The sequence below is a fragment of the Meleagris gallopavo genome, chromosome 1, assembly GCF_000146605.3.
Source record: "Meleagris gallopavo isolate NT-WF06-2002-E0010 breed Aviagen turkey brand Nicholas breeding stock chromosome 1, Turkey_5.1, whole genome shotgun sequence".
Classification (NCBI taxonomy): domain Eukaryota; kingdom Metazoa; phylum Chordata; class Aves; order Galliformes; family Phasianidae; genus Meleagris; species Meleagris gallopavo.
In genome coordinates, this window is record NC_015011.2 from 53,896,878 (window position 1) to 53,968,459 (window position 71,582).

At 42.0% G+C, this 71,582-nt stretch overlaps 3 protein-coding genes across 5 annotated transcripts in view; all 3 read right to left on the reverse strand.

The window, feature by feature from the left end:
• The window catches only part of PARP12 (poly(ADP-ribose) polymerase family member 12), an 8,907-nt gene extending 4,097 nt beyond the window's left edge, over positions 1–4,810 (reverse strand). The window contains exons 1-5 of one of the 2 annotated variants that reach the window (XM_010712944.3): positions 4,552–4,810; positions 3,345–3,415; positions 2,399–2,534; positions 1,820–1,940; positions 704–794 (exon numbers count right to left, since the gene is read on the reverse strand). In XM_010712944.3, coding sequence (XP_010711246.1) covers positions 704–794; positions 1,820–1,940; positions 2,399–2,458 — 272 coding nt within the window. In that variant the 5' untranslated portion in view covers positions 2,459–2,534; positions 3,345–3,415; positions 4,552–4,810. The remainder of the gene's footprint in view (positions 1–703; positions 795–1,819; positions 1,941–2,398; positions 2,535–3,344; positions 3,416–4,551) is intronic. The other variant, XM_003202405.4, reaches the window with a different exon arrangement.
• Positions 4,811–6,735: 1,925 nt separating this feature from the next.
• On the reverse strand, positions 6,736–24,697 carry LOC100548731 (cystine/glutamate transporter-like). Of its 2 annotated transcripts, XM_019615645.2 has the most exons (14): positions 24,625–24,697; positions 24,430–24,521; positions 21,564–23,775; positions 19,764–19,890; positions 18,908–19,023; positions 18,557–18,682; positions 15,807–15,906; positions 15,680–15,724; positions 15,359–15,482; positions 14,511–14,614; positions 12,615–12,711; positions 11,706–11,855; positions 8,976–9,150; positions 6,736–8,280 (listed from the first exon to the last, which is right to left on the reverse strand). In XM_019615645.2, the coding sequence occupies exons 3-14, from the start codon at positions 21,757–21,759 to the stop codon at positions 8,216–8,218; spliced, it is 1,425 nt and encodes a 474-aa protein (XP_019471190.1). In that variant the 5' UTR covers positions 21,760–23,775; positions 24,430–24,521; positions 24,625–24,697; the 3' UTR covers positions 6,736–8,215. The 2 variants fall into 2 exon arrangements, with proteins under 2 accessions (XP_019471190.1, XP_010711258.1); XM_010712956.3 differs by having other exon boundaries at positions 24,430–24,677.
• Positions 24,698–48,988: 24,291 nt separating this feature from the next.
• KDM7A (lysine demethylase 7A) overlaps positions 48,989–71,582 on the reverse strand; it is a 36,086-nt gene continuing 13,492 nt past the window's right edge. The window contains exons 7-20 of the mRNA XM_031552680.1: positions 71,118–71,280; positions 69,380–69,467; positions 68,551–68,657; positions 66,080–66,171; positions 63,213–63,302; positions 62,166–62,375; positions 60,651–60,775; positions 60,006–60,163; positions 55,899–55,996; positions 53,969–54,117; positions 53,609–53,817; positions 51,463–51,548; positions 50,238–50,514; positions 48,989–49,240 (exon numbers count right to left, since the gene is read on the reverse strand). Coding sequence (XP_031408540.1) covers positions 49,146–49,240; positions 50,238–50,514; positions 51,463–51,548; positions 53,609–53,817; positions 53,969–54,117; positions 55,899–55,996; positions 60,006–60,163; positions 60,651–60,775; positions 62,166–62,375; positions 63,213–63,302; positions 66,080–66,171; positions 68,551–68,657; positions 69,380–69,467; positions 71,118–71,280 — 1,947 coding nt within the window. The 3' untranslated portion in view covers positions 48,989–49,145. The remainder of the gene's footprint in view (positions 49,241–50,237; positions 50,515–51,462; positions 51,549–53,608; positions 53,818–53,968; positions 54,118–55,898; positions 55,997–60,005; positions 60,164–60,650; positions 60,776–62,165; positions 62,376–63,212; positions 63,303–66,079; positions 66,172–68,550; positions 68,658–69,379; positions 69,468–71,117; positions 71,281–71,582) is intronic.

The following is a 71,582-nucleotide window of genomic DNA, read 5'->3' on the forward strand; positions in this document are numbered from 1 at the left end:
CATTACCATCAACTCAGAAGTTCCAGTTTGCTTTATTTTTAAATCAGCCAGCCTTTGGTTGAACTAGCTCTTAAATTGAACCCTTGGCTTCTTATGCACTGCCTGCCAGTAAGTTTCTGAAAGTCGAGATGGCTCTTTTTGAAATAAAGCAATAGCACAACTAACTTTTAAAGCAAACGTGCCCAAATGCTGTCAGACCAAACTTCTATGAAAATACAAACTAAAAATGATTGCATCCAGGACACTTCATTTACAGGAATTTGCTTCTATTTTATTTAATATTTCAGCTCTCCAGGAAATGGCATCTATCTACAGTCTTGGGACTGGCACTCCCCTGTTCCCGCCCTGTGTATGGTTTAGCACTGTTGGTCTATAAATCAAGGAACAAAAATTCCTGGCACAGTCGTGTCAACCCTATATGATCTTGCTCTCACAGAGGAACAAATCTACCCTAGAGGTCTCCAGTCTCCAATGGCTGCCAAGATTGCCACCAAACATCCCTCAAGCACACTTCACAGAAGTATTGCATAATTTACAAATAATGTCACAGCAAAAATTAATGTTAAACCAGTCAGCAAATTTCATTTCTAAAACTGAATTTAAGAAATCTAAAATTGAACTCTAGAGAGAAAAGAGGAATTTCTTAGTAGAAAAATGCCATCATCTAATGTCTCTACATTATTAAATAATGCAAGTATAGTACCTTTTGTCCTGCTCACGTTGAGAGTACAAATTTTTTGGCAGCCGCATAACTTTTCTTTGAGTTGAATAGACCACATTTCTTTGGACCATGTCTTGAAAGAAAAACACAATGACTCACTACTATGCAATTTATTACCCAGGGAATGCACGTAGGAAAAGTTTTAAAAGCAGATAGCTGAGGATGCTGCAGGGTGACATTCTTGCTATCACATTCACCCCATTCCCTACTTAATAGCTTGAGACCGTCCCTACTTGGGCAGCTTCTGCTTGGAGATCACCAAGGTCAACAACCTGCTAGTGTGGGCTGTGAAGCTCAAAGGCAACCACCAACTACTGCACCCGCAGATGTACTCACACCTGGGCTGCCAGCCAGAGAAAACCACATCTGATGTCTGGCCTGCAGCAGGGAAGGGTTTTCAGTGTGATGGAGTCCCTAAGCCTAACTTTCCTGGCAGTACAGGATTGTTACTTGGTGCTTAGAGGAAAGCCTGTCTTTTCTTTTTCATCCTGTAACGGTATCACAGAGCACACGCGGTGTGACATTGCTAACCAGCCATTGTTTCTTCCTTCAAACATCACACTTTCTATTCATGCCAGGAAACAGATTTTAATTTTCGAAAGCTAACAGAAACCTTAAAATGGTTTAAAAAAATACAAATAATTTAGAAACAGATAAGCGTTTCTTATTTTTCCATTCTCTTTCTCTGTAACTAGCCCATAATTTTCCTTCGCTGCACTGCGTTTTCTCTTCTCATAACTAGCTTATAAGATGTCTACTAGAGCTTGCTTCACCATTTGACTTTTCTGATCTTTTTTTTTCCTTTCTTGTTTCCTCTTTAGTTATATAAACCAAAATGCCTAAGTCAAATACCATGAAGTATTTTATTTCAGTTATTCTCAATATACAGCATTGACTACAGATGCAAAAATCTAGAAGTTTGATCAGAACATCTCAGAACTACAGAGAAAAGTACATAATGTTCAAGCTCTGCTTGGAGGAAAAAAGGCATGTTCAAAGAAATCCAGATACCCACAGGTTGACAATTCTTCGTATGAAAAAGGCTACCTTAGAATCAGCAACACAATGTAAGGAACATTAAGCAAAGAAATACTTTACCTTTGAAGTTTAATTCATATATCTGAGAACCAGCCCAAAATGTCAGAGTGCCTCTCTGGTCAGCTAGAAATGCCTCCTCCAGATCTGCAGAATTTACTGTGGCACGGGGGTAAATCGGGTGCTACAGATAGAACAAGGAAATTATACATGTTAGAAATAAGCCTGCGGTGTAAGTGGCACTGTGGGGACATACCAGTGTTTCCTCAGGTCCCTGTGATGAGATGCTATGTGGAACTAGTCTCAAAGGCTTCCAGCATTTTGTTCTTTGGGGAAGGTACCTCACAGAGAACAACTGCTTGATACAACAGCAACCGAAGTGTTTACCCTGTGAGGTCAGCTTCAGCCTGCATCATCTCTGGAAAATACACCCATTTCTAAAGGCAGTCCTTTGGAAGCTTTCACAGAGACTCAGTACTGCTTTGATGGACACTTTGTAAGACAAATCCATCAGGGCATCAAAGCAGAACTACAATGGACCAGCAGGACATGTAAAACACATCAGCTGCCAAACAATATGTCCTAAGCAACTCTCCAAAGATGGCTGAGCAGGAGCTTTCAGCATCAAACCATGGATCTCACCTCTTTCCCATATTCAATCCACTGCCCCAAGTCATCAAGCCAATACCAGGCACACGTCATTCTGAGGATGAACAGAAGGGTCTGAAGGCACCACAAGCACAGGAGAACTGGTCAGTGCCTGGCTGCGTCCTCACCCCTAGCACAGAAAGAGAAATCCAGAGTCAGTCTTTCCCAAAACTTTCAATCTATACAGTATCCTTGGTGATCTCAGAAGTCTAATGAAGTCTAATGACATCTCAGAAAAGGAGACATCTTGGGCTGGGAAGTGCAGAACCGAGGAACTGATATTAATATATTTTACATGTTTTATATTATATTTGACATGTCACGTGTCAGAGGAATAACCCTGAGTTCTGTGGTTCTGTGGCTTGGGTCAGCATTTTTTTTCTAAAACATGTATTGGGAGAAAACACAACTGGCGCAATGAACTTGGCTTCTTAGATGAAGGTCAGTGGTGCCACCTGGATAACAGCAGCAAGACACGGCTGTTAAGTAGAAATCTCACTGCCTTCAGAAAGCACCAGCAGCACCACTCCTCCTTTACTGATGAGGAAAGAAAAAAGGGGCTGTGTGAGGATAGGGGCCCCAGTGAGGAGAGGCTGGGCTTCCTCATGCCAGACACAGCTTGCTGTGGGATGGGACATTCACAATTTCTCTGGGCAGTCTGTACTGGTGCTTCGCTACCTTCTGAGAGAATAATTTCTTCCTAGAATTTCCCCATGTCAATTCAAGGTGCCTGTCCCGTGCTCCACCTTAAGATATGCCACCTCTGAGGACACAGCAGGTGGCAACCAGCAATTCAAATACAAATTTCCCTTTGCTTTCTACTCTCCCTCCTCCTCCTTCGGTTGTCCCAGCTTTGGATTGCAGCCCAGCTAATATTTTTCTCTACCCCTGCATCATGACCTCATCACAGGGCGCACAAATGCAGCCAAGAGTTGCCCACCTGAATTTGCTGTGGAATTTGCAAGGGTCTGTGGTGGAGATGCTCACAGCAGCCCAAGGAATTTCAACAGGCTGTGCAAGGGGAAACGGGAAATGATCATTCATCTGGTTCTGACATCCTTCATGCTTTGGCAGGGATCGGTGCTATTCAAAGCAAGCTAATCAGGGGAAAACAAACAAGGAGTTCCCTTCTAGGGTTGGTTGCAGTACAAAGACCCATGAACAAAGGCCTGGCAGCCCCTTGGCCTGCCAGAACAAAGAGCAAGGAAGGACACAAGTCCCCTTCCCAGCCTTAGCTTGTTCCACTGCTGTCTTCAGACTGCTGTGCTCTTTATACAGAGTAACACTAGCCAGGCTTTTCCTAGAAAAACGCTCCTGATTCATTTTCTTTCAAACCCCATTGCAGGACATTCATGAGATCCAATGCTCCTGGGAGCTTTTTTTGGATGCTTTCGCCCCTTCTTTCCCCTCTGCACAGCGGTATGCAGCTGCCGTGGCAGAACTGTGAGTTCTTGGATAGAGTGTGGGATTTGGAGGGGGTGGAGAAGCAACAGAGGAAAATGGGCAAGGAGGCTGGGAAGAATCAGATGAAGTTTCCAGCAGCTCTTCCCCCTGCTCCCCCCATCCCTGTTCCCTCTCCCCCTACTCCACAGACCACTGCTACCCCTATATAGATCTGGGACCCCTGCTCTGCTCTAACGCCACCCTCTCTCCAAAAGGGTGCACTTCAGACCTGCTTTCACTTTCACTTCCCAACGCTTGTGCTCCCGGACAGTTTTTTTCCCACTCAGCAGCTAATCCCAAGGAAAAAGAAATGAAGGTAAAGCTCTTAATATAGCAGACAGACATATTTCATTTTCAGGATTCAGTGTCCTCCACCTTTTGCCGAAGATGTCACTATCTGCTCTTGTGTAACGCATACCCCATAAATTTGCCTTCACATCCATGAAGCAATAGCCTGCACAGATGAAAAGCAACCTCACACCGCCTTCCACATTGCCTCCGCTCTCAGAATGGAGGTATTAACGAAGACAACCATGGTTTATGGCCTGACTAACAGCAAGCAGGTGTCCTTCCAGCAGAGCTAAAAGCAAAACCTACGAACTGTGAAATCCCCAACTTCCTCCGCCTCCCTCCCCAGCTTGGCTGCACCCCAGGAGAGGTGTCAGAGCCCCACGCGTGCTGCCTCCCCAGGGTCCCCTACTCACAGTGCTGCCAGCGGGCTGCCCAGCCACCTCCCGTGACGGACGGGTGTCAGTCACGTGCCTCTGCGTCACCACAGCCCTTTGAACCCTATGTCCACATGGGAGAGGACCCTAGCACGCAATAAGACCTTCAGAAATAAAATACAAATGGCCAGCTGGAGCGCCGCTGCTGGACGTCAGGGATGCCTTCCCACTAGCCACAGGCCCATAAGGAGTGGAGCTGAGCAGCGTTTCCTTCTGGTTATTGCGCCATACGCACGCGCATCTGCCAGGCATGAGCAGAACAGCCAGGCGGAGCTAATGGTTCTGGCAGGCGTATCAGAAAAGTCAACATCCCTGTGAGCCGGCATAGCTTGTCCTTTTTGCTTAACTTCTCACACTGGGCACCAACACCTGACTCACACCTTTTCCCTCCTGCCCCTCACGTGGTCAGGAATGCTCCAGATCTTCTCCTGCCATTCAGCTTCTGCTGAAAATCATTCTTTGAAAACCCAAAGCTTCCATTGCCTTGCAAAGCGAAACCCCTATCTCAATGCATGAAGTGGGCACACCCCTCGGCGTGCACCTGGGCTAGTAAATGCAGTAGGCAGTGTTGCACAGACAGACCCACAATAGTGCAAAGCAAGCATGGGACTCTGCAGTGCAGAGCTGAATCAACCCACACTGAGCTACTTACTCTCTTTTTTACTCCTTTACCTTCAAATCTAAGCTGTTCTCTGCTCTTCCCTGTTGAAATCGGAGCAGGATGAGATTTCCTATCTGATTTGCAGCCCCGCAGAAGACTGACAGTGTCTCCCAGAAGAGCTGTGAAGCATAAAGCTTAACGATAGGTCAAGCAGTACTAACCCATAAAATACTTGCATTTGAGTAGGTTGTTTTAGTTGCACAAATTATGTTCAGTTGAATTGCCCAGAACAGTTTTATCCTCTGATAATCTGGTCAAACCAGATCGGTGGTGACAGAACCACAGAGAGCTCAGTTCTAGTTTCTGGAAAGGCTGCCTCCTGAGTGTTCCTTATAAATACAGGATAAAAAAAGAAACAGAGCTGTGAGTGTGAAGTTGAACCTTGCTTCTTCCCTATCCGGCCCTTTCTGACTGCCTTTTGACCTTTCGTATCATATCTGCTTCTCATCTCCATAGTTGTGCAACTTTTATGCTCTCTTTGACTGATGAGATTTATCAGCTCAGATCCCGCAGGTTCATTTCTGCATATGGGAATTCTCTGCTAAAATACTCTTCTGAACCGAAGCCAAGAGTTTCAGCAGACAGAGATACCAGCTTTAGGAAAAACATTCTGCTTGGTACAGAATGTTTACATAGCTTTCTGGGGACAGCATCCTCCATAAAACAAACAACGTGCCGCAAGCTGGAGACGTACGTTCACTGTAAACTGGTACATTGTGACATTGTATTTTTCCTTTTTATCACTTTTAGTTGCAATGATGGCTGGGGGGATGTTGAACCTCTGATTTCTGCTGTCACTGAAATAGTGACACCAGAACTGTCTGCATTTCCAGGGTCTGACAGGTCTCTGAACAGACATTCCATGTCTCTGCCTTTTCCTGCGTGCTCAGCAGAGGCACCCACACGTGGTTTCTCTGCATTTGTGAAATTTACTTATTACGCACATGAAAAAAGCACAGTCTTCATTTTCTCCCCACAAGTTTCAAGTCTCATGGTTGCTTTTGCTTCAGAGGAAACAGATAAAAAAAAAAAAGTGATGTTTCACCTTTTCTAAGTGTGTTTCTGCAGACACAAATTAGCTCTGTCACAGTTTCAGACCATTCCAAGGTTTGGCGTGCGTATACTGATGCTACAGTGCAAGCTTACAGCATGGGAACAGACTGACAGCACCTCATGATGCAGGAAAATACCCCAAATCTCGCTGCAAACCCCACTGCCACTTGAAGGCAGCACCTTCTTCCCTAGCTGTGATGGCTTCTCCAGTAATTCCTGTTGTACATTAACTTGTCAGAGGGGGAGGATGAGCCCCGTAGCCATGGTGTTCCTCTCTCAGCTCCGTTTCACACAATAACAGGAAATAGTCTCAACAAGAAAAAGCAATTCTAAGTTGCTTTGGAGGAAAATAAAAAAGGGGGGGGGGGGGAAGGAAAGAAAAATGATTTTTTTTTAAATGAAAAAGAAAAAAAGGAAAAGAAGAGGAAGAAGAAGAAAAAGAAGAAAAGGAAGAAAAAACCAAAGCCTTTATTTATTTCTAGTCCTTGACTGTGCATTTTACATGTTTTGGTGAATAAATGCTACTTTGGCATTACTCTAAGTGCATGAATGCTTGGTAGATTACAAATGCTTCACATTCTGCTCTTCCTCTCTCTAGGGCCATCAGATGAGGCTCAGGATGCTGCTTCCAATCTTTTAGGAAAAGATTAACACTTAAGTGATTGGAAATAGCTAATTGTTCTTTTATCTTTTTAACTTCACAATATTCATAATGTAAACTGAAGTAATCCAACAACAGAAACCTTTCTGATGCCAGTAGTTCAAATGAGCATTTCTGTATTGATTCAGCAAATCTTTTAGCTGTAGATTTGAAGTTAAAGCTCAGACCTGAAGTCTTTCATGTCTTCCTACAGCACCAAAAGGTACACTTAATAAGGAATCTGCCCACGACTCATTACTGCTTTTGTCTAACAAAAGGAGAATCATATTTCACTGCTGTTGGGACAAAAGCTGAATTTCCAGCTTCACTGGTGGTACCAGGTGAGGTGGGGGCCTGGGGAAAGAATCAAAGCCTATTCTGAACTCTGCTTTGGGGTATTTAGCTATTTTTTTAATATATATTTTTTACTGTGTCAGTACATTCTGAAATATCATTTCAAAGCAATAAAATTCAAAATTGAAGTATTATTTCGAAGCAAAATAGAGTTATTTCACTTATACAATAATAAATAAAACATTCTGAGTTTTCTTAGCTCATGATTTGAATTTCAAATGATTTTCAAATATCTTCCCACTAACCCAAATCTTTGCTTCCTGGTGAGTGAAGTTTTATCCCGCCCACCTCCTGCTTTCATCCGCATGTACTTCACCTCCGGTTTGCACTCCTTGCCCATTTCCCTCTATAATCTTTCCCCACAGCATCATTGCACATGGCTGCTACACATTTCATAGAGTCATAGAACCATAGAATTGCTTGTGTTGGAGGGGACCCTTAAAGGTCATCTAGTCCAATGCCCCTGCAGTGAACAAGGACACCTACAGTGAGATCAGATTGCTCAGAGCCCCGTTCAGCCTGACCTAGACTTCAATTTAAATCCTGTGCTTGACTTCCATGTAGCCAGTTTCTAGTTCTGCTGTAGGCTCTCTATTTGCCAAGTTAGGAAATTAAAAAATAATATATAATTTGCTGAGGATTGGGCTAGACTGCAGAATCTGGATCTTTGTTTCAAAGACACTCTGAAAGCAAAGAAAGCTTATTTCAGAGAATTAGATTGTTCTGCTAAAAAAGAAAGGACAGAAGCAGCTGTGACTTGCTCATCAGATCCCAAATGGCAAGCTTAGGGCTGCTTGCAGCAAGGTTTTGGCTCAGGCTCATCCTCATTTGCAGTGATTAAATGAATAAGAGCATGGCTTGTGTTTGGAAGGATCAAAGGCATCAGGCGTGTAGCAAGTAGATTATATCTTCTCCTGTAAGTTCTGATGGTTTCCTCAGTACGTCTTGATTTCTTGTTGGACTACTTCCAACAGTAGCTGCAGTTTGTGTGTAAGGTAATCTGAAGGGGAAAAAAAAAGAAAGTTTAATCTGGACAATATCCTACGCTATGGTAAAAATCAGAACTTGGCACAGGATGGATGAAGTATTTTATGTTAGCAGATGACTGAATCTGTTTTCTTTTTTTTGCTGTATGCTTTTTTCTGTTCACTAGTTACCAATATATCTCAGCCCAACACCAAATCAAAAAAATTCAAGATTCATAATTGAAATTAGAAGTTAAAATCGAAACCAGGCTCTTGTTTTAGAATAAATCACTGTTCTTGTGCCACCAGAGCTACACCTAAGCCTGTGCCATGCACTGCATGGGAGGAAAGGTACTTCATTTCCATACCCACATCTAACCTAAACCCATACCATTAAACACATGGCCCTCCCACCAGGCAGCCTGCACCATCTTTTCCTACTACTCCCCTCCCCAGCCTTTCAGGAAATGTTTTTACAAGAGGCTACAGTGTCAGCCCCTCACTCTCTCCACATCAGCTTTTGATTTTTTATTCAGTTTCATCCAAATTTGATAGAAATACTGATCCCACAGATATGATGAAGATATGACAGTGCCAATCTGCTTGGATCTAGACCTCAACCCTAGCTTTTCTACAAAGATTAGGCTGGATTATTAGTATGATCCCAAGCGATCACCCAACCCCTGAGCGTGCTTAGGTCAAGAATACTGAAACCCAAGAGCATACTTACAGAGCAGTCTGTGGCAGCGATTTGACATTTTCCTATGGATTACAAGGTAGTAGACTGGAAAGCCGCTTAAAACTATGGTGCATCCAATGCCAATGTTTACAGGGTCTGAGTAGATAGACATTGCCACTGTGAAGAGGCAGATGATGGTAAAAGAGACTGGAACAAACAGGGGGACCTAGGGAAAAGAGCACAGGCAAAACTGATCGTACCAGCCAGCACAAGCTATAGTCATGTATCCATTTTAAAGATGAGAAAAATCTGTCCTGCACGCTATTTCTGTACAGTCTTTTGTGAACAAGTAGGATGCAGAGACAAAAGTGTTCTCATGCCACCCTTGGAGCCCAGAGTGCCCTGCAAGGTGCATGCCTCCCTCCATGTACACAGACAGAAGCCTCACCTCATTTGCAACCACACATCATGCTGGGGGGAAGTCAACTGCAGCAGCTCATTCTATGTACAGCACGTGTGCATGTGCACACACACACACCCCTAAACTCGTCACCTGTGGCAACTGCTGGTGGAAAATCTGATGCCAAGAGCAAAATCCCTTTGAAACAAGCCGATCTTTGGTCATAACACTCGTGACTCACTTTGAGCTGCCTCCAGCCTGCCTGAGGCCTATGGCAACCAACACAGGATAAACCAGACACCCAGCTCTGCAGCACCTGTGCCAAGAATGCGGTTTTCAGTGACACTCTGCTGAAAGACCAGAACAGCACTCAGTGCTGCAGCCTCATTCTTTTGGGTGAGTCAATTCATCTGTGTTATTTGGAGGGTAAAACTGAAGTGAGAAGCTGTGAAACATTTCCTTCTTCTTTAGATCTGACCTCAGCCAAATTACTCCTCACCACATCTGATAGAGTAAAGGAGCTGCTTACCTCACCTAGGGTGACAATCTCTTTTCTTTGTAACACAGATCATATTTTGGATGCTGACCATACTGAGCTGGGGGAGATCAGTTGCTCTAGTGATGGCAGCTGTCCAGTTGCCAAACTTGCATGCTCTCACTGCCTTTCCAGCCTGAGCATCCTTTGCCAGCATCTCCTACGTGCACATATTCACACAGCACATCTGTCTGGAAGATGCATGAGGGGACTGCTCTCTCCCCTTGCTGGTGCTTTCTTACCATTTTCAACTAAAATTCTGCAGGAGAAAAGTACCAGCACAATTTCTTATATTTATCTTATTATTTGTTCTCTGTAAGCAAACTGCTGTTGGACGAAGAAATATTTCTGACCACTGGAGAGCAGCACACGCACACATCACATCCGCACTGTTCTTTGCTCTTGCAGATAACCATACTTTGGGTTTGAGGTGGGCCTAAAAAATGGGGAGAGAGAGGAAGAGACCACCAAGCTGACCAAAATGCCATCATCTTCCTCACTCCCATTCTTAGGAATTATTAAAAACTCAAAGCTCTATCTCAAACAGATTCTCAGAAAGTAAAAACATCACCAGCGCTACTCAGTGATACATCTCTCCCAAGAATACTATTTTAAAAGAAAAAAAATCAAACTTATTAAAAATCTGAATCTGGGTGACTGCGTGAGTCAGCCAGTGAGCAAGCTCAGAAGCCTCAAGGTCTGTGCTAAATATGCTGTCTCTAGCAAACACCAAGAAGAAAAACTACTCCAAATTCTGCATCAGGCCTCACTCAGCTTGGGGAGGAGCCCTGGGAGTGGTGGAAAGTGCTTCTTTTCCCTGAGTTTCTGGCTGATCAGCTGCCCAGTGCCTGTGGCCTCAGAGGTCTCCTCTCCTCTGCAGGAACAGGCTGGAGGCAGCATGCAGGCGTGACTGGAGAGGGGAACACATTGTGCATGGCCCCAGCCAAATGCTGCCTGCAGATTATCTGGCAGGGGGAGAGTTGCCTCGAGCAGGGGCTCTAAAAGCCATGCCAGCTTTAGGGACTGAGCACTCCCCACGAGCAGGACCCCAGCGGCCAGCAAAGAGGTCCAGGAATGGAGAAAGGGGACAGGGCGTCCTCCAGCTTCCCCTTGAGGAGTGGGAAACTGAACTCCCTCGGCTACTCGCTTCCCCTCTGTCCTCTTCTAATGCTTTTCATTGCTTATGGCCACAGGTTTCATGCATTCCAAATGTGCTGGAGCTGTGCACACGGAAGCACCACCATGCATGAGGCAGTTTCTCAAACCCCTTGGGCTGCCTGTACTTGTAGTTCAGCCAATATCCCATAGAGGCTGTGTGTGGCAGGGGATTCAGCGAGCTGTGCTCAAGCTGTTTAACACTGTACGATAGTTTTGTACTGGGAGATGATTTCCTATAAGTCAGGTTTGCTCCCATGTTCCATCTGGCAATGCTCTTTTCCCCATGACACATTCCGCTCCTCACTAGGGCTAAGACATACCTGATACTGACATCACACCCAGGCAAAGGTCCTTCCCTGCAGCCTCAGAGAGGAGAGCATGAGAATTGCCTTCTGCAGTTCCCAGCCTGCTACCTTGTCCCCTGGAGCAAGCTGTCACTCTTCAGCTGCAACTGCTGGCCCCACGTAGAACTGGTTTTAATAGAATTTACCACATCTAGTTGTTTGGGCACATCAATCAACCTTGGGATTTTCCTACATGCCTTACAGAGAAATAGGGATTTAGAGCCCTCAGAGCCTAAAGGCAATCACAGCCACATAATGCTCTAATTCTTTGAAAAAGGATACATAAATAGAGAGAAAAATGACAGGCATGTGTTCCAGGCTGTTAGATACAAGCCACAAATTACCTTGAATGGACTTTGCAGCTCCGGGTGACGGTAGCGATGGACAATGAGCCCAAGAGTGGCTAAGCCTATGAAGAGCCATCGGGAGAAGCTGAAGAAGTTCAGTAGATGGTAGATATCTCCAATACACACCATGGCAGTAACCAAAGGGAACTGAGCATTGTGAAGATGAAATACGGTCAATTAAACCTTGCTATTGTCCTCAGACAGGGAAGGGTGATACAGATCACCTCCTCCAGCCCCCTGCAATCACAGGTAGCTACTTCACAGATCCAACATTTCACAGGTCACCAAACATGTTGCAAAGCACTCTCACAGACTGAAGAGTGCTGGTCAAAGTTCTAAATACAAAATTATGGTGCTACAGAAAGGATGAAGACCAACAGCATTGTTGGTGCTCTATGTCCTAGGCGTGGCAATTCAAACATGCATGACCCAAAAGCCTGTGGTACAAAGGCTTCACACAGAAGTATTTGCTAAGCTTCTAGCAGGTCAACCAAGATGCAAGAGGCAGTGTTATGATGGACCATTGCTAGGAAAAAAAGATGAAGCAGAGGGAGGAACAACCCAAATCTGAGAGCCTCTCCACAAATGTGCATTCCCTGCATTTCCACTAACCTAGGAATTTCAGTTTTTCAAGTAACCAAAGGCTGGCCGAGAAGTTCCCATAGAAAATATCAGGCGGCAACTATGGCAGATGGTAGGGACAGTACTTTGAAAGAATTTGTTCAAGAAAACAAGGTGGAGACAGTGGGTTTGAGTCCTACTACTGACACGAGAGGACTTGTTTTTTTGCAAACTGACAGTGTCTCAACATCCTTTAAAACTTCTCAGATTCTCCAGGCTCTGCAGATTGCCATGTAAAACAAGAAAGCCAAGACTGCAAGAAGTGAGATAGGCAGTTCTCCTTACCATCAGCATGACAGCAGGAAGGGGTGTATGACTTCGAATGTGGATCATGGAGAAGAGAGGAGGCCATTGCCCTTCCCTGGAGGCCACAAACAGTGTCCTAGGAAAAGACAGGGAGCTCTATGCATCACTATCCCACATCTGCACTAGAAATGAAAAGATCAATAGCTGGACTGATCTCATCTTTCCAAGTCTGCTCTGTAAGGCCACAGTGCTGCATTTAGCATCACTTTTCAGTGGATTTGGGAAAAAAATCTCCAAAGATTTGCATAGTTCTTCAAGGACCATTTATATCGGCATGATGCAGAGCCCACCACTGGTAGTGTCCCTGTAGGTAACTAGTTAGTAGTGACCTTTAGTTGAGCACAGCATGAAAATGAATGTGTTGAGGCTGGAAGTAGAAACAAGCCAGTAGGAAGTGGAGGGGCCACAAACCTCAAGTCTTTAGAAGCAAGGTTGGCAAGTTCATGAAGAGGGGTTGTCAGTCCTGATGCTCATCCCAAAAGGAGACTAGGCTTAAGATCAAGGAAAGCCTGCTTGGCTGTGCCACAGGAGCAGCTATATACCAGGGATAATATATATGTCTCTGTCTATAAATACAAACTACATAGAGATATACATAAACTAGAGAGAGAGATAAATAAAGCACAAGTTCCTCAAAGAGCAGAGAAAGTCTCTTGCCAATTGTTAGAAAGTAGTTTTGTGTATTACAGAGATGACTGTACAAAAAGGGCAAGCTACGAAACAACAGCAGAGAGCTTCTTGCCTCCATTCCTCCTCTGAATTGTGAAAGGGTAATTAAGGAGAGAGCATTGCATTTTATAAACTTAATATCCACAAACACACCATGCCAGAGCATCAGCTGGGCTGGAACAGAGCCCAAAGCAGCTGGGGCACAAGTGTGTAACTGGTTTATTGCTGTCTCTGTGGTTTTGCTGGGGTGTGGCTGGCCATCAGCCAGGGAGGCCCCATCACTGTTTATATGTCCCTTCTGCAGTGATTATGTTAATGATGCCAGGAAGGGGGAGAGAAGGATGACAGAAACATGTAGAACCTCTGCGCTCTCCAGGGACTTCCCATCTCAAAGAAAATCACTAGCTAGGGACATTAAGCAGGGGGATTCTCCTCACCACGTTTAATACAAGGCTTGAGGGTAGCAGATCAAATAACTCAGTAGCTCTTGTGCTTTGAAACATCCCTTTCATATCAAATGATCTTTCCTTTTGCAATCAAAGCTGTGAAATGGAGCTGGCTCCAGAGAGTTTGCTCAGCTCCTCAGGACCAGGAGGACGCACTTTTCCATGAGCTCTGCCCTCCTCTCCAATTTCAAGGCTCCCCCAAGGACACAGTATAGTCGCCAGTGGAGTTGGCAAGATAACTTTTCCACGGAACAAAGTTCTTATTATTGTTCCAACAAGGCTTGTTGAGCCTCAGCTATTGCTTTGGGAATGACCTGGCCCTGATAATGTTTCACCAAACTCAAAGCAAAGTTCTCCAGGGAGCGCTTGTTTTAGCCAGAGGTCCTCATAACATTCAGACTTGTGCCCTGCAGCAAAGGCGCTGGATGAAGCCAGCAGACAATGACTTTGCTTCACTGAGCAGCTGCCATGTCAACAAAGCTTGTAGTTCACGTTGAAATTTTACTTCAAGCTGAAGTATAAAGTGTGGGGGCAGGTAAAAATCTTGGTTTTTTGGCCACCCAGAGAGAGTGTAGACCTGGCCAGGAAAGGGAGGAAGACACCTCTAGACAGCCAGCAGTGTCCTGCAGCTTATGTGTTGGGAGTCAAAGGCCTTGGTTTTCTCACAAAATGCCATTCAAATGATTGTCACGTACACAGGTTATTGGTGCTTCCCTCCAAAACATTAAGCCAAAATGCAATACATTTTGCGGGATCTGACCTTGAAAATGTGAGGATTCCTCCATTCATAGTGCCAAAGCAGGACAGTGCAACGAGGACAGGGACCACTGAGATAAGGTTTGTGCAGGCTTGCTGCACAAAACTCTGGAAGAAGAGCAATCATGACTGCAGGAACATGTAGTGATCTCTAGGTAAGATCAGATTCAAGCAGAAAAAACTTCCTCCAATGAAGGAGTAAAATACAACTCAAAATCTTGCCTTTTCTACTGTTATCTCTTCATAGAACAGCTTAGGTTGGAAGGGACCTTAAAGCCCACCCAGCCCCAACCCCTTGTCATGGACAGGGCTGCCACCCAGCAGCTCAGGCTGCCCAAGGCTCCATCCAACCTGGCTTTGAGTGCATCCAGGGATGGGCACCGCAGCTTCTCTGGGCAGCTGTGCCAGTGCCTCACTGCCCTCTAGTAAAGAATTTCTTCCTAACGTCTAACCTATATCTCTGCTCTTTTAGTTTAAAGCTACTCTCCCTTGTCCTATCCCTATTAGCCTATGTAAGAAGTCAGCTCCCCTTCTGCTTATAAGCTCCTTTCAAGTACTGGAAGGCCTCAGTGAGGTCTCCTGGAGCTTTCTCTTATCCAGGCTGAACAATCCCAGCTCCTTCAACCTTTCCTAAGAGAGGTGTTCCAGCCCTCCAGCCCTTTATCTGCGGGTTCTTTTTCATTATCTTTTAGGAAAGACTAGAAGATAATGTTTTCCAATAATTCAGAGAAACAACAAAGAAAAACAAAAGACTTCTATGAGGAAAACTATCTCCTAGACCCTTGTCAACACCACCCCCTTCAGTATAAACCGACCACACTAAAGACAGCTATCAGTAGGGTGACAACTCACCACAGCCACAGCTGGAGAAGCCAGAACATCTTGTGTTCCCAGCGCAGTGTAATAGGAGATGTTGGTGAGCATATACCCCATAATGACGGTGATCACAGACACAATGACAGCCAGGGGGATGTTTCTGTAAGAAAGGGGAAGAGAGACACGCAGTGAACAAGCTGTTATCTCTTCATTTCTCATCATGTTACTGTAGACTGCAGCTGCTGTTGGTTTGGTGAACCCACAGACTTATTTCCTCCTGTTTTGTTTGCTGGTGTTTAGGGACGCAGTGGTAGCCCAGGACTGAGGCACAGAAGCCATCTACTTCTCCAGCCTTACCGTTCGGGTCTGACCAACTCCTCACGCACAAAGCTGGTCTGGAACCTGTGCAGAAACAAGGAGAGGCTTTGAAGCAGCTCTCGGACAGTGACGCACCGTCAGTGAGTTGCCCCCCCATCACACCTACCAGCCTGAATATGCGAACATGCCTGCATAAAAAGCCAAGGGCAGCTTATCTGGAACCAGCGACTGCCTGTCAAAAGCATCCTGGAAGTTTTTGGTGTGGCCTACAGAGGAGAAAAAAACAACAGATGCATCAGATATGGACATCCTTCCCGCGGGCTGCGTACTATCTGCCCAAACCTGGGAGAGGTGTGTGTGACATCACGGGGGCCAGGTATTCAGATTTGTTGCATTGTTTTAATTTGCAGTGCTGTGTTGGCATAGACAGGGACAGAAGAAAACTATCCTCTCCTGTTCAGCTACAAGAGATAAGTCAGGAAAGGCACTGTCTGGAAGTGGGAGATCATGGAGAGAAGAAAATCTGAGTTCTCCCATCCTTTCTTACAGCCCAGCTCTGATTCCCTGGGCTGACCCGTCTCCCCATCTACTGACAGCCGGATGTTGGCTCTGTTTGATGTTGTGCAGCCAGCAAGGCAGCTAATGCAGCTCCCCTGGCCCCACGCTGTGCAGAGCATGGGAACCAAGTAGAGGGGTTACTGGCGTGGGAATGGCCCTGCAGGAGGGGAAGTGGGGACACAGGGGGCGAAACAAATGCAGTAATAAAAAGTAGAGGTGATTGGATCAAAGTGCATTTTACCAGCTCCTCCAGTTTTCCTAAAAGTGCTCTGCTTGAAATAAATCTGGGCCAGCACCGAGAAGTGGAAGAGGAATGGTCAGTTTTACAAAGCCATTCTTCAGAAAAGAAAAAAAAAAGTACAGATCAAAGTCAGGATTTTGGTTATGGGGCAGATTTTATCAGACCTCAGAAAAATAAGGAGATGCAGGCAAGAGCATGGAGCAGCCTCTTATCTGAAGGAAGAGCAGCAAGAGCATAGCCAAAAGGAGTTGTATTTCCAACATTTTCAAATCCAAGTGGCCCTAAGTTTGGGTTCCATGTCTGTGTTTGTTTTCCATTTCAAAATGTCTTTAAAAGAAAGAGGCACAAAATTTGTGTGGTTGTTCCTCCCAGTGAGGCACCTCAGTTGGGCATGGGGTGTGGAGCACTGGTCCAGCAAGGCTTTGAAACAAATCCCAGTCGAAGGGGAGGGTAATGGCAGGGGGAAGAACAAGAGTGTAAGCAAAGAGAGCAGGGAGAGGCTGGGGAGCAAGGAAGACTCATTTAAAAACAAGAACAAAAATGAAGTTAAAAAAAAAATAAATGGATTTGAAGAAAACAAATGTAGAAAATGGAATGAGCCTATTGGGGTAGTCTTTTTATACTCTAAACTGACTGCTTATAAGTGATGGCACATAAAAAGGATTTATTGTCTGCAATATATTAATGAGTGATTTAGAGTCCCCCATGAGTCACATTAAACACAACCTGTCATCCCGGAGTCTCTCGGTGGATTCTCTCTCCAGATGTCACCGGCACTTATCCTCCTCACTGGAAGACTGTGCCAGGGATCCAGATTGCCATTTGAAGGCATTCCTAACAATAATGGCTCTGGATTTCTAGCTGCAGGGCAGACCTTCAGTTCAAAAGTGCTGCCTGCCCAAGGGGGTTTTTGTGCATTCAAAGGAGCCAGCACCAGACATCAGAAAGAAACATGAATGTTGATCCTCCTGCCTTTGTTGTTTCCTCTGCAGAGGAAGGAAATAGTGTGGAGACAGAGCCGGCTTCATCCCCTGAGTGTGAATGCCATGGGCTTTTCTATAAACTGAGACTTGGATTAAAGCCAGTACTCTTGTATCAATCCCAGAAGATATCGTTGGGAGGTTTTATCTTATGTTTTCTTTTCCTCTGGATATGAGCACACAATCGTGCATAAGTCCATTGTAAGTTTACTACGTTACTGCCTATTTCCACTAGGGGGTAAAAAGCATCAGCTGAAGCCATTGGAAGGGTAGAAATGCAGTTACCAGGGCTCAGCTGGGGGCTGGTAACTCCTTACAGGGCTGTGAAAGGCTCAGTACACCAGGGGATGCTGTCACATGTCCCCCGTGTCCATGGCATCTGCACTGCTTTGAAAGGGTTTCAAGACATGCTGACAGTGGGTACCCCAAAGGAAGGGGTCAGCAGAGGAGTGTGCCTCTGTCAGCCCAAGTGGGCTCATACAGCCCCACTCATTCCCAAAAAACACTGGAGTACTGTGTCCAGGTCTGGAGCCCCCAGTACAAGAAAGACAGAGAGCTGTTGGAGAGGGTCCAGAGGAGGGCCACAAAGATGATCAGAGGGCTGGAGCTCTTCCCCTACGAAGACAGGCTGAGAGAGCTGGGTTTGTTCAGCCTGGAGAAAGGAAGGCTGCGGGGTGACCTCATTGCAGCCTTTCAGTACATAAAGGGAGCCTACAAACGGGAGGGGAGTCAACTCTTTGAAAGGGTAGATAACTGCAGGACAAGGGGAAATGGTTTTAGATTGAGGGAGGGGAGATTTAGGTTGGATGTCAGGGGGCAGTTGTTTACTATGAGAGTGGTGAGGTGCTGGAACAGGCTGCCCAAGAGGCTGTGGATGCTCCATCCCTGGAGGTGTTCAAGGCCAGGTTGGATGGGGCCCTGGGCAGCCTGGTCTAGTATTGAATGGGAAGGTTGGTGGCCCTGCATGTGGCAGGGAGGTTGGAGATTCACGATCATTCAGGTCCCTTCCAACCCAGGCCATTCTGTGATTCTGTGAAAAACCTGCTGAGAAAGCTGAGCCGGGAACACCAGGCCCACAGACGTGGGCCAAGTATCCCACACTCAGCCCTGAGCTGTGTACATCCAGACACCACCTACCCTGGGCCAGCAGCATCATCCCTGGCACGATGATGAGCATGAGGGCCAGCAGCTTGACGAAGGAGAGGGCCGTCTGCAGCCGTGCGCTCCAGGTGACGCTCCAGGAATTGAGGGTGAGGACTGCGTCTGGAGAGGAGACCATGCTGCAGCCCATGCTTGGCACATGCAGGAGGAAATGCTCTTGCGTTGAGGGTGGTGGGGACAAAAGTGCATCTTCCCAGAGAGGGTGTTTGGAGCAAGAGAAGCAGACAGAATGCCTTCAGGTCTTGGGCCCCAATCCCAGAAGATAACACCACATAGGAAGGCTGAGGCAGAGAGGCCCCGAGACGTGGCATGGAGGGTTGTACTTACAGTAGCCCAGGAGAGAGACGAGCTTCACAGCAGGGACAGGCGCTGCACAGGGGGCAAAAAATGGCTCCAGCAGGTAGCGACCAAATGCCAGAGAGACCACAGCACTGTTGGCGGGCCTGGGGAAGGGAACCAGGCAGGGTCACACTTGGCTCTGTGGATGGCCTCAACATGGTGGGACAGAGGGAGCAAAGCTTCCTTGTAGTGCTTAGACCCACCCTAGCACGCGGATCCTGTCATCTTTTTCACAGGTTTTCTCAGTAAATAGGTTAAGAGGCACAGATGCAAGAAGATTAATTCTTAACTCAAAAACAAAAGTTGAGATTAATCACACACGGCAGTGCTGCATGGTTCATGTGTCCTGCTTCATCTCAGCGCACATGGAGGACAGGCCGTTGGGAGAGGAGGATTAGCTTTTTCAGGTGGAAAAAAAAAAAGCAATTTACAAATTTCTAACTTGGTATTTAACTTGGGACTAAGCCAGAAAGCTTTTTTTTTTTCCACAGAAGAATGTGAGAAGCTTCACAGTGGAAGCAGAAAATCAGAAACTAACTTGTCATTTGCTCTCAGTGGCCAAAAAATACCACAGCTCTTGAAGGATACCAGCTGCCAAGGGAGAAGAAAGAGATTCCTCAAGCACAGATCACAATGAACACATGCAACTATTTGCTCGTTCTGTCTTCTTCCTTTTATCACTGACAGCCTTTAAAGTTATCCAGTTGGTTGGGTTTTTTTTCCCCATTTCCTTTACAAACTACTTAGACTGTTACCTGGCACCATAACTGAACAGCAAACCAAAAAAACCACAGCAGCAAACTATAGAGCACCCAGCAAAAATCAAACAAACAAAATCTCTTACCTGATAGCAAAAAACTCTGCCCACAGAAACAAGAAACTTGGCAGAGGCCCCAGGGTCTCCAAAATATAGATGTAATGTCCTCCAGATTTGGTGATCCTTGTTCCAAGCTCCGCATAACACAAGGCACCTGGCAAAGTTAGAGTATAAATGAACTTAGTAAATCATCCTTTGGATTTTCCTCTTTTCTCTGTGCCTTTCAGGGCCTGAAGGAGTCTGCTTAAAATAAGCAGTGAAGCAGAGGAAGAAAAACAGTTTTTAGCAGAACCATTCCTTTCCACATTTTTGTGTGTTACGATGTTTAGAAGTCAGTTCACTCTTCTGTCAGGAGGAAGGAAATTTTCTGCTAATTTGTTTAATGATACAACTTTCCAGGGAAGTCATGTGGAAAGGTAGGAGAAAGAACCATTGCACTAAACTACAAGAGACCCCTTTTGATCTCTGGAGGTTTGTGTTGCCCCCTCGCTCCTATGCTATACGGTGGACAGGGGATGTTTTATAAGAGATCATAAATGCTTCACGTCTTTGAGCACGATGCCCACGCGAAGGAGCTGAGTGCTATCGGGGTATGACCCACAGGGTGAGATACCCCACCTGCTTGTCCCAGCTCGGGCAGCCCTGCAGGAGCCCCAGAGTTGTACAGCTGTGCCCCCCCTCTCCTACAGAGATCATTCATGGTCACGCCAATGGCAAAGACCTCAGACTTTTCTGCCTCTCTGTGAATTTGTGCCAAATCCCTGCCCAAAGTCTTGAGTGTAGACAGACCCTCACATTTAACCCAGCGGGTCTCCTATGCTTCAAGCTTGTGTTTAAGTGTTTTGTTGAAGTTGGGCTAGAAGAACAAAACAACAAATTTAGCTACAAAATTTAGCAGCAACTTGACAAAGAGGCAGCCAGGTCACAAGAGGAGACCAAAGGATGCCTCCTCATGCAGGGGTTGGGCTACATGACCAGCACACACCTGATCACTTTTTGTTCAGCTCAGTTAAAAGAGCATCTGTGATTTTTCTTCAGGCAAAAATAGATCTTTCCCCAATCAACACAAGCTGTATCACACATGTGTAGTAAAGGCAGCCTATGCTCAGCAGCACATGGAACTTGAAATACTGGAAGGCATAGCAAAGAGAAAGAACCACAATCACTCCCAGGTAAATAATTGAACATCTCAGTTTCTAAATGCCACATTTAGAAATGTCTCATTCCGGGGTGTTTTGTCCACATGGAGTATTTTTCCTTTCTTCTTTTGTTTTTGTTTTTTTTGAGTGGTGAAAGAGGAAGAACTTTAAAGTTACCCTCTGAAATAAATACCAGCTTTCTCCCCAGAGCTGTGAGATCTTGCACTTCTCCCAGCAGCACTGTTGCAGGATTGCTGAGAAGGTGCTTGTATACAGTTAATGAAGAAAACTAAAAGCCACGGCTTTTTTTTGCATGGTAACTGTAAGAGTTACATTATTTCAGAGGAGCTGAAATTAACATGTCATCAAAAAGTCAACCCTTTGTGAGACAAGACTGGCATTAAAAGCCACCAGCAGAGCAAACAGAGAGCACTGATATCTGTTCCATCTCCTCACTCTGAGGTAGCACCAGACTCACCCAAAACATTTCAGACAAACAGACATTCGCCTGCCCCAGCAGAGGTGCTGGTAACCCCCGGCCTTATCAAGCCTTTACTTCTGTGGCACTCAGAACAGGGAAATTTTGCTCTATTCCACTCCCAACTTCTTACACTTCCAATCTTGCTGTCTCCCCTCACCTGATGGGTGCTCGAGCAAAGGCCAACCCAACTTCCCACTTCCCACTCACCGAACATGGAGAGGAGCCCACAGGCAAACCACACCACCAGGGAAAACCCCACAGTGCCTGAGTTTTTCAGCACTCCTTTGGGGGAGATGAAGATGCCACTGCCAACCATGCTGCCGATGAGAAGCGAGAAAGCCCTCAGCAAAGTTATCTTTTTCCTCAGAAAGACAGCCTCCTCTTTTTTCTTGTCTTTCCCCATGACTGCTCTTCTACCCCCAGGGGAAGGGCATGCATTTAGGAGATACGGAGCGCCTCAGCCGTCTTCAAGGTTCACCTGTAAGACAAGGAGAGAGTGAGGGATCTGGGGCTCTTCCGTTCAGGACAAGACTTTTTGCAGCAATTTGTCAAGATCTGTGGAGTCCTCCTCTACCTCAAGATCCACCCAGCAAACAAACTGCAGGTTGATTTAATGGGGCCTAATTTGGGTGAGCACCGATATTTGCACAGCGGCAGAAAGGATATTTCAAGTTGCAAACTTAGCAATCAAGACCTTGGAAATCACTTGTGTTTTTTTTTTATGTTATTCTTTTTTTCAGAGGAGAAAAACAGCCCTGTTAATTGAGGTACACAAATGATATGTTTCAATTTCCTATTCATCTTTGATGCACGAAGAAGCCCTGACTGCAGCTTTACCACAAAGCCTTTGTTTCATCAGTGTTTCTTAATATAATGTCAAGCCCTTTTATTATCAGATCACTGAAGAGCCAAGGATAACTACTGCTATCAATTGCAAGATAAAGGGCAGACAGTCACTGATACCAGAGATGCTTTTGGTACTATTAATATGAAAACCTTTCTGGGTAACAACAGCAGGAACAAGGAGCTTTTCCAAGAAAAGAGAGAACTGCATACACTCCAGGGATCAAGTAGGCTGACTTTGATCCAGCTCTTGTGCTGCAGCGAACTCCCACTCCATCCCTCCAGCCCTTGTTCTCCCCACAACTCAGTGGCCCTTGGCTGCCAGGACAGCAGTGTTATGAGCCTCGTTTCCAGGCTATCAGTGACAGAACATGGAGTCCACAGGCTGTGCTCAGGGTCAGTTTGTGGCAGGAATCGTTCTCCACTTTCCCTCTGTTCTGGGCTGATGTCTTCCCCAGGAAACTCTCTAACCACTTAGGTAGGTAAGGCAAATTCATATCAAGTAGCACAGCCTAATTTGCTATAGCAAGCATGTTTGTAGTTATCCCAGCAGCAAGAGGGGTGTTTTATGATACTAATCAACCCTGCTAGAGCAGACGAGACAGACATGGAGTGAATTGGGTCATGTTCTCCTGCCTGCCACACATCCCCTCCCTTGCACGCTCTGCCTCTGTGTTTTTTTGTTCTAATGCTGTCAGTCACAGTTATGGCAAACATTTGTCTCAGCCTCACGACTGTATGCTATTGCAAAGAGAGACTTTACAAAAGAACCACATCTTCTCATTTTCTTAACTTATTTAATAATTGTATCAGCATGTTTGTGAGCAGGCAGCAGTCACCTACAGAAACCCAAAGTCATTTTCCTGACAGACCGCATTCTCTGTCCCCGCAGTTCTGAGGGGACGTTTCCTGCTGCTGCTCACTCACGACACCGCTCTGCATTCCCCATACAATCCCAGTGTAACTGAGGGCTTCTGCCCCACATCCTTGCTCATCTCCCTGCTGGAAGAAGCAGGGGCTATCGCTTCGCCCCCATCACACAGATGAACAGCACATGCACAAAGCCCTCTCCTTCCAGTGGCGTTAGCTGCTTTCTCTGAGATCGTGCCAAGCCTGCACAAGCATCTTTCCTATCAAGCCAGCCAAGTCTGGTTATTAAGCCCCTAATGAGCCCCAGAGGACTGCACGGGCTGATGGGTCATGGCAGCAGCACCATGGAACCGGTGCCCACAACATCATGGGGCTGCCCGAGGCTGGGGCTGGCACCGACCCGCAGCTCCCCGGGCTGCAGCAGCTCCTGGCAATTAATAGCACGCATCGAACACCGCTGTCTGCTATTGGGATTTCTGAGCAGAAGAGAGAAGCACAGAGCGTTCGTTTGTGAGGGCGAATTGAAATCAGTGTGAAGAGAGATGTTTTGTGCACAGATATGGCTAAAGAATGACTGTGAGAAAATTAAAAGGCCACTTATCTGGTTGGCTGGGGGTTAAACCAAGCGGGCGCATTTGCAATCCATCAGATTCCCATTCCTTGCTGGGATCCCGGGGCGGCAAAAGGCAGCAGCTCCTCACGGGCTCTGAAATTCAACAGAGGAGGGGGGAGCATAAAAAAAGGAGAGATCAAGTCAAATTTGCACACCAGGTTAATGATCCACTGTAAATAACAAACTCTCTACTTCTGTCCACATGGTGTTTCTCTTTTCTTTATATACATACTATTGCCATGTGGGGGTACTTGGAGACAAAACAGCACAGTAAATTTCAGAAAGGTGAAATCTATCAGGACTTTTTCCAGGAGCTATTGAAGGAAAGAAAAAAAAAGAAGAAAAAAAAAGAAGGAAGAGGGGGGAAGCAAGCAAGAGTAATAGAAAGCTGTTTAACAGCAGTTCAAAGAGACACCTAGCAGTGTGCCCAGGGAACCCGCTCTCCTGCTCTGCTTCTCGCTGAATTCCAGGCACATTAACATGCAGGGATGTTAATCCTGGTTGCGATGCTTAAGAATATTCACAGTGTGCTTAGCCCGAAGTAAACGCACAAAGCTGCTTTTTGTTCACCCTGTGACTTAAACTACAGGCTCACATCCTTCTCGTGCAAAAATACCTTTGCTGGAAATCAGCAGCCAGTGGGACCGGAGGAAAACAGAGCCATCTCACAGCTTCCTACCTGCTGCAAGTTTACTCCGTTGTTCTTTGTTTTTATCGATTTTTCTCTTTCCAAGCCATTAATCTTACCTTGCAGACACTGTAGCATGGATGGAGATGAAGGAGATCAACGTAAAGGGGAAGCCGTGTTTGCTATCTGTAGTGGTTCCTAGAGGCCCCAGCTGAAAGAAGGACCCATAGCCATGAGCACACAGAGAGATGTCACTCTTCTGGGAAGTTATCCACACAAACAAGCAAGTTAGAAAAATTAGAGAGAGAAAGCACCATCCCCAGCTGGGATCTGGAGCAAGCAGTGACCTCCCTCCTCTCCTATCATGCAGGAAGCGGGTGGCATCCCTGGGAAACAACAGTTCCTACCTCCAAAGTCCCAGTTCAATGACTTACCAAAAAAAAGCCCCTACCAGGGAACACTCCTAACTGTTTACAGCTGTATTTTCTTTGCGTGGGCCTCAATCAATACAATACAGCCAAGAACAGGTTAACCCCTTCCTTTTCACATCGCGAACGACAGAGGTGTCAAACTGTTCGCTGCGGTCCCACTGTTCTTGCTTTTTTTTTTATTTGAGCCAATAAATGTCACTCTGATTCAATGTCTGCCACAAGGCACAGGATCTAACTAAATAAAATCAGCAGTGAATGGGAGTTTTTTTATTCATGCATGAAAGTAGCATAAATAAGCTTTAATGAGGCTGGTGGTGGTCTGTTCTGGGAACACGATCAGCAAATCTATTTAGGAGACGTGAGAGATATTTGTTTATAGACCATAATGAACACAAGAAACTGGCTGAAAAGACAAGATGTGCGCCTAGACTTCTTTTCAGCTTTCTACAGCTGTTTTACCACCCTGGATAAGAAATCCAAAGGGACAGTAGTTAATAAATCAGCTCATCCTTGCAGCCTGAGCTGTAGCAATAAATGCAGGGTGATTGCTATAGGTGTAAGCATAAGGATCATTTCCAATATCTCCTCTCTATTTCACAAATTTAGCCTTGAGAGTTATCTATGAGAAGTGTGGAATGGTGGAATGTCCTCATGTTCCTTTCTTAATGAAAACATTTTGTTAAGCTCTGACAGGAAAATGGTTTTTGGCCTGGGTCACACTTACCACCTCTGTCACATTATTTAGGGGCTTCCTGCTGTCCTTTGGACAAGAGTGACGATTTCTGGAAAACAGACTGATGAGTCTGACACGTTGCTGATGTGATGATCATCTTTTAATTGAGAACCTAAAAATGTTGAACCCACCCTTCCACTCTTTTGCTAGAAATTATTCCAACTGAGCCTGGTTTTCGAGCAGCAACATTCATGTTGTTACAGAGCTCCTTCCTACCAGAATTTCTGACCTTCACTTTAAGATTCTTTATTACAATCAGTCTGCCAAAGAGGCCATTGCAAGTGCATATATTTTAATAAATAGCAGCATTGATTTATCTTCACAAGATGTACAGATTACATGATGTCATCCCACTTTTCTGAGCATCTGAGTGTAACTCTTCACTCAGCTGCCACAAGAAACATGCTTCTGTGCAGCCAGAACTAATTTCCCATGAAAGTCACGCAGGAGCATTGGCTCATGAGGATTTCTTCCTTTCATGTCACCTGTGACATATGCAAAACATAAATACGTGACTGACGTGCACCTGACTAAAACAGACTCTACTCTTCTTCCACAGCAACAGCTATTAAAGTCTATCAGAAGGATGCACCAGCATCCCTGTGAAAAGAACTAACACAGTACTCCTTGCAAACAGAAGAAGTAAATACCCCCAAACGCTTGCCTCCCTGCCCATCATTCCCAAAGGGCCAGCACCCAGAAAACCAGGCTCTGGGGCACAGATAAAAAGGATTTCACAAGGAAACTGTCACGCATAGCAGGATGCTCTGTGAGGCCAACGTCTTGGCTCAGTAACCTCTCTTGTGGGGCACAGCATAGGGAACAGTCCTTAGAGCTTTGTTCTTTTGCAGTCTGCACTCCAAGTAGCAAGCTGTTTTCACTCTCCAAATCAGACCTCCTCCCTGGAACAAGACAGTTTGTCCTATTTGAAATTGTTTTCTTAGCTGTGTAAGATGGAACACAAACAAAAATAAATCTAAATTTTTCAATCTGGTAGAAGAGATCTAACAGAAAAGTCTAATGCTGTAGCAAAGCATGGCCAATTTTTCCCAAAATGAGAATTCCTTTCAACCATTCAAAATTAAAAAAAAATAATAATAATCCTGAAATACAGCAACATTCCTGCCCTTCCTGATGATTTGTTGTGCTTCATCAGTGCTGTGGTCTGAGTTCTGTTCTGTCTTTGACAGGGAACTAGTCCTAGCTCTTGCAGGAGAAATTTCTCCATTAACCAAGTCTTTGCTTTACCTCCTACCCTAGCTGGGAGCTATAAAAATTCTTCCTTCCTACTACTACTCTGTGATTATCCAGAAGAAAGCTGCAGGCTGTTCCCTGGGGAAACAGGTCCCCATAAGGGTTAGAGGTGCTGTCTAGTACAGAGGGACATGGTTTGGTGGATGTGGTGGTGATGGGTTGATGGTTGGACTGGATGATCTCAGTGGTCTCCTCAAACATTTATGAGTCTGTGATTCTATTCTATGACTGCCACACAGCCCAGGAGCTGCTATGGGGGGGGGGCAGTTAATCAAGGCCAACATCCCCATCAGTGCTAGGACAACAGCCCTGTCATCCTCCATTATCCTCCATCTGCTTTCGGATGACAATCCAACATCAAAATCCTCTTAGAAATGTTCTACAAGAACAGGACACATCTTACGAAATGCCAAAGTGGCCCCACTCATCACCGCCTGCACTCACAAAGAGGACATTCCCCACTAATTCAAGCTGCTTTATCCAGCCATGGAGACAGTTCTCCCTTCTCAAGACGTTTTGTTGATGCAGAGGAAACCTTCCCCTGCTCCTGCTATGCTGCACATTGTTGGACGGCGAGCCCCATCTGACGGAGGTTCCTGAACTAACCCCACTTTAACCATCTGGAACTGAATCCTTCCAGGACTGATTGTAATAAAATGCCTCTTTCCATATTGCCTCGTATATTATGCTACGTTCTTCCTTAATCTCACTGAAATGCTGCTGATTTATCACTCCAGGCCTCCAGCTCCCCTAAGGCTCTATCACAGTGCCTGGCTTTCTTCTTTCTCTTCCTGTCTTGAGGAAATTCAAAAGAAAATTTAAACATAAAAAAAAAGGAAATCTTTCACACTGGGATTATCCACACACTCATGATTGCTATTCATCTTTGATGTAGCTGTCTAACTGATGGTTAATCCTCAGTATTTTGTGCTAACTGTCCCACTGCAGTACCTGAAGCATGCATGGCCCAGACTCTGCATCGAACATACCTCAGGATGTGGGACTCTCCTTTTGGCCTCTGTTCAGCTGTTGCTCATTTATTAAAATAGAAGCCAAACGCACAATTACGCTGGAGGGAACACATTTCCTTGTTAAACTTTACTGGCTTTCATCCAGAATTTCTCAAGCTATGGAGATTTGTGTTTTACTGCACAGAGTTTCAGATTAATTGCTCACCATTCCCTGTGCCTCTGATGGAGCGGAGGAGCATGAGTAGGATTTCTCTGACCAGAAACACTACCTCATCCCCCATGAAACAGGAATGCACATCTTTGGTTTCTGACCATCCATCCCAGGTAACAGGGAGCAAGGGGTGGGAGAGGACTTGTTAAGGGTGGTGGTTACCAAAAGGGACAGGATAACGACAGGAAGCAGCTCAGGCAGAGCTTTAACCCCAGGTCTGGAAGGAGTCCACCAGGCTGTGCACACAGAGGTCCTGCTTTGTGACTGCAGTGAAACAGAAATATGTTATTACAACTTATGTTTTAGGGAATGAACATCTGGCATCAGATTCCCTAAGCATTCACTAACTATAGCCTGCTAAAGCAGATGCTGAAGTGCAAAGGCACATCAGAAGCATGTGCTGAAGGGCCATTCAGATCATGACTGCAAGGAGACATCATTCTCTCAAAAACCTTATCCCAACAATTGCATCTACAGATCTTGGTAAGGGATGGCATTGTGTCACTGAGTTATCATAGGAATGAGTGTGCTGCCTGTGCCAGCTTTCCCTCCACCTGAAGAACAGAACCAAAAACCCAACTCGTGTGCCTTTCCAGGTAACGTGAAGGACACCTCCCATTTTCACTCATTTTTAGTGAGAATCAGATTCTAGGAAGAAGCATGTCAATAACAGTAGATCAACATGCTCACTGGGAAGGTTAAGTCAACATCAGACCATGTTTATTTAGTTTTAATGTAAGTACAGTCACAGAAGTGTCAGCTGGAACAGATCTCTGGACACTGCTGGTCCTGTGCCCCATGAGAAGCAGGGCTGTTACCAGTGCTAACTCGGATCAGCCATGGATTTCTCTAGCTCAGTTTTAAAAACCCCCAAGGATGGGGAGTCTCTGTTCCAGGTGCAGTGCTGCACCGCCTTCCTGGAAGAATCCTCTCCCAGATTCCACCCTGAACCTCCCAAGCCACCCATCATCCACAGCCACATCATCTGCCACTACGGGCACCTATAGCAGCTCAGCTTCATGTCTTCCTGCACGGATATACTTCTACTTATCTTTGGTATTGCTTCTTGCCATCCCTTGTCAAACCAACTCCAGAGACTCACTCCTCCACATTTCCCTGAAGCCCTCGGACTCAGCAGAACTGTGGGCTGAGATGGCTGAAGCACAGAAGGCTACAGCCTAGAGAAAGGTGCCAAGTGGATGTTCCCCAGCATGCAGGCTCCAGCATGGGTAGCTCATCCACAGTGCCCCCGAGCTCCACATCCAAACAAGTGCCTGCCTGTTTTTAGGGTGCACTATTCGATTTTGTTGTAGTTTTAGGTTTTCCCTCCTTTTTCCATCCTGGACTTAGAACCTCTCCATGATCTCTGCTTGTCAGCCTGATTGCATCATCCACAGCAGGTTGTCAGCCTGATTGCATCATCCACAGCAGGTTGTCAGCCTGATTGCATCATCCACAGCAGGCTGTCGGCATGGTTGCATCATCCACTGCAGGTAACATTAGCAAGAATAGAAGGAAAAACAAACAGCACTTCACACAACACGCAGGCCCAGTGGCTGAGAGCACTTGCAGCCAGCAGAGGTTACAGACCTCGGTCAGGTTGAATAGAGACCTGCATCACTGAAGGGGCAGGAACTACAATTGGTAATTATCCGTGTTGAAGTTGAGATCACTACATCTCCTACTTCGGGAGCAGATCTGAGCCCAGCAGGGAACCTCAGGAGGACATTTCCTTTGCGCACAGCCCAACAAGGCTCTGAGTGCCTGCTGCCCAAAGGAAGGAATGCTGCTGTGATTCAGCATGAATGTAGCTTACACACAGAGACAAGAAAGGAACTTCCATTGCAGGACAGGGCCATAGCCACAAGAGGCACTGTGATTTGGGGCCCCTTTGGCCAGCACCAAGGTTCACCATCCTGAACATGGAAGAACTGAGGTCAGCACCTTTCCTGGGTGCCTTGAAACCATACTGACCAAAACACCCCCAGCCCTTCTCAGAGGACAGAGAGAATGAGGAGAGCAGTGCTCACCAGGGATTAGCAGCAGAGGAGGATGGTCACCTGCAGCAGATGGCTGCCCTGGCATTTCCAGTGGTGCTGGCAGGATCCTCCCTGCAGTATGGGTGGTTTCCCAAAGGTGTCCTGCATGATGGAGAGTGTTACAAAACTCCGGGCCTCTGTATGAATTTCATACCAACGCAGCTGCTCAAATGTAAAATGTAAAAAATATTAGCAATTGAATTGTGAAGGCATTGCAAAACAGCTAAGTACAAAGAAAATAAACTAGCATGCTGTGCTTGATGTAAGCACACAACAGCCTCCACATGTCACTGGAACCAGTGCGATCTGCACCAGCTGAACACTGCTTCTGGAGACAGAAAAACATTTCCAAAGGGAGTGGCCACGCAGCCATGGCCAAGCCCTCACTCCCTGTCACAGCACTGGTGAGCCCTATGGGCTGCCCTGCCATGCACAGGTGGGCTTCAGGGACACGAGACCTCCAGCCACAGACTGGGACTCTGCACTTAGCAAGGCTCTGGGTTAAAGCATCCTTCTGCTTAGCTGTGAAGTGCTGTCTTGCACAGGCTCATGGGGAGGCACAGACATGGTGGTCCCCAAGCTCTGTTGTCTCCTAAAAGCCCACAGTCAGCACCCACAGGCTTACTGCATTACCTTCCCATAAGGAGAGCTTGTGCTGCTTTGGGTTTTGTAATCATAGAATCATTAACATTAGAAAAGACCACTAAGCTCACCCAGTAAAACCATCAGTGCATCTCCACCATGCCCACTGACCATGTCTCTCAGTGCCAGATCCATGTGGTTCTTGTACATCTCCAAGGATGGTGACTCCACCACCTCCCTGGGCAGCCCATGCCCGTGAGAAGAAATGTTTCCTAGTATCCAACCCAAACCTCCCCAGTACAAAATGAGGCCCTTACTTCTTGTCCTATCACTGTTACCTGGGAGAAGAGGCCAACCTCCACCTTGCCACAACTGCCTTTCAGGTTGCAGAGAGCAGTAAGGTCTCCCCTGAGCTTCTTGTCTCCAGACAAAACAACCCCAGTTCCCTCAGCCACTTCCCATCAGACTTGTGCTCCAAACCCCTCACAGTTCCACTTCCCTTCTCTGGACATGCTGAAGGGCCTCAGAATCTTTCTTGTAGTGAGAGGCCCAAAACTGAACAGAGTTCAGTCCACTGCAGAGGGACAATCATCAACCAGCTCCTGCTGGCAATGCTATTTTCGATACAAGCTAGGATGCCCTTGGCCTTCTTGGCCAGCTGATCACACTGCTGGCTCACATTCAGCTGACTATCGACTAACATGTCCAGATCATTTTCCTTCGTGCTGCTTGCTGGCCATTCTGCCCCCTTGATCTTGTCATCCCATTGTCCTCAGCCCAACTATCCATCTTGTGCAGATCCCTCTGTAGTGCCTTCCTTCCCCCAGGCAGATCAACATTTCCTCCCAACTTGATGTCATCTGCAAACTTATTGAGGGTGCACTCAATGCCCTCATCCAGGTCATCAATAAAGATATTGAACAGGACAGGACCCAATACCAACTCATGACCATTCGCGGCTGGATTTTACTCCATTCACCAGCACTCTCTGGACCCAGCCCTCCAGCCAGCTTCTTACCCAACTTAGAGTGTACCTGTCCAAGCCATGGGGTGCCAGCTTCACAGAGCACTGTGGAAGGGAAGGAGGCGTTCAGTCTTGTGGCAGCATTCGCATTTGCCATGCACTGGTAGGGTCTCTCTTTTCCTCCAGCTGTGAGGGGCCTGAGGTGGGCAAATACATCTCTGAGCACAGTGCCATGGGAGTGCCTCATCCTGGCAGCAAGGAGAGGGGAAAGTGAGAGCAGTAGCTTTGGAAAAGGAAATGAGGGGGACACAGGCAGAGAGCAGTGAGAGATTAAACCATCAGATTGAAAAGGAAGCGTAATTCCCCAGAGAAGAATATAAGCGGGGGAGGGGTGGAGAAGGAACAGATTGCAGCTCCATAATGAGGCACACAGCATTTCCCTTGCGATCTGCCCAACACCTAGTTGGGTTTTCTGACAGAAAAAAGAGCCCATGCTACCCAGAAATCACTGGTGGAGCGGGCAAAGCTCTCCCAGGGATGGATGGAGAAAGGCGAAAGGCGGCATGCTGCAGTTCCTCACACCCAGCCCCCAGTTCCCTGTATTTCAATAGGCAAATAACAGCTCGGGGTCAATAGCTGCACCCTCTTTCCTAGAACTGCAGCAGTCGGAGCCAGCAGCCAGACTACTAAGTGGGAGATCTGGGGGTGCAGTCAGCTGCTTTTGTTGCCTGCAGCACGGCACTTTTTGTGGCAGAGAGCAACAGCACGTCTCTTCTGGGCTGCGGTTTGGGATAATATTGCATGTTAGATGGGGTGGGAACAAAACCAACAACATACTGGGTTTCTTCTTGGCAGAAGTTCTCAGTAACAAATGGGCAGTGGGTTAAGCACCCCTAACATAGACCCCACAGTGTGTTTGTCTAAACAAGAGAAGCCAGAAAGAAGTCCAATTGAAGTTGATTCATTTTCTTTCCTAGAGATTACAGCTTTCAGAGTTATCAGACTGATGCATGCCTTCAGTACTAAAGTACCTGAAACAAGAGAAGAAGCAGCTCAGCACAATGGAAAGCTCTGCAGGCACAGCATGACTTATGGCCACGCAGAGCTCAGCCCTGCGAAGACACCCCCTCACCCCCAGAGCTCGCTGGAGGATGCAAACTTACTGAGCTCTCGCCTGCCATTCAGTGGGAGGATGAGCACAGAGACAAAGCTGCCCTCACAGTGCTTCCTTATGATGATATACAAAGGCCTGGCTTGCATCGATCAAACCCAGGGGCTGCCCACTGCTTTTGCTTCATGAATGCTGCACCCAGCTCAGCACCAACATGCTAGGCAGGCCAGGTTCTGCAGGCAGAAACCTAAGAGCAAGGTGCTCCAGCTCCCTTTCTGCATGATACACTCTCAGACACGGCATTGCAGTACACTGCTGCTTATATGCACAGCCATTCCTCAAAATGTTCTCCCTGCTCTTGGAAAAATAAACTTTCTGTAGAAGCAGTCAATTGCCAAATATCTCTACTGTGTTTCCTCTCACAGTCTAATTACTCAAACTTGCCGAAAGTATCAGCATAAATTTTTCATACTGTGCACAGAAAAATCTCTGCAGCCAGCTCCGGCTTCCTTTATGTGCCTCAAGGACTCACATCAGTAAGCACCCAGGCTCATGCACAGCTACACAGGTCCAGGCTCACAGATTGAAGACTTCACAGCATCACACTAGCAAGAGCTACTGGCTGTCACACAGCCAAGCGACATCCTCAGCACTGGACTCCCAATCAATAAAACTTCTTAGGAGATGAATGTGCTGTAGGCATACAGTAGGCACACAGTAGGCACACGAGGTCACCTTGTGGCATTTTAGTGTTGCTCAGAACCCCAGGTGAAATGGTTTTAAATTGAGAGAGGGAAGATTTAGGTTGGATGTCAGGGGGAAGTTCTTTACAGAGAGAGTGGTGAGATACTGGAACAGACTGCCCAGAGAGGTTGTGGATGCCCCATCCCTGGAGGTGTTCAAGGCCAGGTTGGATGGGGCCCTGGGCAGCCTGGTCTAGAATTAAATGGGGAGGGTGATGGCCCTGCATGTGGCAGGGGGGTTGGAGCTTCATGATCCTTGAGGTCCCTTCCAACCTTGGCCATTCTGTGATTCTGTGAGTTCCAGTCTTCCTTCTGACAAGACAAGAGTCCAGCCCCTGCCACATGGAATTATGATGGACTGGATTTTTGCACTACAGTGTTTGCAAAAGTCTTGAATATACTTACACCCTTCTTGATGGAGCAGCTATTCAGGTGTTTTCATCAGTTATCATCCTCCTGTCATACCTTCTTCTCCTACAAATGTTTTCATCATACGTTGGACTGATGTTCCTTCAACCCTTTATTTCAGGACACTTGCTTACGGAGGGAGATATGTTTCTGGTTGCTGCTGACGTCACATATTTTGTTAAGGAAAATTTGCTTGTCAATCTGCTTGGCCGGGATATTTCTGAAAACAGTAACAAAAAAGAAAACGCCACTTAAAATGGACCTCAAGTCACCAGTGACTGAGGCACTTTTCTTCATCAGCTTTGCACACAAAGGATGAATTATCAGTCCTTGTGTTTTGTTAAAACACTGTGCCTGCCACATATGAAGGGATGTTTCAAAAGCCACTTCTGTCCCAATTCACCTAAATCAAAAACAGTCTAAGAGGACATGGAACTGCCCTGCAAATACCCATGAGCTTTATTGCCTAATTCAACATAGCAATAGAATACCTTCAAGGGTAACAAACTGATCTGCCCAAGTCAACAGCACGCAGTTTTCCAGACTGAAACACAGAATCATAGAATGGTTTGGGTTGGGAGGGACCTTTAAGATCATGTAGTTCCAACTCCCAGCTGTAGGCAGGGACAGATCCCTCTAGACCAGGCTTCTCAAAGCCCCATCCAGCCTGGCCTTGAATGCTTCCAGGGGGAGAGCATCCACAACCTCGCTGAGCAGCCTGTTCCAGTGTCTCACCATCCTCACAGTGAAGAATTTCTTCCTGTTACGTAGGCTAAATCCACCTTCTTCTACTTTAAAGCCATTTCCCCTCATCCTGTTGCTACACACCCTTATTAAAAAGTCCCTCCCCAGCTTTCCTGCAGGCCCCCTTCAGGTACTGGAAGGCTGCTATCAGGTCTCCTTGGAGCCTTCTCTTCTCCAGTCTGAACAGCCCCAGCTCTCTCAGCCTGCCCTTGTAGATGAGGTGCTCTAGCACTCTGATCATCTTCTTGGTTCTCCTCTGGACCCATTCCAACAGCTCGGTGTCATTCTTGTGTTGGGGACTCCAGAACTGGATGCAGTACTCCAAGTGGGGTCTACACAAGAGCACAGTAGAGGGGCAGAATCACCTCCCTCGATCTGCTTCACACGCTTCTCTTCTTGGATGTAGAACAATCTGTGTTTTATTGAGATCTATTCTTCCCCCTTTACTCTTCTCCAATCTCTTCATTTCAGTGGAAGACAGGTTGCAAAATGGATCCCAATGGAGAGACATTTGAAGACTTTCTTTGCTGTGACACTGAAGTAAAGCTTTTAACAAACAAAGCAAAGCCTCACAGATGAAATCACATTGAATTCTCACCCTCGGTGCCTAAAAACTGATGAATTGGCAAAAACCCTTCTGAATGTTTTATTGTGTGCAGAAATGCTTAAGAAAACAGAAAAGTGCACAAAGGCTACAGGAACTCTGGCAGCTAGGCAGCGTGTGTCAAGGTAGGGAAGTGACACTGAAGAACTAAGCTACAAGAAGAAGAGGAGGGTTACAAGATGAAGGCACAAAGAAACCCAGCAGTGATGCACGTTTGCTTCATTCCCACGTCTCCTCACAGGCATCTCCGACTACATAAAATGGCAGCCCGTGATGTTGTGTTTCTGATCTTACTACCAGAAATTCCCAAACCTACCCAAGTAGCACAAAACCATCACAAACCAAAACTACAGACCTGGAACAGATTGCTATTTTCACTTCCCTTCTCTCTCCCCAAAACTTCCCCCAGAAATATTAGTCAAAACATTTTGGTTTTACAAACAGCAAGACAAGCAATGCCCCGAGTCTGAGTTACGTTAAAATAAAAGTAGAATAACTGTTTGGAATCTTTTTTTCCCTAAGCAGAAGCGGCATCAAAACCCAACGCCTTTTCACACAGGCCACCTCCCGGCTTTGTGGGAATTGCCGGTGAACCCAGAGAGCAGCTGAGAGGTGCACTCAAGAGATTGGCTTCTTCCTACAGTGGGGGCATCCCTTTGGCTGTGTGTGACCCTCCAGTTCAGCCCGCTTACCCTGGGGTACCTCAGCACCAACGTCTCCCACCGTACAGCCCTGACAGTGGAGGAAGTGTTGGCCTCCGAAGCGGCAACCGTGCTGAGTGCGGCCCTTTGTTTTCACCGGATATGTTCAGGGCAGCATAGAAAAGCAGTCACATCTGGGACCCTCTCAAGGGGCTGCTGGCAAAAATCCAGAGGCTCCGTAGAAGAAGCGGCAGATTGTGGGGTTTGATGCCTGGAAGCAGGATGTCTGCTTCCACAATGGCTGGGGAAGGAAGGAATAGAAGAGGAGATGGTCTGATAAGAGCACAGCTGTGATAAAAGGACTCTGTTCAGTATTCATTTATTTGAGCAAGAAGAAATGTGCCCACAGTCACTGCGTTACAGATGTTACAGACTCACGCCTCAACGAAATGGGAACCGGTCAGACTGGGGGCGATGTTGAACGCCGGCACAGAAATAGGCGCAGAGGTGACAGATGGGTTCTTCTCAATTCACCCTGCAGTCGTGATGAAAGTTGTTAAAATCATTTCCTCGGCCTTTTGGGGTCTCCATCCCGCTTTGTCCCAGGCAGGGGCAGCTCTGCAGCTGCAAGATGGGGACCTGTGCTTTCAGAAGGGCAGCCTCTCCTCCACAATGAAACTCCGGGCATTTTACTTACAAATTTGTTCTGCTGAGAGCATTCACATCGGTGGAGCGCAGTGACCGAGCGGCCCGTCAAGAGCTTTAGCAAGGCTTTCAAAAGCACCGCTCCATGGGAGCGCTCCCGCTTCTGGCTGCCAGCTGGCCTTCGCTCCGGCGCAGCTCGCGTTCGGTGCGAAGGGAAGACTGGGATTTCAGAAGCGGCGTTTGACACCGTCACGTTCCCTGCCCAGATGAGGCCGCTCGCAGCGCAACGGAGCACCGTGAGCTCCGCCTGGCGGTCACTGCTGCCGTACCGACCTTCCCGCGCCCTGAGCCCGCAGGGAAAGCACCTCTTCTGGCCGCGGTTCTGCTCCTTTCTTCTTAACCTGAAGAAGCATAATTTTAAACAGAAAACAAAGCACATATCTTGCATTCCTTGCTGGTTGCAGATGTGGCTAAGCAGCCACACATCCTTTCTCCTCGCTTTGATTTTCCTATAAAAATCAGGAGTTCCACTCGGAACGTAGCATGCGCAGTGCACATTTTCCTCTTAGCAGAAGAAATAATTTCGATTGTAGCTTCAAAGGAAGAACAGAAAACTCTTCCTTATTCATCCTGGGTGTATTCCATCCCTGGAGGCGCTCAGGGCCAGCTTGTTTGGGGCCCTGGGCAGCCTGAGCTGCTGGGGGGCAGCCCTGCCCATGGAAGGAAGGTAGGAGTGGGTGGGCTTTGAGGTCCCTTAGATAGAGCCCAAGCCATTCTGTGACTCTGTGACCCACAGCCAAAAGCAGACATCCTTCCTACCTGTTCACGTCTGCTGAAGACTTATAGAATCAGAGAATTATAGAATGGCCTGGGTTGAAAGGGACCACAATGACCATCTAGTCTCAATGCCCCTGCTACGTGCAGGGTCACCAACCACCAGACCAGGCTGCCCAGAGCCACATCCAGCCTGGCCTTGAATGCCTCCAGGGATGGGGCATCCACAACTTCCCTGGGCAACCTGTTCCAGTGCGTCACCACCCTCTGAGTGAAAAATTTCCTTCTGTTATCTAACCTAAACCTCCCCTGTCTCAGTTTAAAACCATTCCTCCTTGTCCTATTACTATCCACCCTCAGTCCATAAACTCCACAGATTCCATACAGGGTCTGCAGGGCAGGAATGGGAAAGAGAAAGGAGAGTTATCCACATCATTTTTTGAGATTGGGGCAGAATGGAAAATTCTATTCTACCCAAAATGAATGGACAAAGATTCCCATCAGAAGCTAAATTGTAACTAATGCTGGCTTGAGGCCAGCATTTTTGGTTAAAACCAAACCTGCACAAGCACCTAGCACCCAAGGGCTGCTCTCTCAGAAAAGTTACATTACAAAGCAGCAGCAGTAACACGCAGACAAAACAAAAGGTGGAAAAGAACACAGTACCACAGTTTTTGCACATACTGTTCTCTAGCAATGGTCTCTACTCCCCTCTGGCTGGCTATTTGTATATGGTATTATGGCATTGCAGAGGGTCTTTTCATCTCTTTGTAACATGGATTTGGTTTTCTCCACATGAATGCTGCTATCCAGGTAAGAGAACAGAACATGGGCAAAACCTCCCGTGTAAGAACTACTGAACCCAGCAACTTGCACCAGAAAGGCTCAGTTTAGAAGCATGATGTTGGCTCTCAATGTCAGAGACAGCTGTTGGTGGTATGGAAGTAAAGGCTGAACCTTCCTGCCATACAATCACATGTTGCTGTGTGACACATGGCAGCAGAGGGGCACTCCGACACGATGGCACCTGACATGGAAGTGAGTATGAGGCAAAGGTGTGTCATTCAATTCCTTCATGCAGAATAAAAAAATGGCACCCACAAACATTCATCAGCAGTTGCTGAATGTTCATGGAGATCAATCAGTGGATATGAGCACAGTGAGGCAGTGGCTGATGTGTTTCAGTTGTGTTGACAGTGGGTCACTCCACTGGTGCAGATATTTACGAATGTGGCATGGAGGCTCCATTCATCACTGTTGAAAATGTACAGTTACTGGTGGTGACTAGGCTGAAAAATAGTTTTGTAGTTGAGAATTTGGTCTATAAGAGTAGTGTACTCTTTGTAGTTGTGCCCATGGAAATAAATAGGAGGCATTACTTTTGGAGTGATCTACATACTATTACTTTCTGCATGCCTATGAGATGCATTAAGTACTAGAAATTAGTAATTGCAGGTTCTATGTCAGAAAATGATCCTCTCTTAATATTCTCCAGGTCAGATCCTTTGCAAAGGTTATCAGAATCTAGATGTCCCAGTTCAATCTTCCTGGCAGCTGATAAAGAAATTTAAGCTAAGGCATCCACAGATCATCAGTAATAACCTCAGTGAGGCCATGTAAGCAAGAGAAGGAGGAATCACAAATTAGCTCAAATTCAACATGAAGTTGTTCATCTGCCCCGAATCTTCTTCTATCCCAGTATAACAGAGACACGACTGCTGATAATCAAGCACTGCAGCAACAACATGGCTTTCCAAGCAGAGCTAGGTGACAGGAACACCAGACAAGGCTCCATCCCACTCCATTTTACTGAAACAATGCGGGTATGAAATAAAGCAAAGTGAACACTCCTTAGAAAAAGCTTTTCCTGCATTGCAAACTGGAGATGTTTGTTTCACGTTATGCCAGTGGTGCAATTGAAAGACCCTCCCCCTGCTGGAAGCAGCCCCCAGAGGGCAGTGGATGGGGATGGGAGCCTTCCTGTAAGCCAACTGTAGTGAGACCAGCCAGCATGCCAACCAGCTGGGACAAGGACGTCCCTTCTGCCTTTTGCAGGGTTTGGCAGTGCTGCAGGCTGCTCCTCCTGCCTCCTGAAGGACGTGCTTCCCTCTGCTGCCTGCCTGGCCATTTGCTCTGAACCTGGCATTCCCCCCCACCATGACACCCCAGAGGCCCTCAATCACATCAGCAAAACAAAGGCCTTCCCTTGGGAAGAATTCCTGCATAAGATGGCAGCTCCCAGGCAGCAGGGCTGGGCAACTGCTGAGACAACTGTGGGCATCTCTGAGTTATTAGAAGGCTTCAGAAGGGCTCTAAAAGGAGTGACCTGCAGCACCATCCAAAGAACGTTCACACTGTAACACGTTTAAGGACGCATCACCACATCAGCACTAATTCTGACCCCACCAAATCAGTGCGTGCAGGTTCACCAGCTTCTAAGAAATCACAGATGGGACTGAAGCAAATTGTGCAAATCTAAGCAGACTCTTCCCTAGACAAAACCTTAGTGCTTCTAGCAGCAAGTCAACCCTATTTGTGTCTTATTACTTGCAGCCTTTTCTATCACCTGACAGCCTGATTAGGTATTTTGGGTAATAAGTTCATTCACAGAATTGCAGGGGTTGGAAGGGACCTCCACAGATCACCTTGTCCAACCCCACTTTGGTGCAACTCCTCCACACAAGTGAAGCAACTACCACCGAAGTATTTGCTTAATGAATACCATGATAATCATCTAGCATTCTTCTAACTAGTCAGGCAAAAAGCACCTTCCTTTATAGGTATGGTTTCCTTCCTGTTTTCTACCACAAAGCATGTTTTGGTCTAAATCGTCACAGAGCGTCTTTGACACCTCCAGTTACCCTCTTTGAAAAGAGTCACAACAGTTTGGCACAGAATGATATTCAGGTTTTTCTTAAAGATGTAAAATTAAAAATTGAACTGGAAAATACAGTGTGAGATGGCATGAATGCAAAAACATATATTATTTTAGAAATCTCTGCTTGTCCCAACCAACTGGAAATGATAAAGAATTTAAAGACTATTGACAGAGCTGTTCTGCTCTCAATTAAATGTGTAACAGATAATGAAAGGAGCTGTGAGGACAATCCTTCTCTCATAGTAACGGTATAAATGCTAACATGGTTGGAGTTTGGTAACCGATTTTCTCTATTGTATAAAAACCTGTGGAACCAGAGCCATGAGAAAACGTGGGACAGAAACAAAGAACACATCATTTTTCCCCTCCTTCTACTACACTTATTAGTGGCACTATAAGTGCCATATAAAACACTTTAAAAGAATAAAGCTATTGAGGGCAACACTGCTGAACACAGTCTGTAAGTTACCAGTTCAGAGCAGCAGCCCTGGGGCGAGGACATGAGCACAGGAAAATCTGTGAGGAGAGGAGGAGTCCTACACGCACTGCTCTACATGTATTTCACACCCTCCCAATACATCAGTTAGACAGGTACAGGATCAATTCCCCCTACAAATTTCACTCACATGGGACCTATGTGATATTAACATGAAATCTCTCTGCTTTCTGTACAAATTCAACTCTTCAAGTGGAATTCACTCTGAATCCCCTCCTTCCTCAGTAGACATAGGTCTGTATGATCCCACAGGCAGTCAGCTGTCTCCTGGGGAGAAGCACATCAACCGTACAGAAAGGGCTCTGTCCAGTGCCTGCCACATGCCAGAATGTGAAACAATTTCTACATGTGTAAGTTGAGCACAAGACGTTCCTTACAAGACAAGACTTACTGTAACATTATATATTCAAAGATCCTCTGTAGAACTGCAAAAACTCCCTAACACAAATCAACAACCTGAGAACAAAGCATGTGACCCACCATCATTTTCGAATAAACACTAGTATGAAAAGGCAACCTCATCAAACCACGTTTCCACAGCATGGGTCCTATTTCAGCAGACTTGTGCAGCAGTTCCTACAGTTTGGTTGGCTTTTACATCTTCCAGAACAGAAAGCTGACTTAGATCTTTACCACTTAACACCAAAGTGTGCGGTTCAAGAGCAAATGTTTCTTCCCGATAAGCAGAACATTATCATTATTTGTAATATATATATATATATAATATATATTATATATGTATATAAATTATATATAATAGTATGTATTAATATTATTATAGTAATTGTATAATAATAACATTCTTATTTACTCACATTCATTGCAGCAAATAAAACATTCCTTATGAGAAAACTTTCAAGCAAAGCACCACAAAGAAGCAGACTCTTTGTATACTGTTCTTTTAGTTGACTCACACGTTCCAAATAATATTTTTCCAAGACCAAAGTAAATACAGCAGTATCAGCACAGATAAGTAGATCTATTAAGCCAAACAATTTAGATGTTTGTAGCACTTATTCTAAAGAGTGAATATAACTGGCTTCAGAGAGAACAGACCTCAGCCTAGACAAAGCGAGCCTGTTAGGTGGAATACTACAAGCTCTGGTAATGAGAAACTATTCACCATCTCGATCACCAGGTACTTCTTCTGCAGGTGAGCATTTCAGTCACTGGCTGCTGTAGAAACAAAGGCATTTGAAACTCGGGGTCATATCAGAATGAGTAATAACATTCTGTTTTTACAGTTTCAGTCTTCATTAACTTTTGGCTTGAGACAGTTGAGACTACTTACCAGCAGTAAAAGCATGTTATGGGCTCCCAGAAGAAACATGCCCACACAAAGAAAAAACACTCAGCATGACTGACTTCGCCATATCCGTTCGACTACCCACATTTCCACTAACAACCCAAAGTGGAAAATAAACAAGAAGGAGGACTGGTTGTGTTCTCTAATTGGCTAACACAATAGCTTCATAACTTGAGCAGGGGATGTAAAGCCTTTCAGGGAAAGAATTGACCTCCACAAAGTGCACCCAAAAGTAACCTGGTAGGCCCCTTACAGGGGGAGGAGGTGCTACATCACCACAATTCTACCTCAAATTCAGCAGTATACTGTTGACACACACACACTCACACACACACACACACACACACACACAACCAATCTTCAGTCTTCAGATACCAAAGAAATGGTACCTTGCCTATTCCTTAACTTGCAATTCTTTTGCTGTATTTAGTAGAATTAAAGCCTTTACATTCACCTGTCCATTAGGTAAGAACAATCCAGATTAAGTATTTCTCTATCCTCCCTAAACAGGAAACAGAAAACCAGTAACCCTAACTTATAAGGGAAATCCATTTCCAGGTGCCAAAGGCTACCTAGCATCACTTAAAGCAGCACCTTTGAGGTATTTCAATGTTTTCCACTGTATTATCCTATTTATGATCATGATACAAGTCAAGAAGTCGAAGGAAAAAGCACTGGAGTAGCTGGCAAGAACATAAGGACAAATAGTAAACATGCTTATATAAGTTCTTATACGCATATGAAAGATTGTGTTCCACTAATGTCCTCTCAAACCTACCACTGTAATACCAAAACATGGGTATGAGCAGTGAGTTGTGTGTGACAAGTCCAGATGAGTGCCTGATGGAAGTGCCTGGGTTGCAGCACTGTGCTTGGCCAATCACAGAGATTGCTTCTTTAAAAAATACGTGGCTGCTCTGACAGAGAAACAGCTCTTTCAGATCTCTGGCAAATCTTTGGCTAACCAAACTGTTAATGAATTTTAACACATTAATTTAAAAAAAAATGTAGAAGACATGCCAACACAAAAGGAACTATTTTCTGGACATGTACTTCATTTTCACCCTCTACTTAAACCATAACTTTTCCTTGTGATCTCTTACTCAGTGCAAATAAAATCTGGTTTTGAAACAGCCTAGAAGTTTCTACCCCCAACATTTACATGATTACCACGTTTTACACGTTAGGCTACAGAACACAGCTGTGTTATTTATTAAAACTCTTTCAGTCTTACACTTGAGCAGGATATGGTTTGATGAGAACAGCCTTCTTGCTCTTTGCCTGTCATGCATGTGGTCCATGAAGAGACCTCCCAGTCATCACAGACAACCATAAATCCTCTGTAAACTAAAAGCCAACTCAAGAAATAAACTTGTGTAGCTGCAGAGGATGCCAACAACTAAACACCTTTTACCACCTGACCTTTCCAAGCCCGTTGCTGCATCATTTGTCTAAGGGTCTCATAAAATGACCATCACTGGAATCTGGGCATCTGTCCAGGCACAATGTTCTAGTTGTTCAGTAGCACAGAGCACTGTGAGAAGGGGAAGAAAATGCACTACATTGAGTGCAACACAGTAATGCTTCCATAACCCCCAGATAGAATACCCACATGCCAACACTGTACTGCCATATGCAGTAAAAAAAAAAAGAGGAGCACAAACAACTGTGAAACACAAAATAATGTGGAGGGAGAAGTTAGCAGAGAAGTAATCCAGGATGAAAGTATGACAAACTACGTGGACGTGGGCAAGAGAAATCTTCCAGAAACACCACGCCACTTAAAGGAAAAAGAAATTCAGGAACCAATCATCAGTAGCATGAGGCAAAACTTAACAAAAACATGAGCAAGGAGACCAGGAAAATAGCATTTCTTTTTACATCCTGCTTACAGTTTACATCTATGCCCCTAGATTTGCTAATAGGACAGATCACAGAACACTTCCACCTCCCTTTTATATTAAGATCCAAGAAGAATATACACATCTTCACAAAATGCATTTGGTTGCCATTTAACATACTTTGATTGAAACGAGATTTGCACTTTGAAAAATTAGAGAACAGTATGAGAATATTCCATCTCAAATTTCTGCAGAAAATATCTCCTTAAAAATGCAATGAGTAAAGGGCACAGAGTCTGGACCTAGAAAAGCATTTTCTGTTTTGTTTTCTGTATTTACACTGAAGCAAATGAGCAAAAGTCTGAAGAAATTAAACGCTTTAGAGTGCTAAAATCAAAACATAAGCAATACAAGTTTTTAATTTCAGTATTTTAAAGTACAGAAAGTGGAAACTATGAATATCAAATACAAATTTAAACAAAGCCACTTATCCTCCCCTAGAAGAATCAATGTGAACTACTCATAGAAACTTACAAATTTAACGTAAAATCGAAACAAAATAAATACTGTACATACACTTTCCCTGCCTGCAGGCAAAAGAGGATGGGAAATACTGTTATGAATTGAAAAAATGCTCTTAAAGCTGCAGCATCCCTTTCCCAGCCAAATACTTAACACAGTAGTGCGTTTCTGTAAAAAGGAAGACACACATACACCGACTCCTACTGAGCAGACAAGCTAGTATTTTCAGAGACAGCAGAAGGAAAGACAGAAATTAGACTATCAGAGTACAAAAAGGAGAGGAAGAGACAAACGGGCCAGCAAAACATTACTACAAAACTAGTAAATATAGCCAGGAACTAGCCCCCTCCCTCCCCACCCCCCTTTTCTTTTTCCCCTCAAATTTCATGTTTTTTAAAAAAAGATTCACCAAAGCATTGGCAGCAATAGACATTTCCCAGCAGAAGTGACGATACATATCAATATAATCTCTTAAAGTGATCCCTTTCGTTCCCTTCCCACAGCATGAAACGCATATGGCTTAGTTTATATTAAAAGTACAAAAAGTCTTTTATCCAAACGGAAATGCATCCTATGAGGAAGATGCATTTCCTTATCAGTGCTACTTGTATTTCCCATCCACTGCATGATTCATCACTCTCGTGCTCCCACAGAGTGTTACTAGGGTGGTTTTTGTTGGGGGTTGTTTTTTGGAAACATGGATGTTGCAGCTTTTATTTTCATTTAATCACAAGTAGTAAGGCCCTGGGTTCCATTTATATTTCATCTGTGAAACAGAGTAGCTCTAGGCTCACTCAATCCCATAGGTACGAACAGCTTTTAATGGTCTGGAAGTATTACAAGAATGAAATTCTGAAAAGATGCTAGATTTGGAGGTTGTGAGGGGGTCTGGAAGGAGAGTTGGGCATGTGAAGCCTAAATAGGGCAGTAGTTGTAGTGTCGTAGTACTAGGTAATTTCAGCTTCAGCTCTGCTTAGTGTCCACAGTTGCCAGAAAGCAATCAGCAAGATTCGTGCCAGCTGTGACTTTGAAGCCCTGCAAAATTTTCAACACTTTAAATTTTATGGCTTTGAGCATGAAGGTAGCTTATGGCATATAGTAAAGCCCAGGTAAAGCTGAAGCTTCTAAACGGTGATGATGACACTGTACTCTTACATCACCACTAAAGGTAACACAAGCACTTCAACTACCAAATAATAGCACTTCAACTACCAAATAATAACACCCAACCCCCTCAAAATCCCCCATGTGATCAGAAAGCAACAGTATTAACTCTCAACATCTAACCCTTTCAAAATTGTATTTAAGAATGGATTCATGAAGAGTATTATAGGTTGCATAGGTAATCTACCTCAGAGGTCATCAAAGGCTACCTTGTAGCCAGGGTTTATTAACAAGTCTAGCAGGAGGAGAAAAGGGAAAGTTGCTGGAAGGGTCATTGTTAACAGTTCCGGGTGGTCTTTCCATTTTCATGTTTTGGTTTTGGTTTTCTTTTCGTGGTTTTGTTTTTTCCTAGTTGTAGGAATGTGAGAACTTGAGAGAATGGGAAAACCCCTGCAATATTTCTTTTCTTATTGTTCTGTCTGCCTATAAAAAGAAAATTAAGTTTTATGTCAAATCCAAATCCTTTTTTGACTTTTCAAAAAAGGTTCTCCTTCAGAACAAGTTATCATACCAGGCTTAATTCTCTGAATTGTTCAGTCAGTGCTACCCACTCCCCATATCTTCTCCATCTCGAGTGAAATAGCAAGGAAAAAAAGAAAAAAAAACAAAAAAAAACCAGGGCTTTTTCTCCGCTACTACAACACACAGTTCAGTCCATCTACAAAAAGATTGGTGCAGTAGTGTTTTCACCTAGAACACCACAAAAATATCCCTACAAACATGTACACAAAACAAGTGAGGTCACCACATCCTCTTCATAAGCTACCAGGAGACTTTGTTTTGTTTTAAACATGGATCGTCACGGCAATTAATTTTAAAATACTTCTTCTGAGGTGGAATATCAGAGACAATTTCTGTTGGAAGCACAGATATCTGAAGAAAATGGGAATGAACCTCTGCCTGTTGACAGTCTGTGAAGAGACTATTACATAAACTCACAACAGCAACAACAGCGGAGAGCCACTTTGGGAAGAAAAAAAAAAGGTTGAAAGTAGAATAAAGATAGAACAAAAAGAAGAAGAAATAATATATATGGGTCCAGCCATATCTGTGTTCTAATAGTAAGATGCAAGATAAATAATGTGGGTGGTCAGAAAACAGACTTCGTATAAACCTGTCATGTATATAAGAATGTGTATTCCATATTTCAAAATTCCTTACTCCAGATTCTATTCTGGCATACTTGTATTTCCAATTAGTGTTTTCAGAAATCTGCTTTCACGGAGAGATGGCTCATTCATCTTTCTGTTCTGAATCTGCTTGCTGCCCTAAACTGGAATTTTCTGTTCTTAAAAATTATACAGCTAGCTAGAAGGAAGCAGTATGGTTCAATACACTAAAGCTAAAACAGATTTCAGAGCTTGGCAGCCATTAATCCATTCGCTCAAGCTCAAGCACAAGGAATACTTACATGGGTATACAATTTTAACTAATATTGACAACATATTTTATTTCTTTCACTTACTACTTTGGTAAGAACATATTAGAAGATAGTTAAAATACTCTCTTTTGACTATTTCTATCTGGAAAACATAGCACCTGAGAACAGCAAGTAATTATTGTCACTTTCAGCACCGTAGAGTACCTCTTGGCATAGCTTCTGCTTTTTTAGCAATCTTCTGTTATCTCCATTCCCAACAGTTTACTAAACAAGGTTGATAGCTTGCATTAAATAAAAAAATAATGATTTATTTAAACAAACAAACAAATAAAAAACCTGGAACAGCCTGAATGCAGCCAGTGGTCTTCTCTTTCTGGAGGTGGGTGTGAGAGAGATACCTATTTTTAGTGGAACTATAATTAGCAAACAACACACACACAAAAAAAGAGCTTTTAAAAAATTCATTCATACACACACTCACACACGCATACACACACAACTCCGAAGTCAAGTCAATATAATGTAAAAGCAGGGCTGCAAAACACACTTAAGTTGTCACTTTCAAATTTTCAAGGAAGTCAGGCCATGAAAGCTACCTGATTTATTTGCAATTGCATTATGTTTTGATGTTTCTCAAGTCAGAAACAGGATAACATAGTGCTGAATAGTTTTCACCCTGCAACAATCAAAAACACCTGACATCAGAACTATTTCCATAATTTTGCAAAGATATTAATAAACTAGTCTAGAGGAAAAATAACCCTGCACAAATACTCTGAAAAGTCCAAGTCAACCTGCTTTTAGATTACAATATAAGAAAACTATTTCAGTATAGAATATGGAGGAAGGAAAAACTGGTTATGGAAAGTTACATCAACAAATTGGATAGCTATGCTTGAGTATTTTACGCTTAGAAATGACTCAAAAAACACACAAACAAAATAAAACAAAAAATCCACAATACTGTTGTCACTAACATTTGGCTGGACCCTGCAAAATGCCCTTTTTCCAGAATCAAGTATTCCCCTTTAAGCCTTCATCCCAATACCCCGAAAGTTAAATATTTAATTTTATATTACAGAAAAAAATACAAATTCTAAATCAAAGTTATTTACAGTAATTCAGAATCAGCATTTACCATCGGCTCTGTATGTAGCCTGACAGAAATGGCCATTCTGATACCAGTAAGCTACTTAACACATGTACGTGCACCAGTTAAGACTTCCAATTGGTTGTCCAGCTTTAAAGGTAACACAGATTCTCCTACCTTCCTGATTCTTCACTAAGCTGCTTAAAAGACAATAATATTTTAATGCTTCTTTCATGCTACATTAAGCACTATGTCCAATCTTAAGACTGCAATGTGTCTTATGAGTTATTTCTGAGTAATTGTGAAGAAACATGTATCTTAACTGAGCTCCCGCTTCCTCTAAGAAGATGCACGATGTTTTCCTCCCTTGCACCAGATTCCAAATCACCTATGCAAACACAACTTTCAGGGAGCTTTTGCAGAAGAAAATCATCACAGATAGATCAAACATCACATCAGGAGGAAAAAGATGCACTCCAACTTGGAGGAAAGAGGTGCAGCTTAAAACAAGTTAGCTACTGGACTGACATAAGAAGAATCTTGTGTCTTAGACAGTCTATTCTACTCCATCAAATAAATAAATCTGTATAAAAAAGAGAGATCAAAAAATAATCAAGCTGGCAGAAAATATGCACCTTGCAAGTCAACAGAAGCCCAGACAATAGCTTATCAAGAGCAGAAAAAAAATAATAAGATTCCATAAGCCTTAATTTAAAAATAATTAATAATGCATCTCATTCCTACTTAAGACTATAACCTGAATAACAAGTTTAGGAGTCCAGAATAATCACCATTAATGTGGCTCTCCACTGCACCAAACATACATTATCAAAACAATTAAAAGCTTTCACATTCTTAAATCTAAATTAATAATTCCCACCAAAAAAAAAGTCTTCCAAATAAATAGTTTTTAAAATGAATTTTAAAGTCGTCAAAATCTATCAGAAATAAATTATTGATAAACCACCTTCATCATCTTCCCCTCATGGATTAGGTCAGAAACTACCAGCAACAAATGATATTCATGCCCTGATGAGAGACTAATTCTCACAGTCCACGTCTCTCCGAAGATTTCCCCATTCCCAAATGGTTATTGCTGAGCAGGTGTGGCACAGTGAAAATGCAGCATTGGGTTGTGGGTTGGGTTTTTTTTTTGTTGTTGTTGTTTTTGTTCATCAGGCAGTGTTTTGTATGGTACATGCAAGTCTGCTTCAAGCAGAGGAAAAACAGCAGCTCCAGGCTCTGTCGACCTCAATACTGGTCTGTATAGGAAAGACAGCAGTAGTAGAAGTAGCAGCTACATTAAACAAAGAAGCGTGCGTGGCCATTGCGGTTCAGCTTCAAGATCTTCCCAAGGCGCTGTTTAGCAGTTGCCATTCCTTTCTTTGGACGTTTGCCTGAAAAATGAAATCAAACACTTCAATTGGGAATTTTAAAACAATTTTCTTTTTTAAAATTTAAGTCGCCATAGAAAAAAAACGAAATCCAACTTCCAAGCTGAAAGCAGGTAAAATTTTCACGTGGAAACACTTTTCAATAAGTGCTCTTCGTCCATCTGCTTCGGAGCAATCAAACGGGGCATCAGAATTCTAACAACAGCAGGAGTTGTTTTCCCTTAACACTGGCTAGCATTAGCATAAATAAAGTGATATTACTATTTCCAAATAGTTCTGGCCTATCGCAGGGCAATGAGTGTGACAGGGGAAAACTTATGCTGAGCTCCCTGAATTCTGCTCACATAAATCATACCCTTGAGTAAATGCAAAATAAACTAGCAAGCAGTATGGTCATCAGAATTTTTAATTATCTCTTTTTCAATTGGCACAGTTTTCCAACCTTTCCTTAGATAAACAAACCTGACTCAGGCCACTGTTTCAGAGTACAGCTGTGGTTCAGTTTGTTCTGCTCCCTGTGATGAACACACAACAGATACAACTGCAGACGGAGTGGTAACAGTCACAGAATGGCTTGTTGGAAGGGACCTTAAAGCCCTTCCATTTACATTCCATGTTGTGGACAGGGTTGTCACCCACGAGATCAAGCTGCCCAGGGCCTTGAACGCATCCAGCCATAGAGCATTCACAGCTTCTTCAGGCAGCCTGTGCCATTGCCTCACCAACCCTTGAGTGAAAGCGTTCCCACTAATATCTCACCTAAATCTCCCCTCTCTTACTTTAAAACCATTCTCTTTTGTCCTGTCACTATCAGACCATGTAAAAAGTTGGTCTCCCTCCTGATTACAAACTCCAATTAAAGCCAAGCGGCCAGTCTGATCTCCCTTACTTCCTCCTCCACACTCTTTGATGTTTACAGGCTCCTCTACTTTAGGTGTTTATCGTTAACTTTTCCCCTGCCTTCTTTCCCCGGCAAAAGGGCAAGAGAGATAAGTAGTACCTTTTGTCGCCTGGTTGCTGATAGGGGGTGGATTTGATGCTGGCCTCTTCGTTGGATGAAGTGGAACAGACAAAGATGTTTCACCATACGGCCTGTCAGGGCTGAGGCTGCCGTCGCTCAGCCGGCACTCTCCTTGAATTAGACTGGAGTCTCGCATATACTTGCCATGCTGAAAACTCAAGCCACTGCTGTGGACGATGCTCCTGTTTTCCTGAACCTTATGATTAGCCTCTGATGCACCCTCTTTCTTGATATATTTTTGTGTTTTACTCGTATCCTGGTGTGGAAATGAGGAGGAGAAAGAGAAGAAAAAGTGGAAGTTAATAGCTCCTGGATTCAAATTCACTACAGTTTTTCTAATTACACTACTACATCTTTAAAAAGAGGATGCAACTGCACCAGTCTTCAACCACTTCATCATTTCCACGAGTACAGGTTCCTCTTAGAAATCAGGTATACAATATAATAATCAGAGTAATTCATACGCACTTAAAGGCAATGTTATACACACATTGTAAAGAATACAATGTAGTTAGACTTTATTATAAAAAAACCTACAAAGCATGCATTTATTATACAATTATTAAACAGCACTTATCTTGTAATTTGAATTGTTCCTAATATTTTTAGCATATGCTAAAACTGTTAGAAATATTTTATATTTCTATATATTAGAAAAATATTAGAAACATTTAGCATAGAAAGAGACAAACCTATCAAAAAACCATCAAAAACTTTAGAGAGTAAGAAAATTAGTTTTTCATTTATGTATTCCTTCCTGGATTCCACCTAGACCTGGAATGCTATTCCTACCATTGGTTATTGAAAGGTTTTCATCAGTTTCACTGTATAAATTTTGGGGATTTTTTTTTTTTTAATGAATTTGTTCTGGAGCTCTAATTGAAAGCAGCAAGCAAACAATACAGTGCTTCCCCAGACAGACTGAATTCACGTTTTTTGTAAAATATATTTTCTTTTTCAAGATACTGCACTAAGCATCTTAATAGTAGTCACTATGACAGCAGGGAGTTCAAAAGGAAATCAAACAAACAAAAGAATGGGGAAAAAAAAAAAGCATGACGGAAATACAGTCCTAGGTTACCAGCACCAGAACTGCTATCAGATTTTCAGTATGTAAGCACCTACCCATTTAGGTGCTTACAACTTCATGTGTTTGTTTTTTTTTAATAAAAATGTGTTCAAAAGTTTTAGAAGATTGTTTTACCTGAGGGGTAATTCTTGAAGCTTCATTTAGGTGTCTAGCCCACGCTGAAGCCCCCAAGTGTCTTTCTTCTTCCTTCACAGACCTACCTGAAGAGAAGTTCAACAAGCTTAAACTTTGAAATCAGTAATCAGGAATATAAAATTTATTATATATTTGAGCAGCATCAAAAATGAGTTCAGGAAAGAAAGAAAACTACAATGGAAAATTTTCCCTAGATATTAAAAAAAAATTGTCAGACTGGTTTGGTTCCACATACTAAAATCAGGAAAGCAATCTTGCAGTATAAAAAGGATTAATTAGACTCATATATCTCCATAAGAAGATCAGATAAACACAACTGTACACGTTTGAAAATACCGATACTGAGGATATCTTACTTTCTCTGTTACACCACAGTTTTCAGTTTTCCGCCATGACTTTGCCTATACTTAGCTCCCACCAATCTTGTCTTTTGTTTCTTTCTAAGCACTGATTTGCTGCTTGGGTAGAATATATGGAACAAGGTCTAAGCTACCAGGCCTACCGTAGGAGTTTCCACATCGAAAACATTTACAACACAGTTAACTTCTTTAATGTGAGGTCTGATAATATATTGGGTCAGCTGGAACTTTTTTTCCCATAAAAATCTATGTGGAGCTACATTTTAGATTAGTGGCTAAAATGATGTTGGTAGCACATCAAAGTTTTGGCTATGCTGGGCAGCGCTTGGACACAGTCACAGTTCTCTATTTTTACCACTTTGCCTTCACACAATGAGAAGACTATTGGGGAGATATAACCTGAAGAGCTGTCTTGAACTGGTCAAAGGGATATTCCCTATCACATCACATCCTGCTTGGCAATGAAGGCCGGGGCAGAGAAGGGGAGCAAGGAGGAAGGCTGTATACAAATATACCTGTGGCTCAGAGACTGGCTGGGCAACATTCTGTGTAGGGGAGGTGGTGAGCGATCGTCTTTGTACCACTTGTTCCTTTTCATCTTTCTTTCATTTATTAAACTATCCTCATGTCACCCTATGAGTCCTCCCTCTTATGCTCTTCTCATTCTCTCCTCCATCCCACAGGGCAGGCAGGGCAGGGGAAGGAACAAGCAGCCGCGTGGACGCTTAACTGCAGGCCTGAGTCAATCCATCATGTTAACTAACCAGGGGGTCACATTTTTAATAAAGGCACAGTGATTGTAGTGTGATGTGTATGTCTGTGTGGTTTGCTGGGGTGGAGGATTTTTGCATGTGTTTTTCTTTTTGTTATTTGGAGTTTTTTTGCTTATTTTGGTTTTATTCATTTAGATGGCTGGTTGATAGGTTTTTAAGGACCTACAGCTAAAGTTATTGAAACATAGCCCATGATACCAGGCTTTTCTGTTTTGTGCTCAAACTCAAGGTACTGTTAGTTCTTTGAATTAGCACCCTTTTGCTACTGAGGTTCTCTTTTTTTTTTTTCTCAATTATAAGCCTCTTTAATTTCATTCTCATGCAAAGAATTTTCACACATAATGACCTTTCCTCTCTGTTTCAAAAACTGATTTTGATTCCTCTGAGGAAATTAGTGTTAAATGCTCTGTTGTCTGTCATTCCCAAAATGTATTTAACAAATGCCTGTTTTCCACAGATGTTAAAATGCCTCTGACAAAAACATAAAGGAAAAAAAAAACAACACCAAATCTCTGAATTCTCCTCTTCAAGATTAAAATCCCCTTTAATGAACTGCTTTCATAGCAGAATTTCAGGAATAAACCTGAATGTGCTTTCTAAAGTTACATGAAAGAACTCAAGCACATTCCTATGGATATCTGTGTAACACACGTCATGAAAGCTGTAACTATGTAGGTTCTGTCAATCTTTTTTGAAGGAGAATACACTGTCAATCTAACCATAACTTTGTCATTCTTATTAAAATGTCACAAAACTTATATGTGACAACACTTAGAAGATGTGTTTTGATGACTTCTCAAGCTAAGTTTGCCCTTGCTTTACAAAGCAACTTTTAGTTTTTACAGCAGAAGAAAACTAAAAGCTCCCATCTTTTAAAAAGTTGCTCCAATTTACTTAAAAGCTTGACTACAGTTCTTAAATCTTTGAGTACTTATTCTAAGCAGTTCCTTCAACACAGCAGAGAGCAGTGGTGTCATTAATTCAGATACTTACCACATTCTATTGTTTTGTGGCTCTGAGAAGGCTGTCTGTCTTTATGCCTACTTCTAGGATAGCTTCTTTGTTCCTGAAGAGAGGTTCTTTTATCTGTGCAGTCTGTGCTTTGAGTATGATCTGGTAAACATGTGGTATAGTGCAATCCTGCCATAGAAAGCATGCCCTGAATAGCTTCTTCTTCTGTACTTGTCGAGGTAGGACATTCCCTAGAAAAATATGTAAATATGAAACAGTTCAAAATAGAACAGTAAATCTCCCTGAATGAATTGTTTTTATGTTCATATAAAGCAGAAACATAAATATTAGTGTGAAAAAGCCCAATACTAATTTATAAACAAATGCCAACAATGTGCTTACTTTTTACTGGGAGTTTCATTTCTGGATGGCTTCTGGGTAGTTTGACAAAGGTCTCTCATGACCTTAGATTCCTCCTTGAAATTTGATGTTACTTCCTGTTTCTCTTCATCACCTGAGCTTTCCGACTCCTCTGTGGAGGAATCCTTTTGCTGAAACAAAAGCAAACAGTATACAGAATTGTCATCATGCCATCTAAAATAGAGATGCTACTTTAATTTATTAAAAAAGCAACAAAAAAACAAAACAAAACAAAAAAACACCCAATCTAGAGCTTCTAAGTATAACATTTTGATATACATGTGTGTATATATGTGATACATGTAGGCACATATACATATAGTATCCAGAATGCAGTTAACTTGAATGAACAACTAAGATATTATCTATCCAAATATTGCAGCAAGCATCTTCAAATACTTTTTTTTTTTTCTTACAGAGAACTCTACAAACATTAAAGCATGCACAAATGACAGCATTCATTTTTAAAGACTAATGACTATTTTTTCTTCAGTATTCAAAGTAGAGGAAAAAAATATGGAACAAGAGTTCCAAGGAGCAGCCCAGAATTATTCCTGCTACTTATAATGAGACATGTGCTGCCACAGTTAACAGTTTCTCACTCCCACTCTCACAAATGCAAGATAACTTCCATCAGCAGCATATCTACAAGTGATAGCTCTCAGGTAAACCCAGAACACAGCAAGAACAGGGACACAGCAGGTGTTGCCTCACTTATACTGGAAAAGCCTAATTTCTTGAATGAAAGTGCTTGTCAACTCCTGACGAGATTACAGCTTGTATGAGCAAAACCTTCTCAAAGGTGAAGTAACAATATGCATCTTAACATGCCTTTAAGTGAAGAAAGGGCTACCATAGATACATTCAGCTCAGTAATTCAGACTAATTATTTTCAACAAGTACAGACAACAACACATTTTAATTCAAGCCAAAGACTATAGGTGATAACTCAATAATAGGCTTCAGAGTGGAAGATCAGAAAATGGAAGATCATAGCCCTTCAAGACTGCCACCACCAACCACAATAACTGCAAGTCAATGCAGCAGATCACCAGGGGATGTTTTTAAACAATAGCTTCTTTCTCAGAAGAAGCTCTTTAATCTTCGACACTTCTGAAGTGACACAAATGGGTAATGATGTTATAACTACAATTCGACATTAGTAAGAAAGCTACTGTCTTGTTAAGATCTTCTCTGCAATATAAAAACATTTGAAAGATTTACAGGAACTACTGAGATAATTCATTTTGGATACATCATTACAACAAAAAAATACAAACATTAAATACTATTAGAAATTAGGAAGCTGAAGAACATAGTGCAACTAAGGAATCGGTGGCATTTAATACAAAACATTTCATTCCATGACAAAGTGATCCAAGGGTGGTTACATGCTTGTATAAAGTATTTAATTTAATTGTAAAGATACCATTTAAAGCCTAGGCATTCAAAAGGAGGATCTCCATTTATTTTGAGTAGTCTGAAATGCCTCATTAGGGGTTAGCCACTTAAGGCTATTAAAAATAAATTGGATATTTATAGGATTGTTTTCATTTAACCATGCTTTAAAATGAAACAGCATGGCAGACACTCATAACTCAAATGATTAAATTTAGCTTCATTATAGAAGAAATGAACACAGTAACTGTTATTTATCCTTTCCCAGCCTTTGTATGATCCAGAGCAGAGTCCTCCTTTGCCAATCCCATCTTAATGGCAAATGAGATCATAGTATTTGGCTCAAGATGGCACATCTTGCCACTTTCCTCAGTACAAGAATAAATTAAGAATGAGGCAAAAGTGTAGAGTTTGAAATATTGCCTTGAACAAGCATTAAATATTTTATTTCCCAGATAAATTTGAAGTGAACAAAACTATCCTGAATTGCTTTGTTAACTTTTTCTAGCCCTACCTGTGTAGTGCAATCAGGCTCAGATTCTTCTGAATCAGAAATATCAGAGTACACTGAGGATCCTTTCCTGAGTTCTGATTTCACACTTTCAAAGAACACTGTGAAGAGAAAATTAAAATATAAAGGTCAATATTTATTAAACGGAATATTTAACAATTATGAGGAATGTAAAAATTAACAGTTCTGTGTTAACAATCTGTTTTCAACAATAACAAAAACATAACTATTCACTGATCTGGTTCACAAGTCAAGTTTCCTCAAAGTTCTGAATCAACCACTGTTGACAAGCGGACTTGTAAAGTGGCTCACGGGATGAGGGCAGAGGAACAGAAATCACATGCACCTTTTATTGCCCAAAGAACACAAACTGCACAGGTGGCAACAATGACAGTTCAGACAACTGTCACTTTTGTATATATGCTAAAGTCAGGAGTGGGTCCCAGAAAGCGTGGAGTAGGCTAGCACTAGATGCAATTCACTCTTAGACTCTAAGCCTGAGATTTCCCTTGTTGTAAAAATAAGAGTGGTCACAGAGAAACACTACTCACAGAAGTCAGAAAATACTCAATGACAAAGGCAAAGGAAAAAAAAAGCAAAACAACAAAACATTGTGTTACTTGCAATTTTACAATCACAATTCAGATATTCTGAATGCTTTGTGCTACTGCAGAGCTGCCAAACAGAGGTTACAATGACGATTTGTTACAGAAGATTAAAATATTATTGTGATGATTCACAATGTTCTTTCATTGGTTTTCATCACATCAAGATCTGTAAAGAAAGGGGTGAAGAGTAGAATTTTTGCTAATAGTAAGATAAAGTACAATCAGAGAATGACCTGTCAAAACAGACATCAAAAACACTGGCATGTGACAAAATAATCAATTAAATCAGCCATCTAGTCCACCTGATTTACTTTTATAATCCTGAAGGAACTCAAATACAAAGCTAAGATGCTCTCAGAAGCATTCACCTCTTAGGACAGCCTGTGTTCCAAATATCAAATTTTAAGAGTTCAGAATCATCTAAGGCTGTGTATCTATATCCAGGCTGCTGGCTGAAATTTTGGTTAAGTACAAATTAACGGAAGACTACAATACACAGATTACCTGGCAAGTATGTTTTGGAGAAAAGACATGTATCAATAACAGAATCAAGAACTTTTGAATGTATGTCAAGAAAGTAGTGTGAAAAGAAAGCAGCATAAAAATTCTGAAGTGCTTTTTACAAAGTCTCTGATAGGAAACTGAAACAAGTACCATATATTAAGTACTAACACAGATCAGAAATCAGCTATGAAACAAAGACAACTAGTGTTAGAATGTTGTCGTTCTTTTGACAGACTTATATGAAACATAAAAAGAATGCAATCTTTGTAGCTAATTAATTATACAAGCATTAGAGAGATAGTTGGTAACCTATTTCCAGTAGGATTTTGTTTCTACTGTGGACTGTGGCAAGATTCATAAATAGGCATCAAATATATTCCAAGGAATAGTAATAAGTTCTGAAATTTTAAGAGTTAGAAGAAAGCTAAGAATAAGACCGATTATCAAAAAGGGAATAAAATGAAAGCCTGAGACCAAATTATAACTAAACTTAAAACAGCAGTACAAAGAACTGTGAGGGTTATCCCAATACAGTAAATGAGCAACAAAACTGTAAACGAATTTAGGCCAAAATATTCAACATATGACAATAAAGTACATATTCTGAATGAATGTAGATCAAAAAAGAGGGAAGAGAAGAGGGGAAGATTTCTGATGATAATTTAAACCTTTGGCCTAAGGAAAAAAAGGAAAGAAAAAGATTCCCAGGATAAGTAATAGAACAGACAATACAGAAAATAACACTATCATACAACTCAACTGAATTCTCCTTTAGAATACTATATCATGCCTTTTTCAAGAAAAACCCTTCTCCAAAGTTAGAAGTGGCAAAAATTTGTGTGTGAATAGTGAGCCACAATTAGAAAAAATAACACTGATAAAGGATCCTCAAGAACTACTCTCATTTCAATTCTAGGAAACTCGAAATTCCTAATATTTAATCAACAAAACTTCTAAGAAGAAATGTAAGCCTTTACCAAAATATATGAGAAGGTGAATGGTTTGACAAGACATGCACATAACTAGTTAAGTACCAAAATAGTGAAGATATAAGATGTAAGACAAGCAATGCTAATGTAGAACCTCATATTTTCTGTTTCATCTGGGGCTGGGTACTGCCATATATGACATAACATTGTATGAGTCTCAGGTTTGGTCTGCACAGTTTGGCTGTGCAAATATACCTACAAGCAGCCAAACCACTGTCCATTTCTAACTCTTGTTTATTTTGCAAGCCATGAGCAAAGCAATGAACAAGTGTCTAGTTTCCTTTTTTTCTGTTTTCTATACCAGATCTCTCCTAAGCCTTGGTCACCATTTAGAACCCAAATCTTGGCATGATACGCAAAGTTGTATAACTTGACCTATTTAAAGGCATCTCTCTACAGACATTATCTCTTGGCCAAAAGCCCAGTAAGAACAATGGAAGGCAGCAGCCTGTTTATAGAAACAGGTAGTTCATTTATGGAATTCTCAGCCAAAGAAAAATTTCTCCCTCTCTGTAAGCCCTCAGGTTAGGCAAAATAACATAACCAGAAGTAGGTGATTCTTAACAGAGAGGTCTGCACACTCTTACCATTGAATTACAAACTAGTGAAAGCCTTGAGTGCTCAACCTCTGGAAGAATCTCAACATTCACTTATAGTTCTAAATGTTTCTTAGATTTAGATGCCCTCTGCCAAATTATTGAGGTATCAAGTAAAAACAACAATTTTTAAGAAAATATACCATTTCTATGTATGATTTGATCTTCAATTCAAGTGTAAAACTTAGTTTAATTTTTTTAAGTGGATAAACGCAACATTATGCCTAACCTTTACCCAATAAGCATTTGCCTTTTTTGTTCTTAAGTACATAGGAGGATCTCATTCTTGTGCAGATTTTTAAACATTGTCCTCTGTGACCCTTCACAAGTCCACAGAGATTACAAACCACTTTGTTAGCAGAAATAATTAAATATTTTACCAGGCTGACAATGGACTCATAAACGTTGTTACAGATGTGCAGGAAACCAAGGGAACTGAAAGTCTCTAGAGGCTGTTTTTTTTTAATTATTTATCTTATAAACATTGACCTTAGTTTCATAATACACATCCTCTCAGCCTCTGGTAAGCCCTACAGTGAAAGTATGTGAATTTCATAACTAAACAGAGAGTTAAACAAGTGCTGAATTTTCACCATACTCAGGCAGAGCTACTGAAAAAAAAGTACAGAAAACAGGCATTTTCTATTGGTAATTCACTAACAGACTTTGTGATCAGCACTGCTGAACACCTAGCAGAAAGACTTGAGGTTACAGAAAGGCCAACAAAGACAAACTCCTAGTGATAGATGATTTAGATACAAAGTACTGGAAAGAGGAGTGTTTTATGGACAATACTGAATTCCTCCTCAACCTTGCACATAACTGAAAACATTGAAAGCATTAAGATTTCATTAATGCTAAGTTCTATTCTTTGCCTGTATGGAATAAACCTGTTCATTAGGCAAAGTGTACAAAATTGTACCATCAAATAAGTAGCCACCAAACGGAACACAAAAGAAGAAAGATAAGATGGGGTTGGTACCAGATGAATTTTAATCCTCTTGAGTGAATTATATGATAAATTTTGATTAAATAAATAAATAAATAAATCAGCATTCCTACGTTATGGAACTGACCAACATTAACAAATACCTTACTTTCAAATAATACCTAAAACACCAATTAAACCTCCACTCTGAAAGATGACGAAAGTATCCAAAATGGCACCAATGTAAAATGATTAGCTTTGCTTTCAACTCTACTGTTGTTTCAACTGCTGTTAGCTTCTTCAGGAGAATAAAAATATCCAGTAACACTTGATAAACCCATTATTGCAATTTTTAATACTAATTTATTCGATCTGTTAGTCTATCCTCTCTATACTTCAGTAAAACAGCAGTCAGATATCACAATATTAGACCCTCCTTAAGACCATCAAAATGTTGAATTGATAGGGCTTAGAGACAAGCTTACTGTTCAGTGGTTTTTGGGCATCTGCGTTCCCTTCTCCTTCAAATCCTGAGGTCTGATCTTCTCTCTTAACAGTCACCTTTTTCGACCTTGTCCTGTCATCTTCGTCTTCACTATCTGCCGTGTAAAGACTTCGATCTGTAAACGGACGTCTTTCATCTCTGTCTCACAAGAAAAATAACATATTATTCTTACGAATGCAAAGCAATTGTTTTCTCTTACTTAATTATTTACAGGACGTCACTGAGACAATAACAGGAACATTCTCTTATATTCACCTCTTGGTTCTGAACTGCATATACTCCCGTTTTGCACCCTAGGCAATTGTAACTAACAACCAGGTGCAAAGCTTTACACCAAAATATCTTTAATTAAAATTACTCTAATACAGTGACCCAACTGAGCAACTGAATGAAACGTCATAGGAAAGGAGCTTGCAAAGCATCTCCTACTCTTCACTCCATAACTGTGATTCCACTAGGGGACAGCAAACACAACAGTCAACATATTTCTTCTATATTTTTCACGTGAATCTTAAAAGGAAACTTAGAGCTACAGAAACAAAAAATAAACACTATTATTATAAAAATAGCATGTTCTTGGTCCATAGTGACTAGGAATAAGTGATTCCCAATCAACTATTTGTACCTAATGATTCTTCCATTTGACAGCACAAGGCGAAGATCGTTGTCCTTTGTTCGCCAGTCAGGTACTGTAGAAGACGGTTGAAAGGGCTTGTTAAATCTCCCATTCAGTTTTGAGTTTGCTATGTCCTAAAGAAGTAAAAACACTATTGATTAGTATTAGTTTCTATAAATTAGATCACTTTTTCTGCACATGACAAAAGCTTCAACTCAACACCAGGATGGTTCTACTTTTCTGATAACCAACTGAAGAAAGCTCAGACAAAACATGTTTACACAGAAGATGCAGTTAGCTGTTTCTTCCTTTTCCTCGAATCATCTACAGTTTCCTGAAGCATCTGTAATACCTGCAAAATCTCTACAATACTCTTTTTGGATTTCTTTTTGAGAAGCTGGGCTGGGAATTGATAAAGCAACTCCTGGATTAGCTGTCTGTTCTCTAGAATTAGTATTCCAGAATTTACTCAGAGTACAGCAAAACGTTCATAATGGAAAGTAACCCATCTAAAGAAAAACTTTCTAGGACAAAAGAAATTTATGTTTGACACAAACTCTTACAGAATCAAATAACAGGTTTATGTACTAAACAAGGAATGAAGACAATAGTTTTGTTTTGTTGTTTTTTTTTTTAAAAACGAGAACAGTATTTTTCTATGTTAAGTGACAATGACTGATACTCCTAAACATTTTAAATACACAAATGCACAGGTCTATTATTCGTGCTAAAACTGAAGCTCAGCTTCTTTTCTTTGGGAGCTAAATGTATGTCTCTTGTTTTTGTCTTATAAAGGTCAATAGGTCCCGACACAGTTGTCTGCATTTCTCATTCTCAGAAAACTACTTATTTCCTTGCAGAAGGTTACTTATTTCCATATTCATGCTCTTTCTCCCATTTCTGCTTCTATTTTTTGAAACGAGGCCATCAAATCTGAAAAGATAATATATCAAGAGACTACATCTTTCTCATACAGTCTGTGATGGTGTTGTAAATACAACTAATCAGTTAAAACCACGCTAGAGACCAAGGCAATCTTAGGCTTACTGGAAGGAAGACACAGTCATAGAGAAAACAGAAACATAAAGAAAAATGAAGCTCATCAAATTACAGTAACTGAACTATAGTAAACAGTTACCTAAAAGCTCACCTAAAAGAGAAGTAGGTCTGGCACAGAGCTTCACAGACGCAAACCTTTGAAACCAAAGGTTTGAAAGCTTTCCACTTTCTGCACAGAGCAGATTCAAAGTAGCACCTAATAGTTACAGCAGCCTTAGTTCAAAAACTATGCATGTAGTAGGTGATGGATTCAGGGCGTTTTTGGAAAAAATGTTGAAGGAAGGTCCACAAAAAAGCACCAAGGAAGAGAGAAAGTTCTATGAGGAGAACTATCTACCCATAGCTCATACAGCAAAGATTAGTAGGCTGCTTTCTTTATGCACATTAAAACCTTTTCCCTTTGAAAATATGTTAGAAATTATTCTATTCTGGCTTTGTTTTTCTTTTATGTAACACAATACTTGCCTCCTCCCACGGTGACATCTCCAGCCTTTTCAGTACCTCTCTTGTGTGGAGTTCTAAGATATCCAGATTAGAAGGAGTTTTGGTAGCATGGTCTCGCAGTTTCCTCACCCTTCGTCTCGAGTGGTGAGGAGAAGCTGTTTCATGTGAAGACCGTGAAGCTGAACACACACCAAGAATTCCCTGAGTTTTCACTGGTTTGTTGTTTTCCTCCTTTAATTTAAAAAATAAAAAATAAAAATTAAGTGCTGCTACCCATTCCTCTAATAAAATACAAGTTATATCAATAAAATTTTAAGAACTTTTAGAGAAGTATTATATATTTGCTATTATTTGCTGTACAAGGTTTAATTATATACTTCTTCATCCCCACGTGGGGCTTTTAAGCTTTCCCATAACAGAACTCAGCACCAACATACAGGGTTTTATTTGTGAAGGCAGGGTACTACAGCCAATAGATTAGTATTGCCTTCAGTTTTCAGAACTCTTTCCACATGCAAATGTAGTTTCAAGAACTGATATTAAGGAATAAAGGAGCAAAACTCTGCTACAATGGAGGGTAGGAGGAGCAAAAAACCCTAAAACACTGACTATACAACAAACAGGGACAAAGCATAAAAAAATGAGATGGCAGCTGGACAACAAGTAACAGACAAGGGGCTGGAAGAATAGAATACAGACAGAATTTCAAAGGAACTCACAACATCCATAATTATTGCAATATATATAATATATATTATATAATATATTCTATGTTATAATAATATATAAGCAATATATAAATTTATAATAATAAAATATGTGTGGGTTCAGTTTAGAAATACAAATTTACAGATAACTTCACCATTACGATTGTGTGAGCTTTTTTAACAATTACATAAAACATCCTCACCATACTTTATCTGAAATACAAACTTCATGGTATTTCCAACAGTTTTCTCTTAATCTATTAGAAAACGAACATTAAGATAAATACAAAGGTGAATATAATCAGCAAAGGCCCTGATTCAAAGACTTTTCTACAGAGTTTAGGGTTGCCTCCATTCTTACCTCTACGGAACGAATCACTTTTGAGAGCTCTTTTATGAGATGTCCAGGCCTAATGTTGTCTGGAATTTCAAAGGCATGTTCTGTTACAAGCTGCATGCAAAGGATGAAGATAATTAATTAAGCAGAGGTAGTATAAAATAAACAAAACTACAGGAAAAAGAAATTGAAGGAAGAGACCTGATTAATTTAATTATTACAGCAAATTGCCAGGGCAGAAATACACAAACCAAAGCTTCAAGTCCAAGATTTAGAAGGGAGCAGATACTCCCCAGCGTGTGATGTTCAAGATATACAAGGGCTCAAAGTTAGACATCTCACAGTTTGTCCAAGAAACTCCAAAGAAGTGTTAATACAAAGCCATTCTGATAGTTGCTTCATTTTCTTCTTCCATAATTAACTTTTTTACTTCCCTTTCAGCACAGTCAGTATAGAGACACACTTAGGAAAATAATTAAAGACTTTCAAAAAACTGAATTTCGCTATGAAATAATATATCCTAAATAGCAAATGAAGAACGAGTAACCAACAAGCAAATTTTAGACATCTGCCTCATATCTCATTTTTTAAATGACCTTCTCAGCCTGTGTAAAATGTGGTAGGTTGGAGAAAGCAATTCAATATCATTCCCTATGAAAACAACTTGGAAAGCTGTAAGAGTTTGCTCCTTTTAATCCTCTGAAATAGTAGCAGAGCACAGACGGATCTACTATACATTTATTACCAATCTGAGCAAGCCCAAAGTTTCTACATTTAGACCTAGGAAAACAAGTTTTGTATTTTGTATCTAGTTTAAATTTGCCCCAAGACACACTTAGTTAAAATGAAGCAGACAAAACACTCACACATAGAACAGAGTGTCTAACATGAACTCTGGTATCCCCTGAATTAACTATTTAAATGGAAAAATGTCCCACAGACACTTTCAGCTATCGGCACTTCAAAAATTATTGCTATTCAACAATTATTGCTAGAAGCAAACTGATACTGTAAACATACTTCACTGCATCTGGCTTCCTAGGTCATTATATTCATTTCAGTATCATTAATGCTACAGGCAAGATAAAATCTGCTGCTATTATTTACCACTGTTCATTCTCAAGTGCATCACCTTTATATTCTGCTTCATACTTGGGAACACAGCATTTCTGACATCAGATAAGTTTTCCAGTAACTTAATGATAATTTTAGGACCACTCAGTCCTTTCAACATAAGGACTGTCCCAAAGAGCCTTCCTGTCCATGATGACTGCAAGAGGAAGCAACTCTGATACAATCTTCCAAAACACTGACTGGAAAGTTTCACTTGGTTTAAAAATACTGACAAGCCTCTCTAAAGCAAACACAGTTTGTATCAGAAGAAATGGATTATTTCACAGGTAAAGTGCAAGTACTTTGAGCCAGGGAAGTTCCATCTGCAAGCTCACTTGTTTGCTACTATAAAAGGTATCTCTTTACATCAAAACTTTCTAACTACTAAGCTGCATCAGAATAATTATGGGAAAAAAATCCAACCAAGCAACTTAAAATATGTCAATAAACTCAAACTGATACTTAAGCAGGTAAAGTAAATGGTGGAAAAAAACTGCGATACATTGAAGTCAAGAAATCATTTCATAGAATCGTATAACCACAGAATGGCCTGGGTTGAAAAGGACCCCAAGGATCACCTAGTTTCAACCCCCCTGCCATGGGCAGGGTCGCCAACCACTCGACCAGGCTGCCCAGAGCCACTTATAAATGCTGGGGAAAAAAAAAACAACAGGTGATCAAGAATATATATATATTCAAATAGTCCTGGTAGGCACATGAATCCACCAATATTTATAAATTACCATCACAGTTAAGCGTTTTGATAACGTAAAAACACAATCCTTTGAAAAAAAAAATATAAATAAAATTAATTTTATAAAGAGCTATTTAAAAAAAAAACAAAAAACAAAAAACAAAAAAAAGCCCACAACAGTACAGTTACCCCAAATAATCTTACTGGTACATGGATCAAACATCTTAAAAATAGAATCTGAGGCCTGTTGCTTATGTAAGTTGGAAGGAAGCCAGAGCTACAATCCAAAAGATCAGATGACTGGATAAGTCATCATCTTTATTGTGCATATTAACCAACTTGCAGACTGACGCTCTGCACCAGAGAAATCAGAAGATACATATACCAATAAAAACCTTTCATAAACTGAATTCAAATCAAGACATGAACAGGTAAAAATATTTTAGCATCACTCAATCTCTATTCTCAGCATTATGTAACTCTAGGCAGTATTAAAACATTGCAGAAATGAGGATAACGCCGCTTTGGTGAAGATGAGTCCAGTGCTGTGCCAAAGCAAATAAGCCTTCCTAGAGAGTAACAGCAAAGCCAATGTTGACAACACACTAACGATTTTACAAGCCAGCAAATCCTCATCAGGGACAGTACTCTAGTGAAGTTAATATCCTCCTCAATCGAAACCGACTTTTCAGCAATTTAGATATACCTGAGATGTACTCTCTAAAGCACTCACATTGATGGAAAATCCTAAATATCACAGCATTTCATACCTCCATTGCCTCAGACAAGGATGAATTGACACTATAAACAAAAGGCTCAATGACCTTTCTAGAATTCTTATCCCATGCTGAGATGAAGCAAGATTCTGTTTCTACCAGCCATCATACAAGAACTCACTCGCTGGGCTAAGACATCATTAGCGTCACACAATATAAAATTTTCATGACTCTTCCCCAGGTCAGCAGCACATACTCTCCATAGCCTTTCATTACTCATTAACAGAAAAATAATCTTAAGTATCTTCAATTACTTCTAAACAAAGTCAGAGTTCACCAAAACAGTAAATAAAACTACTTGTACTTACCTCTTTTTTCATCCATAATTTTAAAGCAGTAAGTAAAGCCTTCACTCCTTGCACTAAATAGCTTGGAGGCTGAAAACCATCTTCTCTCAGTTCTAAGAAGGACACAGATACCAACAAAAACACACTAAGTGAAAACAGTAGAATGATACCTATCCTTCAGCCAATAAAGTTGCTATTATGCAACAATGTAAAAAAAAAAAAAAATTGTGCAAATAATTGTGCAATACTACATTCTGTATTTGCATGAATACTCAATAAAAAAAAAAAAACAACAAAGTTCTACTTCCAAACCACAGTTCTCCAGTGGAGTTCCTACTTCTTAAAGGGTGTGAGAAGAATAGCAAGGCCTTTGAGCTGAGCTGCAGCATGAGTCCAACTGCCTACTGGCTGACTTGATAAAAATTTGAGAATACAACGCAGCACTACATTTTTTAGCACTAGATTTTTTAAAATATTTTTTATTTTTTTACTGCAGCTGAAAAAATCGACTGTGTTATATAAGACTAATCAAAACTACTCAGCACTGTATTGATGGACAAATCACTTCTTCTTAAGTCCCAAGAACTGCAGAGAAAAATTTAGGCGAATGCCATAAAACTCACAGCATCAGAATATACTCCTTGCCCATGAAAAGACAAAACCAAAAGTTGCATGACTTTTTGTTATCCTTTCATTAAAAGAATCAGAAAGATAGAGTGTGCCAATTTTGCTTACTAGCCTGAACTTCACAAAGTACAGTTAAAAGTCATGTGCTCAGAGTATTACAAACTGGTATTTGTAATTATATTTCACAACGGAACTGGTCAGAATCCTCATTTAAAAATAAGGGATTCTGACTGGTAAACATTTAGCAGACAGGAAACATGATGCCAAAGCCCAACTTAACCATCACTCTAGCAATGAAAGACTAAATTCTGAATTTTCACAATAAGTCACAGATTAAAATTAACATGGAAAAAAGCTTCATAATCCTCACTTAAGATAAGAGCCATGTGTCACAAGAGGCTCCTAGTTTACCCACTCAAGCAAGGAGTCAAATGATAAAAGAGGGGAAGAGATGAAACACACAGCTTTATCTCTAGGTTACTCAGGAACATATATTCCACTGATTTTCCAGCAGGATACAACTCGTACATTTTCTGACACATTTGTAAATTTTAATTACACAAATGTGAGACCTACCAAAGAAAGCTTTCAAGAAGAAAATTTTTTTGGAAGTTAAAATCTTTATTTGGTAAAATTTCTAAAAGCTTTCTAAATTTCATGGCTGAAAGGGTAACAGGTAATTTTCAGTACTGTTTTCAGCTTATAAAAAGGTTATGTAAGTGATCTCTTCCAGAACAGAGGCTAAATTCAGCAGTCTCCTATGAAGGCACATTTATTTGAAATACATCATTTGAAACATGATATTTATTAATAAGATTAAACAGAGCAGTTAGAGAGGTGAGACATTTGATAAAAAGAAGGTGAGGTCAGCACTCAGGCTCAATTACACATGGGTATAGATAACAAAAATTAATGGACTAGATAAAGAAGTTTGGAAAGGACTGGAAATGGTCAAGAATCGGTGCCTTTTGAGGTGTCTACTGTTAAACACCAATATAAGTTCACTTAACACTGCTCACAGGAACTGGTACATCTTTCCTCCAAAAACTCTTATGGATGCCTTTCCTTGGACAAGAAGAAGCAGAAGACAACAGGTGGCTTGACTGAAAAGGTCAAAGAAAATCACAGAAATGCAAGAAAGCCTTTACATTCAACAGTAAAGCCATCATGAAGCAGCCCAGGGATATAAATCAGTGGCATCGCTTAGAGAGTCATCTATTGAAAGGAGAGAAAGGCTTCCAAAGGATATTTGAATATCTAAAATGATATGGGAGAAGTCTACCATAAAAAGTGACAATGTTGAAATCATATCTGCCTTAACAAGGTCTTTTCAGGAAATGGGAGATTAATCCTATCTGGTACTATAATTGCACTGTGCCAGAATCTCAGATACTCTAGATTACCAGAGTATCTTCATTAGTCAGATACACTATGAGCATTGGATAAAAAAACACTAATAAACAATTTAAATGTTCCAGTAGCTTGCTATAAAATGCTAGTTACACACATCATCTTGTACAACGCAAATTCTGCACAGCTCTAGTTACCCTAGAAAGCTTTAAACCCTAAAGACATTCTCAGAAAGATCTTGTACTAAAGCCTGTATTACGACTTGTTAAATCTACAATTGAAACAGTGCAGTATTTACTACAATATGGTTTAAAAAAATGTGACTTGGAAGAAAAAAAATAAACACCACTGCCCCCTTTCCTCCCCCCCCAAGAAAAAACCCACCACAAATTATTATCTGGCTTTTCAGCTCAAAACATTTCATCTGTTTAAACAGCAGCAACATAATTTCTTCCACTGTCAATGAAACATAAAAGCAGACACATGTATACCATAAAAAGTAAGACAAGGATTACCTTTTAATGTTTCCAGTAAGTTTTTGGCCACAAACCAACAGATGGCTTCAAAGAAAGGAAATTTGAAAAGATCTGGAGTTTTTAGCCTCTTCTCCATTTCATAACACCTGAACAAATAGAAATATTAACTAAAAGCATTCATGTCATCCAACTTATTTTTTAACTATGTAATTATTCAAATTGATATAATGTCCAAAATAAAATAAAATAAGCACGGCCATGTTAAATAAAAAAAGTCAAGTACAACATAGTTAAACCCCAACAAGACCACAGACAAGATTCAACTCTGGTCTCATCCAGGCTCTGACCTTATCAAGTTTGACTGCTGCACTTCTAAGAATAAAGTTGGACTTCATAAAACTAGGATACAAACCCAGTGTGTGATCTTTTAACAGATGGAATTTTATCAGGATTCCACTGTAATAAATAAAACAATATGTTTAGAAGACAGCTCCACATCTTGGACAAAATCTAAACACAGCTGCCCTTTGAGCAATGCTGACTTGAGGATGCTCATTTCAACTCAGTGTTGCACACCTGGGCTTGCTCAGTTTTGGTTTATTTATTCATATTAACCTCCAAAGTAATGGGGTTGGGGGGTGAGGTTTACTTTGTTTTTAATTAAATTATGCATACCCTTCAGTTTTGAAACGAACTTTGTAGAAATGAAATAAGAGTATGTGGTGGATACAGTCTAATTGAAAATGCCATTATCGTCTGCTTTGAGAGCCTGTACCCATTTGATCCTGGTTACAAGCACAAAGAAAAATATCTATTAAAAGCATATCCTATTTACTGAGGAAAAGGTATAGTAAGAGTTGAGACTAACCTGAGCTGCATGCCAATATTGAGGTTGTGTAAAAAGTTTCCTCCAAAAGCCATACAATCCTGAGATGTGAGCACAGCGTGAATCCAGCCTGATACAAAAGATTCAGAAACTTAGTACATACATACAGATTACTTTAAGAAAGACTATTTTTAAATACTTGCACATACATACTAAAATAGATAGGAAAAAGGGGGGGGGGAAGGGGAGAGGAAGAAGAAAAAAGTTAGGGGAAAAGGGAAAAAAAGAGAAAAAGAGATGGAAAAGGAACAAATAGTCCTGTTTTTAACAACATACAGATTACAATATGTTTCAGAAATCTAGCTGAACTGCAGTTTAGTAAAGGAGTTGTGAACCTAAGAGGGTCTTCAAGACATTTTGACTGGATGGAAGTTGAGGGGACAAAACAGCACTAATTTCTCAAGTAAAAGATTCCCCAAAGTTCTCCTTCCAACAAACAATAATGGAATTACTATAGAAAAACCATATTGAGCAAAAGACAAAGTAAGACAAATAAAAATTGTATTCATGTTCACATGTTGCTTACGTAACTCAACTATTAGCACAACACAAAAAAACCCATCATCTAGTAATACCGTAAGAATCCAGAAGTAGTTCTATACATTATTAATAAATACAGCCCTCACAATTCCAGTGAAATTATGATTAATTTAAGACTTAGTCTAGATATTCTAAGAATACTAATTTGTCACATAATTGAAATACTGTCCCTATAAACACTACCATTCAATATGGCAAAGCATGACCAACACTACACTATCAATCCAGCTGATTGCTACTGGATAATTTCAATTAAGTGTACAAAAGAACATATTAGCTTCCTAATTAAAAATTTGCACTGAAGATTTATACTGTGCTTTTTAATGTAAATAAGCTAAAAATATGCACACAGACTTGTTCTTATTTAACATGCATACAGATCTTTCAAAAGAGCAGTTGGTCACAGATTTGCAGATTACTTTGTGTTTTGATTGAGAATAGGCAACATGTATAAACTGAGAAAGCTTCTCAGCTTGATGCAAGGTCAGACCAAATCACAACTATATATTGCTAGCTAGCACTAAATCCATGCCCTCATTCAGCTAAAACCAACCAATTTTAGTTTTTGGGTACCACACAAAGAGAGAAAGACCTGAAACTAGCAATTATGCTGAGTAAGCACCACATCTGCTATATTGCCTGTGGAGGAAATTTCAGCCTTTCATACACCATTCTATAGAGTACAGCGGCACAAGTGACGTATGGGTTGGTGTGTGTTGGTTTTGTTGTGTTTGTTTGTTTTTAATTAATATTATAACTTGCTTTGTTTTTATTTCTGTTCTTTGCAAAGCGCAGCACAATGAAGACTTCCTTGTTTTTCCAACTGCATTTTGCCTTTATCATTATAGTTTCACTTTTTCACTCATCACTGCAATGAAGGATCAAGGAAGATGTGTATTTCAATTCCATCACATGCACACCTCCCCAGACACTGACTAAACTAACAATAAACTCTTGTCATTACTGCCTCAGCACCAAGGGTTGCTTAAAACAAGCACCGTCTAGTGAGTCTTATGCCATACTCCAGTTCTCACGGTGTTTGTTTTTGTTTGGTTTTTTTTTTCCCCATTCAAAATTCCAGGATAAAACAAATATTGATAACGTAATGTGTCATTTTAGGATATCCTTAATTCCTGGTAATTAAGCATGTTAAGTCCTAACAATAAGAGTAATATCTTACCTGTTGGAACAAATAAAGTGTGTCCTTGCTTTACAACACATTTGTAACATTTGTCAACTTTGTCTCCAAAATATACTTCGCTTTGGGTGACAGATGAGCTCCAAGACTCATACAGAGCCAAATTTTCATCAGTGGGCTTGATCAAATAGAATATCTTTTCACCCTATTCAACAAAAACATCAAGTAAATAAATGCACGTCCTCCTGGGCAGACAGTACAACCTCTGAGTCATTTGCACTAAATGCACCCATTTAAATGGTAGAATTCCATAGTTCTACTAGGGGACACTGGTGTTTCCTAACTCAGTGTTTCACAACTGTAGTTGCCCAAAAGCTTAGTCAATAGGACAGTAACCAATAAGGGTAAGGGGAAGAAGGGGTATGCGTCTTGTAATGTAAAAAACACTCAACACTGTCACTGATTCTCATTTAATTCATTTTTTAATAAATACTAAAACTTTACTGT

Coding starts and splice junctions, on each gene's coding strand:
- LOC100548731 (XM_019615645.2), bottom strand. CDS start 21,759: ATGGGGAAAGACAAGAAAAAAGAGGAGGCTGTCTTTCTGAGGAAAAAG. Junction 19,891..21,563: donor TGGGCTCCTCTCCATGTTCG/GTGAGTGGGAAG, acceptor TAACTTTGCCAG/GTGCCTTGTGTTATGCGGAG. Junction 19,024..19,763: donor GCAGAGTTTTTTGCTATCAG/GTAAGAGATTTT, acceptor TCCCTTCCCCAG/GCCCGCCAACAGTGCTGTGG.